Below are 58,573 nucleotides of genomic sequence, written 5' to 3'. Positions count from 1 at the left end.
TCCCCCCTCCTGGAAATTATAGCTCACAGTAGAACTGTGCAGATGCCAGTTCATTGATCTGCCCTACAGAGGGAACTGTGTTTCCTCCAGCTACTCTAAAAAATGTCACGAAACAAAAGTACACTTCTTTAGTAGAGCTGATCTGTCAAAATAGTGTTACCATTCACTGATACTTTTTTTTAAACAGGAACAGGATTCTTCCCTGTGTATTTAAGCATCTTTCAAAAGAAAAGGTACTAAAATTAGCTTCACTATGCTTTACATGCAAATTGAAGTTTCTTTCTCCCCTCCACATTAGTGGTTTTTGGTTCAGTCTGGTTCTCATTCACATTCTTACACATTCACCATTTAGTGTAAAAGGATTTAGACAAGCTTACATTTCTGTAGACGTCAGAGAATCGCTATTTGATTCAGCCCAGCACTGCTTCTGCCTGATATACTCTGCACCATGGATGCACACGTGGACACACCTCTCTGAGCTCAGGGTTGCCTATGCTGAACTGTGCTGGCTGTGTAGGTGACTGACACTGTTAGGAGAGAAATTTCTGTTGTTTATTTATTAGACAGACATCTCTTGGGAATAATTTGTTCTTGCAGAAAGCAGTAAGAGAGCTATTGCAATTTATTGGACAAGAGATGTTCAGTAACTATCAGTTTAGCTTCAGATATTGTGGTTTAGAGATGAAAGCACAAGGGCTGCACACAGAATGTATGGATTCAGGTGCAAGTATCACACACTAAATAAATATAACCTTTGTCAAGTGCCTCAATTACTTCCATCTGCAGAAGAAAGAACTGAGATTAAACTAGCTTTTAGTTTGCCTTCCTCAGCTTCAGATGAGTATCCTGTGCCTTTGGAAAGATATTTTTATGTATATTAGGGGATAGTAGTCTTCACTGCCTGGAGTTGGTGACCTATAAATTGATAGCCCTAAAATGCAACTGACTCCCCACACAGCTGATTATCATTTACTTAGCATTCAAAGAGGCGTTACACATGATTGTCCTCTTCAGGTTTGTAAAACTCTTAGCTGGAAGGCAACATATAAACCCAGATTATTAGTATTACATTCATGGTAGCAAGAGAAGAAAGGAATCTCAGACCAGAAGGCAGATGAAACATTCACCCATTTGATTGTGCTCTCATGGCCAAGCATAACAGAAGACAAGAAATTTGCCAGAGCTGTGCATTCTGCCAGATCTGCATTAAGCTACAGGGGAAGAGTGAGACTGAGCTCTCTCTCTTCTTTAGTACCGGTTCCAAACCAATAACATAACAGCTGAATATACAACCCAAATATATTTTGTGACTATTTGAGTATTTCATCCAAACATTTGCTTTTCTAGAGAGAATTCACCTAAGTACCACTCAAGTATATGAAAAGCCCTCAAGAAACAAGCTAAGGTATGCAAACCCAATTAAATTGGAATTCACCGCTGACGTCTAACAGCCGTTCTCCCCAGAGAAGCATTTGTTTTATTTGCTAGCTGAATGGAGACATGTATTTGTTGCCTAGCCATTTGAAGGATTTCCTACAGTTTTTTTGCCATTAAAAACATGTTCTTGGGAATGGGGAATGCACCCATTTTTGCAGTTCCTGCATGTATGTATCTTTTATTATACCAAGGAGCAAGAGACAGCAGCAAAGGGTTTTAAGATGGTGCTTGACGAATTCATGAACAGGATTACATGACGTAGCTGCTGGTCGTCACAAGAAACTAGACTCAATAAAGCAGCAAGTCCCTTCAAGTCTGATTTTCCTAAGAGGTTTTTCTTATTTAAAAAAAGAAAAGAGAGGAGGGGGGAAAAAAAGGCTTGGATGGCTCTCTGCTGTGGTGGAGGCTTGTCAGTTCAATTCATTTTAGAGATGAGCATGTTAAGAAAGAGACAGTGGAAAAAACCCTTGAGGCACTACGAATGCACTCAGTATAATTGAAAATGCTCTAGACTACTTTTGTAACACAACAGTGGGGCCATCTGCATGCCTCAAATTTTCATTATTAGCAAGGCATTTTTAAATCATTGCATTGTCCAGTTCATCTTTTTCTTAATTAACTGTTGTAAATGATATAATATAGCTGCTCCTGGAACAACTTTTAGGCTCTGAATATCATTTTCTAACCTGAACTGGTAAACAAGAAGTGGCACGAACTTCTAACAGGTTGACAAATAAGAATGCAAGAGAGCTGCAAACATCACAAAAATGGTGTTAGCTACCGTGGTACCCCTAGCAGCGTGGTACCAAACAGCCCCATTCAGGACAGGGGTGTTGGTGTGCTGGTATGGACAGAGAAAGCATTACATGCCATGGGTGACCCAGAACACAAAAGGATAAACAGGAAAAGAGTAGGAAGACAGGAATGCTGTGCAGTTGGAGATGACTGAAGAGCTAACTCTTAGCTTCTGGCTACACAAGCATCCTCAACCACATGGACTCCAGTGCTTCTCTCTCCTTTGATTGGCTTATTGAGTAAGAGACCAGAAGAGGTTACCCATCAGCGAGCTGAACCCCTTGTAAAACAAAACATCCTACAGGCTATAGGGCTTCTCTCACCAACAGTACAATTATCCAGTCTTGATTTCAAGAATTGCCCATGGTGGAGAATGTCACAATATGTGTTTTTTAATTGAATAGTGAAATCCAATATATTTTTTTATTGTGGATGCAGCTATTTATCTGCAAAGTTATTAAACTGCTACTTAGATTGATAAGTAGCTCTGCTGTTGCCCTACTGTGATTTTCCCATGGTTACTCCTGTTCCTTTATGGAGTTAACACTTGCTTTCCTCTAACATTCAATTCCTCAGAGCTGCTTTCTTTCCCAGTCAAGATCCTACTATATTTCTGTTCCTTCCTTGCCCATAGAAAGCCTTTTCTTGTACTTAGGAGATTGCACACAAAACTTTTAGAAGATTCCCCAGCCTGGCAGGTAGAGAGATAAGACATTGATCCAACGGCCAGGACATACTTTGTGATGCTCAGGATTGGACCTTCAAGCACAGAATGTGAGACTCCTGCGCTGTTTACACATTTCACTTTCTTACCTTCTTTTTGTGGTCTAGCCTGTTTTTGTGGTGACATTTCCAAGAAATGTGTTGTACCCTTAGCTTTTCTCCAGACAAAGAGCTCTTTTATTCATGCCTGCAAACAGAATCTATTTCTCAAAACAATCTACTTCCTATATAAAGTCAGAGACCCTTCAGAATGTAACCAGGCTTTCCACTATTGTTAAACAAGGTAGACCAAATCCTGGGTTTAGAAGGGTTAGCTGTATCTTAATCAATCTATAATCCACTGTACCAATAAACCTGAAGAAGAGAACAAGAGAATAAAAAAGAGAAGAATACTAGGGAAATGGGGAAAAAACCACAAACCAAACCCCAGAAAATCAAAATATAAACACAAGAAAGGCAAAATCTGGGCAGAATAGAATAAGAGAAAGGACAAGATGGACTTTTTTATTAACTCTTTTTCTTGCTGGTTGTTCCCTACCAGCATGCCAGTGACAATTACCTAGACTTAAAAATTAAAGTTCAATACTCAAGTTTTTGGTAGAAGCGTCTTGAAAGAGCAGGTGTTAGGTTATAAAACATTCTTGTTCCTGGTGTCCATTTTCCATCTCTTTAGCAGACACAGACTTCTATTCAATCTTTGCATTTTAAAATCAGAGGGTGCGCAGAGGTGCACCCTTACTCCTAATCTCATGAAGAGTTTGGATTAGTCTGACTTCTACATCTTTCACTAAAAGAAGAAAACCTATAACTGTTGGTGGCCAAGGATCCTAAAGGATAGCTTTGTAAATCACTGTAGCAAACTGACCAGCAGGCAACATGCCTCAACCTCACACTCCAGTGTTTGCCTTTACCTTAAACTTTTCTGCTGTCTACTTTCTTCAGGTGCCAATCTTGCTGACATCAGATGCCTTAAGAAGAAATCTAGGCCCATGACAAAGCAAATCCACTTCAGCTTCTTAATAATCCCAAGTTTAACTGATTCTTGAGTCACGCCCTCTGCACCACCAGATGGGCGCAAAGGCACGAGGGGAAAGACCTGACTGCAGGGTATCCTTCTCTTCCTCCTCCTCCCCAGTCCTGCTGTAAGAGAGAGAGAGCGAGAGCAGACCCTACAGAGGGAGAGCAGACCCTATGGAGGGAAGCAGATGGGTGGCGTTCATGTGTGGGCCTACAACTTGGCATGGCATCTAGGGGCAGCACAGACACATCACGACATTATTTTGTGCCTATATGTTTTGCAGCAAGCCATGCTACTCTTAAAGGTTGCAGGAAGTTAACGGAAAAAGGAAATTATGAACCATCCCCAATAGAAAATTCAGAATCATCCAGAGTTTAGCCACAATGAAGTTTTGTAGATGCACATATGACATCAAGACACCAGGATGGCAGTATTTGTGAGAACTGTTCCCATGTAGTTACTGTTTCAGAGACAAATAGCTGATCAAAACATTAACGACTGCTGTCTATCCACTGCAGTGTTTGAGACATGCGCTTGCTCTGCAGCACTTACATTGAAAATAAAACCGAATCAGTGTTTGTGATATCACAAGGTAGAGCCCAGACTTTTTTCTTTTAGCTAAAATGCCTTAAAAAAGCACTTTTTTTCCCAAGTGTGTCAGAAATAGAAGCTTATTTTAGAGGAGACATGAAGTTATCACTGCAAATTAATAGCGGCAGATGGGGGGTTGAATTACTGCATCACAGCTGTAGACATGACACAGAATGAAAGTGGTAGACTATAAAAAAGGGCATCACCAGAACCGATGAGATCCCACTGTGTAGTGGGATTTGAGAACACTGTGCTTGTGCTTGTAAGCAGTTGCTCAGATGAATGGGTTTATGGCCAAGAGTGAGGTAAAGAAAGGAAAAAATCTTGGTCATTTTGAATATAGTGTCTCAGAGTCTACTGCTTTGCTCAGGACAAGCTGCCCAGCAGTACAAGATACAATTAAATATCACTGAGCTTTGTCTCCTGGGCGCACTTACAGCTGCCAGAAGAGGGGAGCTCACCGGAGCAGTCAAATAAGTGTGGCTGTTTAGCTGGGACAGCACTAACTGAGTTGGCTTCCAGAGCAACGGGGAGCTTTGTCAGAAAAATTCCAGGTTTAAGGGTGTTGTTACTGAAAAATGGCAGTTCTTACATCAAGAAAGCTATTCTTTAATATAGGTACTTCTCAAAGAATTTCAATTATATTTAACTCGGGTAGAAAGAATGTTTCTTCCTATCTCATCTACAATTTCAGTGGGTAAAGAGAAAGTAAAAAAAAACCACTTTGGCCAATTATGAATAGGGCAAGAAAGACAATGAGGAAGGAGTATAGAAAAATGTTCAAATATCAAGTCCTCAGAAAAAAATGGGACATCACAAAAAACCCAAGTGAGAACATTTTGGTAAAGTCTTTTAGACTAGAAATTGAACTATGGGTGTTCTGACACGTAAGGCCTATAGGTATGTGCTGGAAATATTTGCACAGACTATTAGCAACAAGATAGCTAAAAACCTTCCATGGGCAGGTTCTATCATTCAGTGATAACCCTTCTCCAGCTGTCATACCATGTCTGTAATAACACATACTGTAGACCTGAAATAACAATAGGTACAAGGAAAGGAAGTTGTTTCAGTGGCAGGATGCTTCCCATTTCAACTGAGTATTTAGTCCCAGATGCTTAGCTGGGGTACATCAGTACAGCATCATCGCAATCAGAAAAGCAAGCCTGTTCAGCACCATATGGAGAACATAACAACAACTAACTTAAAAACACTCTCTAAAAGGAAGGTCTTTTTGGCAGTAATTAACCACTTTTAACCTCCCTGGATGCAATAAAAAAGGAGCCTATTCAAAAAGCAAATGTCTTAAGTGCAAACACAGTTCACTGTGCAGAAGACAAGCTGTGGAACTGCTTTTCCTTTCCAAGTGAAATGCAGCTTGCAACTGGAGCAGACAGTACTAGTTCAGAGGCTTAGGTAGCATTGAATGCCATTCCACATGTGCCCTAAGAAAACAGGGGCTGCATGCTATGAAGAACCAAAAGCACAACCTTTGTGTAAATCAAAGCTCAGAGTTTAAAATAATGTAACTCATTGACTGAGAAACTATGTGGAAAGCTACATATATACAAACATAGGCAGGAACACAGCCTATTCTATGAAATCCCTAATCAGTTGAGCATAATCGGAATTTTGCTATGAATCATTATATGTTCAAAGGAGAATTTGGTCAAGTCGTCTCTTCAGCACGACAGAGCAGAACTGACTCACCTCTACTGAATCAGTTTTTTAAGTCCAAAGCAGGGGCAAGGCTGAGAAAAGTGGCTCATCAGCACCTCAGTAATCACATGGCTGAGGTACAATACTTTCAAGGCATGACTCAGCTGAAGAAGCAAGAGAACAATTTGTGGCAAATAAATTATATAGCAAAATCCCCATATTTTTTTTCTGTGCTTTGGGAATGCTCACTACAAATTTAGATTTTTCATGGCTGCTTCTTCATCTGAAGTGATTTGATGGATCTTTTCTGAGAAAATTTCTAGAACTTCAGATTACTTATTGCACGCATTTGAAGCTCCACGTCTGCTGCATTCCTATCATTTTGTACAGAAGGATTTCTGCTCCCTTACTGAGTGTGCAAGGGCTACAGATGTGGGTGGAGCAAAAAGCTTTTGTTTTGAATCCAGAGTTTGATCTCTGTGAATATTCTTAATAAAACATTTCAAAAAGCGATACTATGGCAAGCATTAATTCCAGTAATTTTATCCACAAGACTTTTTATATGAATCTTAACAGAGGGATGTGAAATAATATTAATGTGAGGCACCAGGAGGTTCCTATTAAAATGCAAAATTGCAGCTGGATGTGTGTTGCTCACATTTCCTCAACTGAGTTATCATGTTCACTTCTGCAGAAATAGCAACTGTCACCAGAAACAGTCACCATAGATGCAGCCCCCAGAGAATAACACTGAGCAAAGAAGAATATCTAGGATAGTGATTTAGCTTGTCTGGATCATAGCGCTCCTCGTAGATGCTTTAACATTGTTAAAAACCCTACTAAAGGAAGATGACAGGTTATTCAGGTCTGCCGTGAGTAAAACAGAGAAACAAAAAGAAATTGCAGGAAGGCTAACATAGTATAATACAGTTATATGAAAAATTCCAAGGAAATTCCTGGGAATACTCAAACAAGAACATTCATCCTGAATGTCAGAAGATCTTCTTCCCTGCCTCCAAATGTTTTAATACAGGGAAGAGCCACAAAACTGGCTTTGAACCGATGAGGTGTAAAAAGATTTTGTTTTCTGGGTGAGTCTCACTTTCACAAGCTCATGCCTGATGGTCACTCTGAGATGAGACATACCGAACAAGTTATATGAGATCAAAAAAGTATCAATCTCAAGCTGAGGGTGGATTACTTTGTCCTGAGATAGAGACATGTGATCCAAAATATTTCTTAGCAGAACTGCCAGGACCTGTCTCTCTTCAAAAGAAGAGAAGACACATGCATGTGGACTTGGAAGAGTCAGCAGCAAATTCTGTAAATTGCAGGACTGCCATATACAGGTGGACCAAAGGGAAATAGCAGAGGTAACAGCAGATGCCATAGGAAATTAAGCCATTCACTTGTGCTCATGATTCAAGAAATTCCATTTCCAGAGGACAGCTTAGTTGGCCATTCCTGCAAGCATCTCTGATCTTTCTTGAAGTTTTCTGCCTAGATCTCATAAAAAAACAAAGGACAAGCACCACTTTTATGGGAAGCACATTGTAAACCACCTGAAGAATTAATGTTATAGAGGTTGACAATGAACTAAGGAAGTAAGTTGTTAAAGGATGAGGTTCTCTAATACTCATTAAAAAGACAGTAAATTGAAAGAAAAAAAAAAAGAGTTGCAACATTTCTTGTCACTGTGAAAACCAGTATTGCCAGTTTTATGTATGTAAAAATGTAAACATTTGTTCTAGTAGATATAATTATCATCATTTGTGATATTAGATTTTTGAATAAACTACCAGTAAATTTTATTCATCTATACTGTTGATTTGTCATGTTGAATGACATCTTCATACAGGCGTTAACTGCGGGTTACTGAGAGAAATATTGTTTGCTTAATAAATCAGACCAGCAAAGAATATAGAACCTTTGTTTAATCAGTGCTGTTGAAATTAATTTATTTCAGAATTCAACCACCTCACTCTCTATAGAAGTATCCATTACTGCTTAAACTACGTAATATTTCCCCTACAAGGACATTTCAATTATATGGTAAAATATGAAAGCTCAGAATGTGAAATATTGGGGGTTGTTCAGTATTTTGGATACAAAATTTTATCCATTTTCTACCTGTCCCAACACCAAAGACAACAGTACTTCTCTCTAGAAGTAACATAACTTGTTGAATTTATTCTAGCAGCTGGTTAACAAGCATGGGTACAGAATGTGTGATATGGTAGTCAGATTCCTAGATGGTGAAAATGGACCTTTGATTTGCTAGTGGAAAGAAAATGAATATTTTTTCAAGCTTTGAAAAGGATAAGAGTAATTTTTAGTAATTAATACTTGCAATTTTACCTTCTATAAAGCTTACATGTATGCAAGAAATAAAGTTTTAATCTTTGTAGTAAGCTTTTTGGTCATTATTTCATTAGTTTATAAAATCAGCATATTGTACATTTCTAATGAAATGGCAAACTTTTTTCAGTTTCTTTGCTTACTTGTGTCTATCTACGTGTCTGGCATGAGTCTAGCTTAACTCCTGCCAAAGAGTCTCTACTGATGAATGACATTTGTACTGTTTAGTCCAAAATCCCCTAAAGCGTTTAGACTGATTATAGACTTCAGAGCCAAGGAATACTGATATACAATCAGAATTGGAGAGAGAAGGGGACAAAGTTTTGTTGCTTGTGATTTGGAGATGTTAGAAAAGCTTTTCTAGCTTCATAACTCTGTCGGCAGAAATGCAGTCAAAGTGGGAAATGTTTACGTCTCATTTTTGGATGAGGTGAAGCAGATGAAGACTGATTGGCTTCCCATGGCTGAGCCATTTCTGGAGATGATGCATCAGATGTCTGGGATAATATGGAAGCTGTAGTGGGCAGCCTCTAATGCAGGTTCTTGTCTCTTCTTGAAATAGCATTAGGCATAAAATGTATGGTCTTGAAACTTACGTTGTCTGGAATAGCAAATGCTGTTCTGTTTCAAAAAAATACGTATCTTGGCTTTTTAAAAAAACCAAAACCAACAAAACCCAAACGGCTGGATAAATCATATTTTAGTACTGGTGTCCTACTGAATTCTGTATTTTACATGGACCACAGCACACATTTGTAACTGATCCCTTCTGGTGGGTTCTGGGCACTTGCTCAAGTCTTAGGCTCTCCTGAGACAAAAGCACCCACCGCAACAGCTGGAAGTGCTTAACACTGTTCTCCTTTCTCTAGCTTTCCATGCGTTTTGTGCTTCTTCTTCCTGTGGGCCTTGGATTGACTTCATGCTCCCATCTACAACATGTCCTGGATTTCACATTGTTGTACCTGAGCTCTGGTAGACCCTTACTAGGATGGGAGGCTGGCGACAGTGATATATCCAATGTGCCTAGTATCTTGTTGCCTGTTCACTGGGGATATCGCATAGGTCTTGATAGGATTGTTTTTTTCTGGGCAATCTCCAGGTTTCCTGGAGGTGTGAAGCTTTCCTCAGGACCTTCATGGCTATGATGTTTTCCTAAACTCTAGTGACTTGGTGCTGGCACAGGCTGGCCAAGCAGGCCTCAGCAAGCTCTTCCCAAGACAGCCATTTCCTTCCAGCCAGAGGAAAGCAGGCAGGAGATGCCTTTAGCTCTTCCAGGAATCTACTGAGCAGGGATTCTTGCTAAATCACACCTGATTAATGAACTGAACTGAGCAGGTGTCAGAAGTGACTTAATGACCTATGGCCAGCACTGTCTTTCCCTTGCTAGCTCAATCCAAGTAAACACACAACTCACTTCCACTTTTCTTAAAAGAAAACAAGCTCGCGGGCACTGCTATTCTTTGGTGGACCCATCCAGGGCCACTGGGGCTTGGAGGCTACACATCAGTCAGGGAAGATTGCCAAGGTGCTTGCTGGGAGGTGACTTTTGGAATGTCTGTAAAGCTTGTATTTTGTGATCTTCTGTCTAGCTTTTGAACTAATCATGCTTAGAGATTGCCCTTACCCTGTGAGTAGTTAACTACTGCGGGCTGGAGAACAGGCACCCACTGTTGTTTCTGAGTCTTTGTGAGCAGTTGTTCATGCCATGAACTTATGGAGATTTGCTCATAGACCTTTAATGGGTGGCTGATACCACTCCTTAGTGGTTATGGTCTTTATATCTGGAAGAGCTAAGGCAGTAAATCCTAGTGTTCAGACCTCTCCTCCAAGGGGAGAAGAGGAGAGTATACTCAATGACTCACTGTTTTTCCCTCTTAAATGGGTATAAGTGACACGGCACTGGTTTTGGATTATGTTCTGGCTTTGGTAACTTTTTGGGCAGGGACTTTTAAAGGTTCTGTTAATAATGTCATGTGCTGACTCAGGAGGCAGACTGCTTTGACAAGTCATCTTCATATCTTACAATTACTATGGTAATTACTATTACCATCCGCTATCCAAGGGAAAGTGTTAATCAGCAGTAGAATGAAGGAGCCTTCGTGGCACATGCCTTACCTAGTCAAGCTTCATTGGCTCAATGACATTAATTTGCTCCTGACCTAATGCTCCCAGTGCCTCTGTTCAATGTTTTTATTAATTTTAGGAATGAGCTTTCATATGAATTTCGTTGTTGCAGTGAGACACAATGATATGAAGAAATGAAGCTTCTATTCTGTTGTCCATATCTGTGCCATAAAATACAGCATTTGCTGTGCTGGTATTATTTGTAAGCTTGTATTAAAGCTTAGCTTAAGGTCCAGGAAATACAATAGCCTCATTAAGCTTTGGGGTAAATTTTTAATTCTTGTTCCTGTTTAAAGAGAGAGAAGGTCTGGAGCAGCAAGGCTTGCCAAAGACCTAGGATTCCTGTCATGAGAATTTTCACCAACCTGCCTCAGACACACAATGTGGTCCTAATGGATGACCACTCCTGACATTAATCACCTTCTAACTGAGGACTCATGGGCTGGTTATTGTTTTCCATCTCAGGGAATTTTGTACAGTGTTCAGAAGATGGCACAGGTTATTATGGAGAAAGGTGACTGCACTGAGTAGACTCATAGTAAGTGCCATGTTTGAGTAGCAGTGAACATTCTTTTACCGAACGGGGATATTACTTGAGAGTGATAAACAGGAGAAATCTCCACTTTCAAAGAATGATTATTAAATATGAATGAATATTGATTTTTTTCATTATGAATAAATATCTATAGTTATACAAGGCAATCAATATGAGCTACTGTGACATTGGCCTTATAAGCTAAAATTTGCTACCATTGAGTTCATAAGGAAGACTTCATTGCTTCAGTAGAATTAAGATGAACTCCTCCAAGAAAGTTTATACAGGAGCTTCTCTCTCTTCTTAGCCTGACAGGGAGACGTATCTTTATACTGTTTCATTGAAAGGAGAATAACATGTTCCAGTCTCTTAGGTCAAGTCCTCAGAAGAGTCTGATTTTAAACCGTTCCCTCAGTGAACCCAGCAATAGTTTAGTGCGCCCAGGACAAGGCACTTCGCTGCTTTCCAGCAGTGAAGAAAAAGAGCTGTGCAGAACCCTTCCTTACAAGCTGACGATTTTTTTCTGAAATACAGAATAAATCTAAAATGAATTTTCCACATCTGCTGGTTTCACCACAGCTACAGTTATTTCCATATGCCAGGACAAAGTTTTAAATCATGATCTATATTTTTGGGTTGCGTGAAATTCAGACTGAAGCCAAGTTTGCTTCAGAAACTACTGGCAGCTGTCTGCTGGACACTGATGATGGTTCACGTTCATGTGGGGCCTGTCTGAAGTTTCAGACAGCAATTACTCTCAATGTCTAATGAAACTTAATAAAATAATTAGTCATTTTTTGTGACTCTGCTATCCTTCATTCTTTAACCTGGATTCAAGGCAGCCTTACAGTTAGGAACAGGGAATGTAGGAAAAATGGGAGAAAATAAATAATTTGTTAGCTTGTTATTGTGTTTTTCTTCACCTGGGGTTTGAACAAAAGCAGGGCACAGCACAAAGCCTCGCTAACAGCTGCATGGCTCAGGTTGCCTTAGGGGAAAGGGGCTGCTGAACCTGACCCCTCTCCCTGCCCCAGGGACCTACACCTGGAGCTTTCCCTGCCCAGCAAAGCTGTCTGGTTTATGCAGGTCTCCGGTGCCGGATCCTGCAGCAGACTGCACATGCTGCAGCAGCTGACAGCGAATCCCCAAGGCAGAGGGCTTCACTGCATCAAATATTAAATGGATACTGCATTATGTCTTCTCTACTTTACTTCTGGCTTGAATTTAGCACCCAGGATATCACCTTCTCAGCCTCTTCACTGCAACCTTGGAAGCAGCACTTGCAGCAGAGTCAGTCGCTGCAGAGACTGCAGTGCCCTCTGGTTTGCAGGAACCAGAGGATGTTGCTGAGGGCAGGGAGGTGACTCCTCGGGAAAGAAGGATTTGTGGGTCTGGATGTAAACGGTGAGAGAGGGGGAAAGGTATTCCACTGCTGATGGGACTGTTACGGAGTAGAAAAACCCAATGAGGACAAGCAGGTGCTGCAGAAAACATGAAGGCTCGTTATGGGTTTGCAGTACATCCTTCTGAGGAGGAGGGCGCTCATTTTTCTCTGGCAGCCACCCAGTTCCAAGAGTGCAATAAACTCCCCAAACGGATTATTTTTCTTTAAAAATAGAGCACGCCCCTCCCACAAGCTCTTTAAATAAATCTCTTGCCCCTATTCTCTTGAGCTCAAGGTCACCTGAAAGTGCAGCTTCACTAGCGCGTTTGTATTTCACCACATGAGGAAGGAGACCAGGGAGCCTGGGGACTGTGACCACAAGCGTGCTTGCTGTCTTTGCCCACTGCACATTGTATCTGTGCTAAGCCTGGGGCTCTTCAGTCAACACTTTCCCCATCAGTCACTCAGCTCTGTCCTTACAGGGGCTGAAACACAGTTACATAGCTCTCTCAAACCATTAACTGGTTTAAGTGACATAAATACTTCTTTTTTTCCCTCAACAATGGCTTTCTTTTTTTATTTGCTTGAAGAAGGGGCTTTTACTCTACCAGATGGGTCTGGGCTACATGTCCTCAAGATGTATTCTTTAGATGTATTTTCGGAGCTTAAGAGGGTAAGTTCATTTCAAGCTGTGGTCTTCAATTTACCCTTGGGTTAAGTGTGGAAGGCAGCAGCTGCACTACAAAATGTCTTACGCTGTGTGGATTGTCCTCTGTGTGTGTCATTTGGGTTTCATTTCCCTCTTTTTATTTACTTATTGAGAAACAAATGTCAGCAGTGAAAGCAGTTCAGTCTGAAATATCTGAACTGAGTAACATTGCTTACAGAAAACAAATTCTGTATCAGAGTCAGAATTGTTCCCACATTATTCTTAAGTCAAGAATGAAGACTCACTGAATCTTCACCCAAGAATTTAGATTACATAAAATACAGAAGAAAACAATGATTGCTTTAGATTTAAATTGGATTACATTCCAGTGAAGTTCATGCCCCATCCTGCTGTCTTTAAGTATGGAAGTAGTATCTACAAATGTATAGTGAAGCATTTCAATAGTTTTAATTGGAACTTACTTTACCAATGAATGACTTCATCAGCAAACATTGTGCTTGTCTTCAAAACATTCCCATTTCTAAAAATCCTCCAACATAAATTTGCAGAAGGGACAGAAGCAAAGGGAGAGATCTCCAAAATTAAAACCAAATTGAAAATAAGGGGGTTTTGGCTGATATTGGAAGAACGGAGCGTTTCTCCCAAAACCCAAAAAGATGGCTTTCTGCTGGTGGGTTTCAGGGGAAAGACACATTTACTGTTTCCTGAACAGCTCAAGCAAACCCCTCAGGCGCACCATCTGCTTGAGAAACCGAGACTTCAACACTGGCTGCCTGGCCACTTAGAAGTGTAAAGCACATTGTGGGGCAGAGTTTCTTTATTTTACAATGCCTGATGTCATGGGCTTCACAGTGTACCAAGTCCTTGCTCCCTCTTTGGGAACATGGCTGGAAGCCACTTACCCTGCTGAATGTGCCTTTTGGGAGGATGTTTGCTGCTGTACCTCTTATTCAGGTATTTCCTTTGTGTCATATACTGTGCTGAGTCAGATGTGCTCAGCCTTATGAGTGGTACATCCCCAGTTTGGTCTTATCACAGGCTTTGCTCTGTGGTCCTTGTCATACTGCAGCTTTGTAAGGAACGGTACTGCTTGCTCCTGAGTTCCCGGGGGTTGAGTCTGGGTGAGTCATCTCTGCAATGCTCTGGAGGCAGCACTGCTGGTAGTCTCCTGTCCTTGGGACAAGCTCTGCTCTCATTTAGAGGGCTAGAAAAAGAGACTGTCTCGGCTGAAACTCAGAATTTCTCTGGATTTATGCTCTGGTGAATGAATACAGATGTGCCTAAATAAATGAAAGTCTTCTGAAGGTACACTTGGAAGGCAAATACTGTTTTTTTCTGGTAAAAAACAAGTACCATTTTAATGTTTAAGAAGAATCAGATTGGCTGACTATTCATCCATTGCAGGGAATATTTTATTCCTACATTTTGGCATGGCTTTTTATAAAGTCTCTGGTCTTAAAGGCCCAAAGTCACATCATGTAGCTTCCAGTGATGGCAGAAAAAGGTGTAAAGATTTAAATAAAAAAGAACTGGAGCTTTCATTGCCTGGTAGTGAGGCAAAATACCTCTACCCACAGCTGTGTAGTACACACTCTGCTCCCCAGCTTGAAATCTGGAGCTGTAGGATATCGGCAGTGAGACTGTGGGAATATCTAAGCACAGTTCTGGGGAAAGCTTCTAGTTGCTGAATTCTCTGTCTTGTTTGTTACCAGACTATGATGTCAGCTACTAATATATTTTTGCATTCTCTAGCCATTACATTTTGTAGTACGTGAATTTCTCTTGTTCCAGCTTGCTGCTGTGTTTTATCCTCCAGCAGTTGAGCAAGTGGGTTAGTTTTTTTTTCAACACATGCTGTAGCCAAAGAAACCTCTTGGCCACGCTGTGTGTAGACCTTCACATGTAATCCTAATCCTACATGGCTCTAGGTGTGCTTCTGTGCCTTAGCTGAATATAAGGCAGTCTGTTTTTCTGCTTTTGTTTGGGGTTTTTTGAGTCCTGTGTTGTCCAATAAAAACACTCTTGTAGCAGACCTCAGAGGTCTCTGCATTGAAAATAAAGGGTTTTAACATCAATCACTGTATAAATCTGTGTTTCAAATAGTTAGCACATCAGTTTCCCTGTAGCTAGGCTGCTGGGCCAAGAATCAGTCAATTGTATATTATTTTACTTACGTGATCAAATTTAATCCAGTGTTTTAGAGTTTGCAGAGCTCTGTAAATCTTATGTAACCTCACAGGACCCACTCAGCTCATGTCTTTCCCAGCCTTTCCCCTACATATTGCATCATGGCCTATTTCAATACATTCATTTCCCTTAAGGAGAACAAGAACTTCAGCAGGGAATAGGTGGAGCTTTTGCAAAATGTTTCAAGTTCTGATCTTTCAGGGCCATCATCTGTGCGTTGATGAGATTCAACCAATAACGCAACCACAAAACCCAGGGAAGAGGCAACATTTCCCCCGGGAATGGGAACACTTTCTACTCTCAAATGCCGTTTGAACGGAAAAGGTTAGATACCAAGCCAGACTATTTTATGTGTCCTTGCAGGCCTTAATTTCTTTGCAGAAGTGTAAACTGAATAAAAAGAACTAGCTAAATAAAAATCCCCATGCAGAAATAAAGAATTTGATCCCCTGTTAAAACAGTTTGAGCGGAGAGGATTTTGCAGCCTCTCTGTTAATCTGCTGACCACGTGGTTGAAAGCAATGCCCTTGAGGCACTATCTAGCCTGTTGTTGAATTGATTGGTCAACAAAAAAAGAAAGAGGAAAAAAAAGAATAGAAGTTGTGCTCTTACATTAGTACAGCTAAATCCTTGCCTGCAAGTCTGGGTAATCTTCACTGGAAGAGTGAGCTGGATTTTTTTTCTCATTGGTTTGTGAAGGCTGAAATGGACTTCAGAGGACAAATACGTTTCTAAATCAGCCTTGTGAGCCTGTAATAAATTATGAGGAGTTCTCATACCCTGTACTAGAGAAAGCCAGTGTGCATGTGTGCCCTTGGCCTCTTCGAATTTATATTACTGATTCCCAGGAAATGAGTAGCAGCCAGGAATGAGCTGTAGGTGTGAATCAGAATGCAACAGTGGCCTTTGAAAATGAGTGAATAAGTTTTGTGTATCTGTGGGGTGCTATTATGCATTCCTGTAGCAAATATAATTTGTTACTTAGCCTAGAAATACGAGATGCTTTCAATATTTGACTTGCACAACTCTAAGTGCATTCTAAGTATGTGTTTTAAACAGCCATTCCCAATTTATTGTTTTTGATATAAATATCCACCAGCAATGAACAGTGGATATGACAGTAGGATCTTCCCATTTAAACTTCCAGTCATGCTCAGTGAAGGGAGCAGCCCGATCTTCTCCATTTTCTGAACAGCATCTGCTAAACTGTAGGCTTTTGAAAGTGGGTCTGGGCTGGTCAAGGGTCCAATTTCACTTCAGGGAGATGAGCTGTTTAATGGTAACAACATTTTTCATCCTTGTGACTCTATAAAAGAGCTTTGAAATAATAAAATTCAGTTCTGTAGAAGGTTTATTGGTATGAACTTGGGTTTCCAAGCCTTTTTTGCCATACAAATTGCATTTTAAAAAGATGCTTTGCTGTGCCCCTATATTGTGCCAGTTGAATTTTAGGTGGACACATGTCTGTCTGTGTATTACTTGCATATAAACAGAGAATGGAGGCATTTCAAAAACTAAGTAGGGTCCTTTCTTTTTATAATGTGGCTGTATCTTCCCCTCCCTCCCTTGTTGAAGGGAAGCAAGTCCTTCAATGCTCATGGACTTTCTTAAGCTTTAAATTCTGGTTCCACAGTTTATATTCCCAGTGGAGACTACTGTAGGAAGTGTAGGAAAGCGGAGCAGGCAGTAGGGCTGGGGTGCCCTGGCTGTGGCACAAAGTGAGCCCTGAGTCAAGAGTATGGCTGTTGGTCTGCAAAACACAAGACATCCTTGGAAGTACCTCAGAGCATCCTTGGAAAGCTCAATCTTATTTTTTTTCCCCTTGTCCATTATTAAATCTCCATTGCCTTAGGGAAAATCCATTAGTGTGATGCAGATGGTCTCCTGAACTCCTTTCAGACACATTTTGCACAATAGTTCCATGAGGTGATGTTACTGTGACTCAGGCCTGTATTCTCTTGTGCCTTTTCTGTTTGTGTTATGGTGTTGCATTTCCACATGACAGTGCCTGCGCCACAAATGGCTTCTTGCACAAGGGAAAAATCTCAAGTTGGCAAGGTCCCTTCCTTCTTGCTGCTTGCTTCAAATGTTATTATATAGAATGAACAGACAGACAGGTTGATGTATGGATAGTGAAAATGTTTCATAAAACTCCTTAATTTGAAAAAGGAAAGAACTTGAATAATAGTGATAATCAAGACTCTCAAAGACAATGAGATCTGTTCTTTAAAGTCTTCTGTTTTTCTGTCCCTCAGCTGAAAAAACTCACCCTTCTTCAGTTAAAAAAACCCTTTCTACAAATAACACCATCAGCCCAGTTTCATAATGCTTATATTTTGTCAGCTGCTGATTTGATTCTGGCGACTTAGTTAAAGAAGATTTCTGCTTAAAATATATCAGTCCATTGGTTGAAACATGGCCACATGTTTTTCATCAGGCAGAAATGAAAGGAGAGGATGAATATTATAAGTCTTACAAACATGATGAATTGCTTTGTTTACTGCAAATACATGTCAATAAGCCAAAGCTGTCTATTTACATTCCTAATACCCTTATGATCACAATGTATAAAGTTTTACTTCCCTGTTAAAATTTTTATATTTAGCAATAACAATGTTAATTGCCTTTAATTCATTTCTGTAAAACTTAAGGTCACAGCCAGCATCTACATTACCAACCCTTCTTAGAAGAAGTTGTCCTGTGGCATTGCACTTCTGCCTCAGTGCCCACACAAATGCACCATAAGCCAGTGAAACCTACCCACAAAAGCTACAACTGAAGCTGTAACCCTTTGGCCCAGGAGCCAAGTGTATACATGGTTCACTGGCAAAGCAATACTGTACTTACTAGGTGTCAGCAGTGCTTTGAGGGTAAAAAAGCATAAAACTAAGACTGAATGCTGAGAAGGGGTAAAGCAGAGGGGATTTTGCAGCACTCAATTCAACAAATACCTAGGAAACAAGTCCTGTTCAGCACAGGAAAAGTAAATGCTTACTGGGGTAGCACAGTTTAGGAGCAGTGGTAGGTATGAGTCCTGAACCGCAAAGGAACCTTGCAAATTCAGACCATGAAGAAAGAAATGAAATGTTGCCTGCCTGAGTCTGCTGCCAGCCTGTAACAAATATTGTTAGGATAAGGCCCTGTTCCTGTCTATCATTTTGATATCAAAGCTGTGAAAACATTGATGTTGATGGTGTTAACCACATCACGGCCAATCTTATAAATTAAAATATTGAGTTATTGTTCTTTTGCCATGAAATCTTCTTCCATATTTTCCCAGCTACCAAAATCATCAGCCATTACATACTAAGTTTGTAAAAGTGCTAGTTACACTCAAAGCTTGTCTCATCCTGTCCTAAAAGCATAAGGATTAGTAAAGAAGGGACAGTACCAATTTTTAACATGCAAATGAAGAATTTCACAGCTGTTTTAATGACTGAGTTATTCGTTGTTCCATTGAATTAATTAAAAAAAATCACTTTCAAACTAAATAAAGTTACCATAAATTTTTCCCCTGACTTGCAGACTTCCTCTACAGAAATTAGTTCTACTTTGTAACAGAGGCCAATGCAAAAGTGCTCTGTTTTCTTCCTGGAGTACTTGTGGGCTTCCTTTCTATCATCCATTTACTTTAAAAAAATCTTCCTCCAGTTTGTGGGTTTCCTTCCATCATTCATTTAGCCTAAAAAAGTCTTTCTTCAGTTGCCTGTCTGCTTTCTGGGTTCATTATACAAAAGTTGAGGATGATTTCTACTGGCTTGCATTTTCTGCTGTTGATTTGATCTGCATGTAATATAGATGCGTGTAACTCTTCTGGCACCGTGGCATTTTGAGCTGAATCTGCAAAGGCAGAGAAGACTTGGAAAGGGTTGTGGGGCCTTTTGAATAACTAGTCGTATTTAATGCTGTCTTGCAGAAGCTTATTTTCTCTGTTGCCACCAGGTCTGCCTTTCTTGATTTTTGAAGGTGCAAAGACAGGCCCTTCACCCAAACCCACAAGCCAACAGCAGCTGGTTGGTTGCCACCACATTAATGTGTGAGATGTCCCCACTGACAGGACTAAGAGCAAAAGAATGAGCAGATGGGGCTGAGTTACTACAATTTTCTCATGCTGCATTACCTGTTACGTAGCTGCAGCACTCCTGACTCACAGACGTTAGCTGCGGCACCATAGGTTAGTTAGACACAGCTTATCTTCTGTATTACTGAGACTTTATAAGGCTGAATCAGATTGATCCAATCTCTGTGTGAGAGATGTGAGTGAGGAGATGGTTGCTTACTGCCCGCTGGTTTCCCAGGCTATGATAACCCCCTTTCCTGGAAGTGTCTTATACCATCTGGAAAACCTCAGCATTTAGCAGTCATGGTCCTTCAGCAACTCTTAAACACTGGAGAAAAGGAATGATAATCATAGAATCCCTAGGTTGGAAAAGATGTTTGAGATCATCAAGTCCAACCAATATGATTTAGTAGTGTACACTACCAAATAATGCTTTGATGCACACAGATGCTGAACACCTTTGGAGCTATGAGCCAAGAGAGGAGGCAGGTCCCACGTGTCTTCCCAGGAAGTCTGTGCCTGTCTTTGTCATGCATGGTTTTTCCCATGTTTTATTTGTGCCCTCCCCCCAGAAGGCCATTTTGGTTTTGGATGCTCAGCAGAGGTGATGATGAACTTAAAAAAGGATATGTGGAAGAGGCTTGGATGTGTATACAGAGGTGAGGAATTGGACTAGGAGCTCTGTGAACTCTTGAGAAGACTCTGCAGAGGGAACAGTTTCTTTCTACAAACCTAGGAACAGTTAATGCAACAGGCCTTGTGCAGCCTGATGGGAACAACCTTTATAATCCCCAGGAAAATCTGCCATGCAGTTTTCTTACCCCTTGCTGTCTCCTGGAACCCTTAATACATGTCTTGCAATAAATCCTATTTATATTTATATTTATTTTTATTTTTATTTTTATTTTTATTTTTATTTTTATATTCCACCTATCTCTCCATCTATTCATCTCAGAGAAAATGAAAGGGGTGGGTAGAGCCCCAGGAAAATCTGGCACAAAAGCATTTAAGAAGCTATGTACTCCTGTTTTATGTTTGCACACAGACCAGTACACACACACTTTGCTGTCCACCCTCAATACACTGTTGGCCTCTATCAGCACATTGCTGGCTGGGAGCCCCACCTGCCAGCCTGATCCAACTAATGGCAGTGGTGGAAATTCCTCCAACTTGAAATGGGGCGTGACTTTCACCCCTAGCTTCTAAAGTTGGCCATTAATCAGATTGCATGGCTTAGGAGCAGTGCAAAGAAACCTAGGTCAGAATATGATCAGAGACAAGAGAGGCTGTTCTGCAGTGATGGTGAGTGAATATTCTAAGGAAGACCTGAACGACTTCAGGATGTGAGTATCACTTAAAATCATGACACAGTCAGAAATCTCCTCCTCCAGCTAAGTAGAGGCCTTTTGTTTCTCTCCCAGATTTTAGCCACAGTATGTAAATGGCGTCACCATGAGTCAAGACATTTTCTTTAATCCTCTCTACTAATACCTGGATTTCTTGTCCTGAGCCACCAAAATCCATCTATGCAAATGACAAGTGAGGTTGTAGGATATTTTGGAGCAGGTGTCCCCCTGGAGGAATGGGGAAGCACTAAGCCCTTTGAGCAAAGCCTATATCCTAAAGTACCCTGTGAGATGCCAGCCACCCTTTCCCAGAGAAGACTAATTCTAACTGGAACCAGCATAACCAACAACTGCTAGGATGAGGGCATCAAACAGTCCATCCACCAAAAAATTACTAACAGAGTCTGATGTTTCATGTGATAAGAAATGCTGAGAAAGGTTATGACTGCTGTATGACTTCTGTTTACATACCTCAGAGAGAGAGATGGAGAGAGCATGGAAGGAGAGGAACTATTTAAGCGACAGGACAAGACCAGCACAGGAACAAGCTGATATTTTCTGGCTGTGAATTAATTTGTGCTAGAAGTCAAATGTTTTCTGGATACTAGAGAGGTGAGAGCCTGGACTCACATCTAGTAGGAACACAATAAACTTACAGAATCATAGGACACAACTTGCTAAACTATAAATGAAGCTGTATGAGGCAGCTACCTGTGAGAGCAAAGAATTAGATTCACAGCATCCTGATAGCCCAGGTCTCTGTTCAGTGTCCTTTGTGCTCCTGGCAGCTCTCTCCAGGCAAGGTGCCTGCTTCTGGTATCAGGTTTCCTTTCTTCACACTCCACCACTCTGGCTCTCCCAGATGGAAAAATCAAATATTTTTGCCTGCGATGTTTTTCTATTGCTGTCAGAAAGGGGAAAAAAAAACAAAAAAAAAAACAAAACAAGGAAAAATGTGTGGGTACATAGCTGTAGAAATGACTGCAAAGAGATAACACACTGAAATGTTTATTTTCTGAAGTGATTTTGTTAGCAGTAAAATGGGTAGAAGTCAAGTTGTGATTACTCTGAAGTGAAATTGTTACAAAATGGCTGCTCTGTGCCTTTTGGGGTTTTTTCAGTGCAGGAGACTGATACAGCAACATGCACATGTTGGAACCTTGTAAACCAGTCATGTTGTCTGACAACTGACAGGACACAATGACTTGCTTTGTACTGGGATGAGGTGTCTCCAGGCATTTCTTTTATGAGTACCTGTTATTCTCTGAGATCTCAATGGCAAACTTTCCCACCTGCCATTGCCTCAGGCTGCAGTGCCTGGAGGTGAGTATGGGATGTATTGCTCATAACCTTCCTATTTGCAGAAGCTGGAGGCATGGAGTGGTTATGTCAACACTGCACTGTAACCATGTATGTGCACAATCATGCTCATTTACCCACTAATGATCAGGCATTTGCCTGTGGTAGAGGTGCCCACATTTACAAGAAGTAGTAATTCCCCTGGTAGCAGATTTATGTTGTGTAATTGCGTTCACACTAAGAAATTTTATTGAGCTTTTTGGTATTATAGCAACACAAGTCCATAGGAAAACTGCTTTCCTGTTATTTTTTTAAATGCACTCAGTGGATAGTCAGGAGTCATAATTTTGTCTGATTGTATTTCAGCATCTTCATTTTGTCTTTGGACTGCAGACTTCTCATTCCAGCTAGGCATGTGTTCTGACACAGGGATGCAATGTGAGAATACAACATCATGCTCACTAGCATTTATCCAAACCTCCACATTATCCTGCACTACATACATCTCTAAACCAAGTGACAGTCCATGCCCCAAAACACCTGCAATTTAAGCAGGGTGACAAAAAAAAGTACAAGGTAGGAAGGTAAAGAGGAATTTTATCTGCATTTTGTAGATGGGAGACAGATCCAGTTGTTAAACATGGACAAACAGTCCCATCAGAGGGTGTCCAACACATCTGCACAACAGTGACAGATGTGTTCAGTTCTGGGCCCCTCACCACAAGAAGGATGTTGAGGCTCTGGAACGAGTCCAGAGAAGAGCAACGAAGCTGGGGAAGGGGCTGGAGAGCAGGTCTTACGAGGAGCAGCTGAGAGAGCTGGGGTTGTTTAGCCTGGAGAAGAGGAGGCTGAGGGGAGACCTCATTGCTCTCTACAACTACCTGAAAGGAGGTTGTAGAGAGGAGGGTGCTGGCCTCTTCTCCCAAGTGACAGGGGACAGGACAAGAGGAAATGGCCTCAAGCTCCGCCAGGGGAGGTTTAGGCTGGACATTAGGAAAAAATTCTTCACAGAAAGGGTCATTGGGCATTGGAACAGGCTGCCCAGGGAGGTGGTTGATTCACCTTCCCTGGAGGTGTTTAAGGCACGGGTGAACGAGGTGCTAAGAGGCATGGTTTAGTGTTTGATAGGAATGGTTGGACTCGATGATCCGGTGGGTCTCTTCCAACCTGGTTATTCTATGATTCTATGATTCTATACAGACAGCAGCAGGAAACCAAATACCTGCAGCACCTCCACATCACTCTAGAGACCTATCTTCAGGCAATGCAAACAAGCCCTGAGAGTAAAATTGTCTAAGATGATGCAGGAAGACAGTGACAAACTAGGAATTGCTTCCTTCTCCTGAATTCAGATTTTCAAGATCTCAGTGCCTGTCCTTTCCATCATCACTCTCTGACAAACTCTCACCAGTAGGAATTATTCTTTATAGACTATCAAACGAAAAAAAAAAAAAAGAGAGTGAAATTGGTTATCATTGTACTCTGTCTGCCTGGGCTGTGCAGCTGGACCCAAAGGCTTGCAAGCAGCACACCATAGGACTGTAATGAAGGGGGATGAGGTGTCTGTGCCACAGGTTAACGTTAACAAAGCCTCTGGAAACACAGAGGCAACTTTTTCGCTTAATCAGTAACACAAACATAAAAAAAAAAAGTGTTTCTTTGGAAATAAGAGCTTTGCCAAGCATTTTGTGACTATATTACACACAGGCAATATGCTGTTCTGCAAAACTGATGTAAAAAGCCAGCGTTCCTCAAAATTTTATTTCAGAGCTATTTAAAATTTAAATCTAAATAACAAATTTGAGTAATTTTTCATTGTTACACTTTATGCCATAGCATTAAATCTTTAAATAGGATTTTTCATTACAAAATTAGCTGATTTGTTCTCCAAATGCTTTCAGATCAATTAAAATACAATAAGAGCAAAAGCAGGAAATGTTTCTGTTATAGACAGTATTAATTGTGGTGAGCTCTGGGTGAATGAAGATGACAGAAGTCGAAATGCAGAAGAGTTAGCAGTAGTGAGGCCTATTGCTGAGAGTCCACGATCTATAAAAGCTATGCTCCCGACTCCTTTAAATAATTTCTCACTGGCTGCTGTTTGTCACACCAGCTGTGGGCAGAACGCACACCTTTCCTGGCTTTCTATTGGGATCTGACACCTGTTGGTGTCAGCAACACACACAGCTACAGGTATCTAAGCATCCTTTTGCAGCAAGTTCTCACTTTTGATATAATTTCATTCCCTGTGAGTGGTAGGCAGTTTCTGGTCTAGACTGAGCTTTGAGGCTAACACCAGTGCGTTTCTTATAACCCAGCAACAAAATGCCTATCTAGGGAAGGCTGGTGAAGGTGGTGAAAGGCATGGCCAAGGAGCCAGGCAGCTGAGCTCTAGATGGCTCCCTACTGGGCAGTGATAACTGTTGGGGAGATGCAGAGAAGAGGATGTATATCTTGAGAGGATGATTCTATACAGGTATAGAACTGCCTTGTACCTGGCCCTATCTTGGATGAACATGCCTGGCACAGCACCTGGGGATCCAACTCAACGGCTGCAACACAACACTGGGGAGCAGGGATGACCCTCTTCATCTGTAGCTGAATTTAATCTTCCCCTTTGACAATGTCTGTTTCTCCTTCTACCAATGACCAGGTTAAAAAGGAGAATAGCTGCAACTCAACATCCAGCTTTAAATGGCTCGACACCCATCTTGAGATGCTTGATCCAAATTGTCTCTTAGGGTTTTCTGCAGCTCTACTAATGCCACACCACCACAGTAACGCTCTTTCAATCCTACAAGAAAGAAGCATAAAGTGTGGTATTGACCAACTGACTTTCTTAGTAGAATACGCCAATGCAGTCATCCTCTGGCTACAAATATCCACAGGAAGAATAGATGTGTCCTTTAATATCAGGGAGTGTGCTTAAAAAAGAACACTTTATTGCAGTGTTGCCTTCACCACAGTAAATACCAGCATTTTTATTTTCCTGTATTTATTGCACTGAAGTGTTTATATCACTGTGCAGCAAATGTTTGCTTTCAAAGGTCACTCATTGTATCTCTCTTCCTCTGGGGATGCACGTAGGTCCCTCTTAGGCTTCAGTATAACTCCATGAGGATATGTAATGTTCTCGCTATGAGATTCTTGCTTTTGAACATTACTAAAATAGCACATGCAGAATTCAAAGTATAATAGGCCATGACTTTCCATTAGCCAGTCTCTCTTTCATTTTTATTTTAACCCTTAGTCTGCTGGTGTGCTATTGTATTAGCACCATACATAGTATAACATGTAAGGCTGGCTCACGGGGAATTTGATGTAAATCACCCAAGTCCCCAAAGTGACTTGCGTTGTCCAGAAGACACAGATTGGTAGATGATGTACATAATATTTTGTAGCAATGTTTGGACTTCTGTCTTCTTTTAAGAAGGCACCCTCCATGTTTGTCTGTGAACCCAGAGGATTTTCTTTCCTTTTTCTAAGATGGAAAAACCAAGGTCCTTGTGAAATTTTGAGCTTGCATTTGTAGATACAATTATTGCAAGTATAAACACAAATGGACTAAACATGTACAAGTGGCTGTAACCTCTGTAGCAACTTTTTTTTTAATCAAAGGTTTAGATCTAAAGAGCTTATCATATTACTTCACAGCTTTGACCTTCTGATCTGTCATCTCAACAGTGACTGTAAACAAAATAAAATACAGTTTATGTTGAAAGTACAGAGTACATTTTGTTGAGTTTATTTTGAATTAAATAAGGGGTTCATTAGGCAATTATAGGATTTTGATACTTGGTTGAAATCTGAACAGAATTCAAAATATCAGCTATTAACCAAAATATAAACTCCTCAAGGAATTTATTACCCAAAGTCCTCAACATTATCTTCAGCCTATTCCTGTTTTACTTAAATAAGAGCAAGTTTCAGGGGGTCAAAGACAGGTTAATATCCTGTGCTTTTGAAGGTCTGTCCAGTAATCAGTGAGAGCAAATCTAACATGATTTGCCTTTTCTTGGCCAGTCCTGTAACCATTCAATTTCAAAGTTTTAATACATTCAGAGGACTATATATAAGTGCTGCTAAGACACCATGAGGAAAAACTTAATTTGTACTGTAGATAGAATTCCCCTAAAAACATAAATCTGCTCTCTACAGGTGTAACAGGGTTTGTTGTTGGTAATTCGTGACTCTGGGAAGGAATTTCAGCCTAAATGGGGCTTTTCAAGGAAAATCCTGTCTTTAATCTGTCCTTCTCCACATTTTAAATTGCAAGAACTGCAAAAAATTTAAACCCATTCCCAGATACCTGTAAAACATACGTAGTTTATAATACTGTGTGTGAATCAGTAACCTTTATTGATTCTTGGGCATGGTTTTCTATTAAATAAAGTCAAATCAGCTCTGCTGTGGGGCGCTTTTGTTTGTAATAAAACTTGATGTAAAATGACTTCTCTGAAAGAATGAGTTTTGCTATTTCTCAATCCATTCTAACTGCTTTACAAATACCAAACAAACTCAATAAATCTGTCAAGTTTGATCACTTGGTACCAAACGTCTCTGGTTACAACCTCAGATATATTTTTTAGCTTAATGCAAAATAGGATGTGTCTGTCACTAAGATGCCAGCTGATGGTTGTAATTAACTAAGAAGGATAATTCTAAAAAATATCACAAAAATTCACATTTTGTCACTTCTTTGCACCACCAGCACAACTGCTGGCTCTTGATCAAAATTTAATAAGTAAAAGATCAAAAGTCAGGCTAGAATCAATGCACGAACTAGATTTTCTATGTGATTTGTATTTCTGCAGTGACTGACAAACAGACTGTATTATTTGTTATTGTCAGTAGAAGTGCTCATGTCACCTTCACTTTCTTACATGCTTGTAATCATTGAGCTTACATTGGATATGCTTAGAAACTGAATCAAATCCTGTTAGCATCCCATACTCACCCTGATGCATTACCTCCCCTTTTCAGCTAGTAAGATGTTACCAGATAGACAAAACACACAACCAGTTTCCCGCCCCTCACAACTAGATGTATATACCAGTTGGATCAGTCCAAAAGTCAAGTCTAAATTGCCCTGATTTTGCTAAAGCTCAGTGCTGCTATCCTGCCAGCACAAGCATAGTGAGGGTTCCAGGCAGAAGAGAATATTTTAACTAAAATTTTTTAAACTAGGTCCACAGACTTAATCCTGGTATTCTGTCACAGAAGCTGTGCCAGAAATATTTAAATTCTGAGTTTTGCCTCTGTCCAGGAAAAAACTCAGTTTGAGAAGCAGTGACCAGTGCTAGGGCCAGCCTTTGCCAAGTGGGACAGGAGTTCAGAGAGTGTTTCCTTACAGAAATAACTTCTTTTATTTCAGCTAGGCATGCTCCATTTGCTGATTAGGAGCAGTGTCTTCCTGGAGGCACATGATGTGCCACAAAAGACAATGTGAATGCAGCAGTGGAGTGGGAAGGTTGGGGTGGCCTTGACAGTGTCCCCACACATTTACATGCCATTAAGGAAGGAGCCAATTCCCGGTTTTCTTCCTAATCTTCAGAGTGCACCTTTTTTTTTTTTTTTTGAAAAGCCTATTTACTGCTGTCTGTGAGCATCCTCTGAATATTAGCCATGAAATTAAGCTCTGTGTTTGCATCAGCTGGGGCTGAAGATGAATTGCTTAAACCTGGTCCTTTGCACCACTGTGACCATGCAACTGGCAGAACCAGGTGGGCTGCTTTTCCACATACATTTTGGCTCCTAAATGCTGTGTGCAGTTGAAAGTAAGATGCTGTGCCAGTAGCTGCAGGGCTGACTCTTCAAAATGGATTTCTTCCTGCTGTAGCTTCAAAGGGGAAAAGCAACCATGAGCGAGGGCAAAGCTAATGTGAATGCATGAAGGTCACATATTCCCTCTTAGATAAGAAAAACAGCAAATCCATTGTTGAAGCTGTAGAGGAAGTACAAGGAGCTGTCTACTTTCCTTATGCAATGCCAAGCAAACAGGGTGCGATCCAGGAAATCTCCCTGCCCCTCAGCTGTACCTGTCCAGCCCGTGCTCCTGTATCCTGACAGTGAGCGCTGTCAAAGCGAGGAAAATATTAATCTCCAATAGATCACAACTGCTATCTAAGCAGAGTTATTAGTGTTAAAATTTTAGGACCCAGCTCTGCCCTAACTTATCTTGCTTCATAAAGGTCGTGCGTATCGCAAAGAGAGAATATAAAATAGCTCCTGGGATTTTGCCTTCTTAGACCAGTTTGCTGAAAGGGGCTACTTTTGTCTTCTTTCTGTAATTGAGCATGGTGGCATGTGTTCTATGGCTGTTTATTTTCAGTTCCTCACAACTTCCCCACCTCCTCTGCACCTGGGATTAGGTTTTCCTGCAGTGAACAAATCTAACATTCAGTGAGCAGTAATTTGCCATGTGCCATGCTTGAATCGAGCAGAGAAATAAGCCAGCGTTGCTGATATAAAGACCTGACAGATGGCAGGAGGACCCGCCTTTCTTAATCAAGTCATGCTCAGTAATCAGAGCTAGCTCGAATTTATGACAAAAAAGAAACCCTACCCAAATGAGGATTAATGGGCTGCATCCTGATCTCTGGTTAGGATGAGCTCAGTGGTGTTATTCGGTATTGGGAGGGATAACCAAGATCAGAATCTGACCCACTTCAGGGAGGAGTTGAACATACCAGTTAGGTCCTGCCATCACTTCCCCTGAAGGATTCTCCCAGGTAGACAACGTCTCCCAGTCTAGCTGTAAAAGTTATTTCAGAGTCTGAACTAGAGCATGATGGACAAAGCATTAGCTGATAAAAATCTGCAAAGTTTCATTGTTTTTAATTTCACTGAAGATGTAATATCTGAGTGTCTATCCCTCCAAGCGATACAGCTGAAATATAGGACATAAGAGGAATAGGCTTGACCTTGACCTCCTTCATATTAAAGCTTTTAATTCTAGAGAAAAATGAATGGGTCTCAAGACTGTTTCTAGTAGCAAAAAACACCTCCTGATTCTCTGGCTTCAATGTGAATAGCATTTAAAAGTTTAAGAAAAAAGGAAGGCTTTTCCCTGAAGATCATGACAAGGATACAGCCTTGTTCTTTGAGATTGATTAATAATACAGGAATAATGCACCACCTTGAAAAATCCTGTGCTATATAGAAATTGCTACCCAGAAGGAAAGAGTTTGGCTGAGGGCACTCATGAAATAAAAGCACTGTTGCGGGACTGACATTTAAGCACAATCCAGTGAGTCAGGGTGTCTAACCATACTGTTTCTTTCCCTTTTCACTGTCTTCCAGGCTCACAAGCAGCTGAGCACAAATCCTTGATCTGCAGCTTCCACAAACACACCCTCAGCTAAAATGGCGGAAGACGCTGATATGCGCAATGAGTTGGAAGAAATGCAGCGGCGCGCTGACCAGCTCGCTGATGAAGTGAGACCCGTAGCTCAATGGGAAAATTGGGGTTGGGCTTGGTGTGAGAGTTGCCCCCAGAAACAGGAGCTGATCCGGAAAAGGATTTTCGGAGCTGTTTCTGTTTTCCATCAGCTTTACACTGAAAGCAGAATTGGAAATGACATGAGCCAGGGTAAAATTTAATGTCATGTTTAGTCTAGATTAAGGCATTTATTGATCGTGCGTTTGGTTTAAGTATTAGAGCCTGCATCAATGTGAATGCCGTCAGAGCAAAAAGCAGAAATTTAATATTTTCTGAGGATTCCTTCAATTTGCTGAACCTATTAAACATTAAAAGTCACCAATTAGGTCTCTGGAAAGTTTCAGTTGAGAACCACAGACTTTATTTTTAAAGTGGAACACCAGCTGTTCCAAACACTACTGCCGCAATGTGTGAGCAAGGGGAATGCAAGCCTTGGAAACTGCAGCTGCCCCGAGATGGGGTGGGAACTGCTGCATTTAGTGAGCCATAACAGAGCACTGAAGATGAAGAGATCACCAGTACTCTGCTGATGGCCTGATTTTGAGGGAAGGCAGAGTGTAGGGAAAGCATATTGTCAGCATGAGCCTGCATATTAGCATTGGAGACTGTATTTTGCCAAATCTAAGTGGTTTTCCCTGTTTTTTTCAGTCCCTTGAGAGCACCCGTCGGATGCTGCAGCTTGTTGAAGAGGTAAGGACTTGTGTTTTATTTGCAGTTCTTCTATGAGCAAAAGTGATGGAGCGTTTTGTGAGGTTTTTTTAACTCACATTGCTAGGGCATGTCCATGGCTTTTTGTGCCTCTTTGTTCCTCCTTATCCTTGCCCCCTCACAAGGGTCTTTCAAGTTGTGCCTTAGTTGCCAAGAGTGACACTGCAGGCCAGCTGCTGAGACACTGTTTTGCCCATACCTGAGAATCCATTGAGACAAGGTACTTGAGATAAGCCAAAGAAACAGCCTCTGAAGGTGACCTGGAATCAGAGACAAGTGGCTAATTTGCCGCAGATCTCCTAGAGCCTTGTGCCAGCACCACTCTGACGTCCTTGCCGTGACACTGCAAGTGGGGTGGGTGATAAAGTTCCTAGGTCTGTTTGCCCTGTTGTCTCTAAATACCTTCCTCTCCATAAACACTTGCAGCTATTTATAGAGCATCAGTTACTACGGCATGTAAGTGCCACTGCTTTATACATCTCTGAAACATTTATTAGGATTATAAGGCTCATGAGATGTCCTAGACTTACAGCACTCATGAAGGAAGTTCTCTCTTTTACCACAGTGCAGAGGAAGGGAACTCAGGCTCAGTCCTGCCTGGAGGGGTCACTCACAGAAGGGAAAAAATAATTCAGTCTGGCTTCATTTCACCCTTTTCATAACAAATGGGTTTAAAAGTTGGAAATGACCAAACGCAGTTAAGTTTAGAGTGTTCAGCCATCAGGTGGTGGAAAACTTTGCTCATGCCTGACAGGACGTATTATTTTCAGGCACCATGTGAACGTTGGTGCTGGAGCTGGTGACGTTTTTAATCAGGGTCATCAGCACTGACAGTCCCAGTTCTCCTGACAACCAGAGGAGTCTCCAGCAGAGACAATGGGAAGAAAATTACATCAGCTTCCACATTCAGGAACAAGCACAAGCCCTGCCGTAGGCTTCATGGCCTTGAAATCAATCACGACTGCGGAGATCAATGGAGACCAGTGGAGACAAAATTAAATTTCCATGTACAGATAGACAGACAGATGGGTCATTGAACATAGTTCACATTGCTTTTCCTCCACGAACGCTTCAGATCTGGGCTCCTTGCAGCTGAAACGTGCTCTTGTCTCCCAAGCAATCTGTCCTTTTTTGCTGCTTAATTCCCTGGACATGTGATTTCTAACTATCACTTTGTGTCAACTCTACGTGCATGTAGCTACCACTAAAATCAATTCAATGACATGGAAGAGAGTGTCATATGGGTACCTCCACAAACGCAAGGCAGGCAAGCCTGCTGCCCCAAAATGCCTGTGATCTAAACAGACACGACAGATGATGAGTGGGAAGAAGAGAGGCGCAGGAAAGGGAAGTGATTTGCTCAGGGCCAAGCCATCAGTAAATATCAGCCCTGTCTCTCCTGAGCCATATTTGTGTAACCTATGCACTGCTACAGTCTTCCTAACATATTGAACCAGCATATTGTGAATGCCACTGGAATTTCAGTATTAAATCATGGCAAATGGCAAAGTGGGAGGAGAACTAGGGCTGCTGAATTTACCAATGAATTTACGTAGTACTCCAGTGCTTCTTGGGAGAACTCGGCATCTCTCTGGACCTGGCTTTTATTCAGATGCTACAATATCTTCCTGACCAAATAGAGAAATTTCTAAAACTAGCACTGAGTAGGCAAGGGAATTCTTCTATTGTGAGCTGAATATTGTTTTCACTGATGTGACTACAAAAGACCTTTAAATTTTTTCTGTGACTATAAACAGTTGATTGATTACTCTAGCCCCATTTCCCAGGTACTTTTCAAAGAATCCAGCATTTAGGCAGTGAGAGATCTTATACTGAAAAGACAAATGGTGAATGTCTTTGAACTTGAACTTGCACTGCTCTGATTTAATAGAACCAAAAAATCCAATTAGAATGCCTTGCTTAGCAGAACCTGTCTAGTGGGTAGATATAGAAAATATTCTTTCTCAGTGAAAGAATGCTTTCTTCTCTTGGTACAGCAAATCAGATTCCTTACGCAGGAAAAGGATGCCTCCATGTTTATGGATTATTACTATATCCATATGTATGGATTCCTGTCATGGTTGGCTCTGCTCTGTTAGATACTGGGAAAATACAGAAGAAACAAACTGGTGTGGTTCCACTCTAGAGACAGAAGAGTGCTGTCCACCCAGGGAAGCCCCACAGCAGTACAAGGCATCCTTCATGCTGACAAGAGAAACAGAATTGATGTCCCCAAAGGATCATGCCCTTCTTGACCAAGATGACTAGGCTGAGTTTGGAGACTAAGCCCTGGCACTGTTCCAAGAGAATGTCGGCAAGGGAAACCAAATCTGTTACTGCTTATTATTATTATAACCCACCTTTGCAAGAAGCTGATTGTTTCAGTCCTAGCACAACGGGGGAAGCAAGAAGTGGTGAGTGGATGTTGCAAATTAGCCACTACTTTGCCCCAAGGGAGCTACATACTGTGGTGGCAGATTATGAAAATCAATTTGCTCTGTGCTGCCCAGTATACACATGCAACACGGTTCCATCTAAATTGACCAATGCTCGTTTGAGCTACTCAGAAGCTTCTTACTTCTAAGCCAACATTATGAAATGCAGAATAACATACACAAGGGGAAAAGAGTGAGCCTACTACCATCTTCCAATGGAACCACCACAGCCCTTAAATAAAAGCAGCTGTTGGGTGGGAAACAAAGATGTTTTCTAGCAATGATATAGCACTGGAGAAAAATATCAACATCAGTACTACAGAAAGCCCAGCAAGAAAGCACTTGGCAACATGTACAGAGAGATCTGTTTTGTACATTTAAATCCAAGTAGACCTATCTTCTCTTCTCATATGCTGGGGCTTTAGTAAAGTTTACTAACATATCAAAGCTGAAATAATAAACTATAAATGTTTGAAGACCTCATGACGCTGCTCTACACAGATACTGAACACCCAGTATGCTATTTAACTGACTTCCTTCATTAATGATTGGGAAGTGAATTCCTCTTGACATTTTTATCATAGTCAAATGTTACTTAGTCTGAAAAATAAAAGAAATATATTTCTATTAATTTAGAGTTGGTCAAAGATGATTTGAAAAAACCCTTTGATATCATTAGCTGTTGGAACAGAATATGATTCATAATTTTGGTCTCATTTTTTTCTATACAGGATTAGACCCTTTTGTCCATGTAAACCAGCAGTGTAGCACTGGAGTCAGGGTCATTGCACTAGCTGAAATCCAGGCATATGAGATTCAAGTGGGGGTCACAGATTCATATCATCTGAGACACTGAAGCACAGGGTGAATTAATGGGCTGAGAAGTGACAAGACTCTTTCATCAGGCATGTATTTAGCAGGGTGACACTGAAGTTGGAGCAGGGGCTGAGGAACTGCATTACTAGATATGACTTAAATTTTTTTTTTTTTACCATGTTTTTGTCTTCAGGGTGTTGACACTTCTCTTTAGTGTCTCTGAGAACTGCTAGCAATGTCAGCCTGTCCTGGTACATAATTGTCTGTATTAATCTATTCAAAACAAACTCTAAAATCCATATTGATTAAAGAAAAAATATTCATTGGACTGGAAGTTTATGTGTTCTTCACATATCTGAAAGCGTGCATCTGTTTTTCAGAGTAACTCCTGAAATGCAGAGAAAGTGATTTCTAGAATTTGGATTGTCTGTCTGATACATCATTTATTTATATTGTTATGAAAATCATCCCTCAGGCTAAATCAAAGTTGGACGAGCTGCCTTTTGTAGTGGTCATGGATGGGACGCAACACACTGTGTTCCTTAGTAGCACTACTAGAAGGCTGAAGAACATCGACTTTCATAAACTTTGAGGTCTATATTCATAGTGCTGTTTCACCTAATGTGCTTGATATTTAAGTTGAAAATTATGATCTCATGCTATGAGGAGTACCATGTGTAAGAAACTGGGCAGATCTTTGAAGAAAAAATGGTTGACAACCTGCAGCAAATGGAAATCAAAGTCTGGGAGAACACACATGTTGACCTGCTCATTCCTGGAGTCAGAGCTCAGTATGTTTGAGGGCTGTGTGGGAAAGATTAGACAGATGTTTTACGAGCTGTGGTATACCTGCTTTATGGATAAACAGAGGAACTCCAGAGCTGTCAGCTTAACGCTTCAACAAAAGCAATACATGCTGTGCTAATTACTTCTAAAGGGCAAGTGTGAGAGATGTTTGCTCTACCATGGCAAAATCCAGCAGTCCAAATTCTCCTCTCACGTGCAACAAGAAGACAAGGAGAGTCAGAAGTAAATCTGGAGAGAGAAGGCTGTTGCAGAGTTAAAAGCTGGATTAAAATGTCATGTGCTCCATGAACTCTGTCGGGGCGTATGACCTGAACTCAGGTCTCTGGTCTGAACTCCCCTAAGGATCCTATTTTTTGAGAATCCTTATTTTTTCCACAAAGTAAACAGAGGCCTGCTTGTGCAAGAACTGGAAGGTTTTAAACAATTCCTCCATTCTCCACAGGAAGAAAAAAAGGCTCTAATCCTGAGAAAAGTGCACCATTAGCACACCCTGTCATAGCAAGATGGACCTCACCTATTCATAGCTTCTCACATAGGATCTCATTGGTCACTGGCTGTGGATGGGAACCCCTCCTGAGCCCTCAGGACCAGATAAATCAAAACATGGTCACTGGGCCCCTGCCATGACCCTGGCTCTTCTGGGAGCCTGTTATCAATGTTTGATGATCAATTGTCATAGAACATATTCTTCTGGGCTGGTGCTTTGCAAACACAGCTTTTGTTATCTCATGTTACACACTCTCTAAACAACTAGTTCAAGCATGTCTGCTGATACCTGCTCCCACTGAGACCAAGAAGAGTTTCTGTGGTACTTTTAGTGCTGAAAACGTTGGCATGGTCTATGTTTGGGCCCCAAAGACACCTGTGTGGCACATTTCTTCCTCTATTTTCATTTAAATGAAAGGTTTTGTAGTTTCCAGAGATGACTCAGTCTGTTGTCACTGAGGGTCAGTTACTGAGTGTTTCTCCCTGCTCAGACATCTGGGTGATGAATACATTTTTCGAATAGTTCTGTCTTACAGACATATTTGGCTTTGAACTGTCTAAAAGATCAGTCACAATGGAAATATGGAACTTTTAGGAAAGTCTGGATCTTTTTAAATACACAAATGCCTTTTTTTTAATTTACTTTGCACAGTTAATTTTTGTGAAAAGCTGAAAATTAATGCTTAATAGAAACTTGGAAGAGGAGGAGATTGTCACTTGATGTCTGAATCACATCTCATCTTTCTCAGTGAGCATCTTTTTATTAGCTTCAACATGCTTTGGATTAGACCTCAGATGCAGACAAGTATATTCAATGCACACCCTTCAATATTTTCACATTAGTGTTAATCTTGTGGCAGGCAGCTGTGAAGAGATACAGTATTACCTGATAAAATTAAATGGCAGGTAAGTGGAAGAAAATTGCACCTCTTTTGCTCTGTGCAAGGATTTAATTTGAAATACAAACCGTAAGGTCTAATTTCTGAGTTTGTCTCCCAACATAGGTCTTATTCAGGTCACTGGACACCTTAGCTGCATAAAGGCAGTTTGATCAGATGTTAGAAACAGCAGGAAAATAAAATCAGGGGGTTAAGGAGCAGTAAGCATTTCTCAGCCTGCCTATGTTTGACTCACTGAAAACCAACAGCTATCATACCATCGGTTGCAGGTTTTCCAAGTCAAATATTTAGAAGGGCTCCTTGCTGGATTACACCGTATTTACTCAAACAGAATATGACTCAGAACCTAAGCAGCCTTCTTGCATTTTCATGAGGTATGCTTTTTAAAATACATACAAATCTTCTGGGATAAGACATCCCTGGGTACCAACAGCACAGAAAGAACACAATAAAAAGCTGTTGCACATGCAGTGCTTAGCAAATCTGACACCTTCCCCACAGAAAACATAAGACCACTAAAGGCAGTTTCCTTATTGTAAATAGGAAATTCTAAAATGAACCTTAGACCCTAAGTTTCTAAAGACTGCAAAAATAAAAGCTGCCTGAGATCGAAGTAAATGCACTATGATCTTGAAGAGAGAGAAAGCAGAAGCAGGTACCCAGTAGATAGCTGACCCAAGGGCAATAGGGTGCAGCAGACCCTGGGGGGAGGCAGGAGGCTTTTTCTCTCCACCTGGCAACTCACTGAAGGTTTAAAAATAAAATAAATAAAAAGGGGGAACAAACCAGGCTCCACACATCTGATGTTTTTCCCAGATTCCGCAGACAATGACACAGACATTAAAGGCAAGAATGGGAGTACAGAAGGAGGTAGATGAGAGCACAACAAGAAGCTCTTGCATCGCTTTTGAACTGAGCAGGATCCTCTTGAAGCAAAGCAGTGAAGCACCAGCTGCACCAGCCAATCAGACCTCAAATGTGGCATAAAGTCAGGGTTGTAGCTGAGCCACTCTGGGCAGTATGCTGCTGGCCTGCCTTGGGTGCACTCTGCACGTGTGGATTGGGCAGCTGACAGTCAGAGAGACTTCACTGCTCTCAGGAAAAGAGATGAGCGATGTTAATGAGCAAAGCAGTTAGGAGGAAGCATAGTGTGAAGTCACTGGAAGGATGGCCAGAGGGAGCGAAACGGACAGTCAGGACCCCAGGCATCTACTCCTCACATTTCCATGCAGCTGTGGGCATCTCCCCTGCCCTCTGCAAACTGACACCACAAACTTTATCTGCTTCACAGGGATATGGACAGCTTTATATTCGGAGAAACAGCTAAACTAGTACTGCACGTGTCTAGGTGACTCCCCTGGCAAGCTGTCAAGCCACAGAGGACTTACTTCATCTGTTATTGAAACGCTACAGTCAGGAGATGGTTCAGGCCATTAATTATTCACAGACGTTATCACTGCCCCAAGCAAAATGGAGCTAATTTTCCCTTCGTAATTAAAAAGGAGCTAATCTGATCTGTGATATAGCTTAGCATCACAGCACCCAGAAACCCGAGACACCTGATCACATCCTGAAGTGATGATAATGCATGCAAGAAGTGTATTTGTGAAAGATGCCTTGCTGCTGGTTCAGGCAGGTGGGAGCTCTGAATTGCTCAGCTAGGCTCAAACTCTGTGTCCAGCACAGGTGATGATAAGACTCCCACTAACCTCCATGAGAGCAGGGGAAGGAGCAGCATGTAAGCTTTTTATAAACCCTTCAAGCTCAATCCAAAGTCCATTGATGCTAAAGGTGTCTGTTGGCTGAATTAAAACTTGGCTCAAACCCATATCTATTAGATCTCTGAGCCAAAAAATATGGCTTAATCCTATTAAATATTAGCCTGCTTTAAAATGGATTTCCTAAGTAGGTAAGCTTTTGGGCTTCTGTGTTGCAAGGGCTATGTGCAAATCACTATTCCTCCTTACCAAACATTTTTTGTCATATCCTTGGGAATTTCTCCTGTGGGATACATGTGTGTTGTTAACACACTCTTCTTCCCTTTTCCTCCTTCAGAGAACTTGGAGGTGAAATCTCTCCTTTTAGAAATTACTCTTGTGTAAATGATTATTAAGGTCTGGAACTTTGTGTTTTCTGCAGTAGTTCTGTATCCCAGTGAATCCTGAAGGACTGATGGTACAGTTGAGGATACCCAGTTCCTTGTACTGTGGCCGGTGTGCGTAAGGTCTTTGGACTGTGCCACCAGCCCCTTGTGACCTTGTCATTCCTTTCACTGTTTCTTTTGTCTTCCTATGTCCCGTACTTAGGCCTGAGTGTTCCCTCACTGATTTCTCTTTCTCTCTCTCTCTTTCTTCTCTCCCTCTCCCTCCTTACCTTGCTACCACTTTTGGGATGTAGAGTAAAGATGCTGGTATCAGGACTTTGGTTATGTTGGATGAGCAAGGAGGTAAGTTCAGACTGCTTCAGTAAGGAACTATAACCATTCTCAAAGTACTGTACTAATTGTGTGCAATCCTGAAAATGAGGATCATAAAAAGCATCTATGGTCGTGGTTGAGAACCCAACACTCTCTTTGCCTTTAGCTTTGTCATCTGTCAGAGGAACGTACAATAACTGCATAAGTGTCTGCACTTCTTTTGTTCTATTTCACTTTAATGTCAGAGAGAGCTGGAGGCTGAACTTGTCCAAATCATCATTTTTTCAGAAGGCTTTGGGTCAAGATTCAGCTATACGATGGGAAGATTTGCCTCCATAAGTGTAAAATCCAATGTTACTTATGCAGGTGCTCTGTATATTTCTCACTTGTTTAGCTATAAGTGAAAAGTATGCACTAAGCCTATTTTATCTTCTCTTGGGTTGCATTTAACTCATGTAAAATTGATTTTTGCATAGAAATGTCAGTGCAGGTAACAGTGATCTCACATTAAAAGCTATGACATGATCATCTTGTTACAATCGACCATATAGAAGTTTTCATGCTTAGATGAGTCCCTGTCTGTGGATAACAGTGACAAAGACAGAGGTAGATATATCCAATACATTCCAGGAAATTACACTTTTGCCCTTCACAATGTGGTGAAGAAGCAGTAGCTTTCCCCTCCTCTCAACAAAACTGTAAGAAGTTCTTCATTTGCTGCAGACCCACAACACCAGCAAAGAGAAATTAAATCAACAGAATATAAATTTCTGCTACTCTATACCAAACCAGCCCAACAAAAGCTCTTGTTACTATTTACTACATGGCATGATATAAAACAGGATGAAGAAATATTTTCTACGGAGCCCATCAATGATTATAGATGATGGTACAGTGTTGTTGGGAAGCAGACAGCAGAACTTGACAGGCCTTTTAATCTGTGATGTCCTTGCCTCTCTGGCATTAAAGTTAATGAAAAGGACCTAAACAGAAAACAATTTCTACTATTTGCTATTATACGTATGTTGATTCCCCCCACCTCCAACTTTAGGGAAAAGAATTTAACTTAACCATATTTTGTCACATCGATTTCCCTTGTCAAAAAAAGTATTACAGAGAATATTGTTGTCTTTGGGTTTTTTTTATGAATAACAGCGGTAAAAGAACTATCACTGAAACCAGAAATTCCTTATGTTGGAACAGATATGGCACCTAAACAATGTGTTTTGTTTCAGAATTGAATTATACTGTTAAAATAAATCACAAATATTATCAGAGAATGTCTGCAAATACCCATGTTTGTCTTGCAATATAATTCATAGGCCAATCAGCAGAAACTTCAGTGATTCCTAGAACTTCCCTTCTGTTTTGTCTTGGGAAAGCGTTTCTGTTTGTTAACTGTTATTTTTCCACAGACTGCTGGGACAGAGGGGTGCTATTTTTATTTTAAACCTGAATTTTTTTTTTTCACTTTGGAGTTCTGCTGTTGCTTAATCTCTGGACATGAAAGTTGTCTGACTGACTCTCTGGTCTAGGAAGGACAGTCTGTGTGAGCCAAGGAGCTAAGGTTGGACCCACTGACCTCTTTGTAATCCAGGGGATTCAGTATTGAAGACTCACTGACAATGAAACCTGAAACGTACGTTGTATGGCCAGACATGCAGTTAGTCAATACTTATAGGAAAGAATCAGACAATTAAAAAGCCTCTTTAAATTGGTTATGGTCATGCCTTAAGTGTTTCCATAAATTTAGCTTGTGACTATACAGCATGGGATTCACAGGCAAATAGCCTAAAAATGCTACAGACCCTGGGAATACTGTAACTACTGTACTATGTTAAATGTTTAATTAAGTTTTGTCCATTCTAGCCATATGCAGCTGTAATAACTTCTGATTTATTTATTTACTTTGTTTTAGCAATAAAGAACTTATATTATTGGGCAAAATACGCTAATGATGACTTTGAACCCTCTGTAATTAGTGCAATGTGTGCAACTCATGGATGTCTCGGCAGATTAGCAGATTAAGGAAATCATTTGCTAACACTGCCATGTGATCTCTTTTCAGCTGACTGCACAAGGCACTTAAGATTATTAGGTGTTAAATGTACAAAAAACATGACATTGATCTTTCCAGTGGGCGGCAAGCAGAGTATCTAATCTCTGTGGTTGCTTGAAGCTCTGTTTCTAGGTTTCTTTACAAAATTGCTTGCTTTGAAGTTAAACAAAATTTACAAGGAAAATGTCTTTGAGCTGATCTCAATCTAAATAACACAAAACACAACTCATTTTCTGGCATCAGTAGGCAAAAGTCTTTGGGATCATAAAAGGAAAGAGGTCAACATAATTTTACAGTACTAGGTATTTATACAATAAAGCCAGTCCCACTCACTCATGTTGCCTCATGCTCAGCACAGCTGGCTGTGCAGCAGACCACAGAGTCTGTTATGACCCTACAGAGATGTAGAGCTTCACAGGAGCTTTCATTACTCCTGTCTAATAGAGAATGGGACTGCCATAAAAACTAGAGACCAATGCCCTTTGAAGTCACTGGGAATCTGAGCGGGCTTTTGGTGTAGACCCTCTGCAATACAAAGAGTTACCATTTTGGGGGCCAGGTATTGCCGCTAAGATAAGTTCAATACAAGTCTTCCCCTGAGGAACCCACAGGAAGGAGCTAAGAGGTTTTATTCTCCTTGTTAAGCCTTTTTCCATCAGTAGAGAAAGTCTTTCCCAGACCCTATATGCATCCGTAATGCTTACATTTCTTTAAACCTGGCCTCAAATCAAGCTCCCTTAATTATTTAAATATAGATACATACATAACACTTTAAACTGAAGTATTTACCTTTCACACAAAAAAGGTCACATTCAGAGGATGATTTAGCAGCAGCAATTGCTCTGCTTCATTAAATATCTTTGAAACACATTAGCTGAGAAAAATGTTAACATTTGGATGCACGCTGGTTAAAAACAGACCATGGAAATTAAACTGATAGGACAAAGTGGAGATATGAAGATAAACCTGAATTACTGACATAATGGAGATCCCACAGTAGTAGCTTTTTTCCTTCAAAGAAAACTTCTATCACCTGGGAGTATCAGCAGGTGAGAGATTTGGACCTTCAAGGACTTTTTTTGAGTGATGATGTCCTCAACCAGTTTATTACAAAAGAATTTTGTTCTTGTATTCAAAATGAAGTGGAGAGGAGAAACTTTTCCAGTATCAACAGTAGCAGCACAACCAGTTTTCATCCAAGGAAAGAGAGAGGAATATCCACAACTTTGATAAGCTACAAAGAAAATGTCAGTGCAACTGACAATTTTCCCCCTGCATCACACCAACAGCAAATGTACAAAGAGCAATGCCAGAGAACGTAAGAGTAGTTTAATCTACCCAGCAGATCTGTCCTCCAGATCAAGTTGAAGTATGGATGTAGAACGCTGGAATACACGGGCAACCCTACAAGCAAAAGGGTTGACACCAAGTGTTGGTGCCCGTGCTTGCTGACCTCTACAGTTTTTGCATGAGTTGTCAGTTTTACAGTTTTGTATGAGTTATGACTGACCAGTTTCTACAACACTGGGGAAACAACTGCAGTAAATACAGAAGAAATTGCCTTTTCTTTCCATCAGGGAGCAAAATTAGGGCCCCTTGTGCAGGCCTTTTTTCCAAGTTTATCTCCCATTCAACAGCTACCATGAAAACTGATAGGCGGTTGCTAGAGGCACTGCAACAACACCAATGAGCTGAGCTGATCACAGTCAGAACTGGTTTGCTAATTAGTGAGAAAACATGGCAACTATCAACTACTCCAGATTCTACAGGGAAAATGGCATTGATTATATTTAGTGTAGCGCAGAACGAAGGAAAAATGAAGTTCCCGAAAACCAGGTTGTGCCTTGTTTACTGTTATTTCTAGCACAGCTAGACATGGGCACAGAAGCACTCCCTGCCAGCTTCCTTCCATTTGTAGCAGTGCTCAGCAATGTCTTTCAGAGCAAAGCTAGGTCAAAACTCAGGATTTCTGAGAAGACTGTCCTAGAAATGTATTTCGCTCTGATATGATTCAGATTTATGGGAAATAGGATCACCAAGTATCATTGGAAAAAGCTAATCTGCTGACTCTCTTTCAAATTCATCTCTCTTGTATGCAATTGTGATTACAATGTGTTCTTAGACATCCTTTTCTTTTCTTTTCTCTTTTTTTTTAATTAAAATTGTCCTTGGTGGAAATTACTTAGTTGCACAATACCCTGGGCAAAGGAGCAAGTTCCCTTCTCCGAATTCATTTAACTGACATTCAAGCCCAGGCCCCATATCCTGGACACTTGCCAAGGAACATTTTGTTATAAATTACAGATGAGGATGCAAATGCGGAGCAACATCAGACTTGTCCTGCCCTGGCCCAGCATCCAGCACGTTATTAAGATGCTTTTGCAGCTATGTTTACTCAAGAGACCACAGGAGTAGCTGAGGGATGTCCTTGCTACTGTTTCCCACTCCCAGTGACTTCCACAGAAATTATGGAATATCCTGGCAAAGTGTCACAATGCTAGAGTAGAACTAACAGGACTAGCTTATGGTCCTTTAGTTGCCTATAGTTTTAATACAGAAGTAATTCATAAGTATAACAATACAGGTGAAAAAATATGCTTGTTTGTATCCTGAGATATGCCATTAGTTTTCTGCAACATCTGAAAGAAGATATATGACTACTATGTTTGAATCAAAGTGACATTCTCAGACATAAGAGTATCAACATACAAAAAGGCTAATAAATAGCAGAGCTTTCCAGAAAAAAAAAAAAAAAGGCATTTGCAATGAAGCATCTCTCCGATCTGTATCCTGCTTAAAGATGTCAGTCAATTCTTTTATATATTATATGAGATGAACATAGATATAGATGTAGTATATTCAAGGAATACTGTAACAAACTATAAAAAGTTGCTTGAGCTCTGAACTTGAAGGGCTTCTTTATACAGGAGATAAAGGACATGATCTTTTTTCAGTGTGAATTTGCGTAGGTTCATGGCAGTACATGCTAGAAGATTGTCTTCCCTAAAACCTTTAATAGAATATGCAAAATTGGAATAGGCAAGAGCTATGAAAACAGACGTTAAATAAACCCTTTGATAGACATCTCTTTTTTTTTTTCCAGTAGTGATTTATTCTGGGACAGATTTTAATATCAGTTATACCAAAACAAATACAGAGTGACCCGATTAAGTTAATTCCCCTATAATATTTATACCTCAATAATTGTGGTTAGACTCATGAATCTGCTGCCTTGCCTGTGGGACCAGATCTTTGACAGGTATAAATTTGTGTTGCTCCATGAAGCCAGCATAACTAGGCCAATTTGAACCAGTTAAAAAAACGGTCCACAACATTAACATCTAGCACATGGTTTTAGGAGGAGCAGCCTGCTGTCTAGACTTGTGGGCTACAGATATGACATGGGCTTTTTACACTGATGATATTTCCTTTAATGGAAGATAAATTAGTTGTGGGTCCCTTTTATATTGAGAAATAGCATAGGCATCACACAGAAATTGTGAAGCAGGATAAATTAAGTCAGGTTCCTGGAGAGAGCGATAATTTAAAGGAAAGTCTTTGAGTCATGTCAAATATACTCTTCAGTTAGCACTCATCTATTCAGGCAGAGCAGGAAATAGGAAAAGAAAGTTCCAAAGGCCCTACTACATACTTGGCTTCAAAGAATGTGCAACTGAGCAAGGCAACATGCTTAGACAGAAAGCCACCAGTAGTACCAGATCTAGAATGGATCCTTTCCATCTTACCCAGCATTTTCTACCGTCTAGGCAAGGATAGAGAAATATTGGCAGCAAAATCAGTGGAAGAAAGGTCGGTACCTCTTTTTCTTCCCAGTGTCAAAATATACGTATGAGAACAGCCTTCTTTTGACTGAGAGCCCTGGAAACTAGCCAGGCTCTGCAAACACAGATCATGTGAGCAGGAGGTAGGAATCTACACCAAGTCCAATTATGCTGCGTGAACCAATACAGAAGTCAGCTCACGCTCCCACAGCTGCTTCCCAAAGCAAAAGCCAGTGTTGTGCAGCTATGCGGGAGCAGCCAGGACTCTGAGTTAGTGAGAAGCAGGAGCACTTAGAAGAGTATCACCTTCTACCACATACTCACGTTTCTGATGAGATTAACAATCTATGGCTATGAACATGAACCAAAGCTTCTGCTAAAGCCTCCTCAACAAAATGTAAAATTACATTGTGCACTAAAACAATCGAACTTTGTATTTCTGGTTCTTGACTCAGCAGTTTATCTGGTAGAACTTGCGCAGTGTAACTCTCAGGTTTCCCTATTACTTTTCCAATCCTTCTCTCAAATTATATGTGCCCCTTTTAGAAAATATTGTGAGGTAAATCTGATCCTCTGAATGTATCCTTGGATTTGGGATCAGTAATGCCTGTGGTATCAGGAGATGGGCATGTCCAGCTGAGGAGAATGAGAACTGACAGCTGAAGAGCAGATGCAGCTGGCAATGTCGACATGGTACCTCTCCTACTCAAAGCCCAGCCACATGCAAGAATTAAACAAAGAGCACAAGTTCAATATTTTAATTATTTCAGCTTGAATAATTTAGGCTAGGATTTTCAAGACTCTTTAGGGATGAGATGCCCGTTTCCCATTAAAATTAATTAAGTAAACTTAATTTTAATGGGAATTGTGTTTCCAAATCACAAGAAAGCTTTGAAAATCTGAACTTCAATTGTTATTAGAAACCCAGGTAAGAAGTTAGGCCTATTTATGCTCCCAAAGATGTCAAGAGGAGTTTTGTACTGACATCAATAGGCACAGGTTTGGGTTTCTTTTTCTAAAATACCTTCTTTTTTTCTTCTTGATAGAACTTGGTTAACATCACACATGATGTTATGGTTCTTCTATAACCAGTGCTCTTAGCTCCTTTCCTCTCAGATTTAACTCTGTGTTTATATTCAATATGGGGAATAGAAATGTATTTGTATTTTACTGGGACTGCTTTACTTTGCCTCTTCGGATGTAGTTACAATATTTACTGGACTGAAATGCCTCTTCAAGAAACTTTCTCATCCCTTGTAATACTTATTTGGGTTTATCGTTCTTGAAACAAATGGTGAGGCTTTCCACCCATGTAAAATACTGATGCTCCTGCAGACTCCACATAAGACCCCTGATTCCACTGGATCCATATCTGTTTACATGAGTGGAGAATACGTCCCTACAATTTTGCATTGCGGCATTCCACTCCTCTCAGCCATTTTTTCCAGCTTTAATGGTGAATAAACTAACACATTAAATTATGAGCTACCAAGTCACTCATAAAACCCTAAATTATCATCAGCCATAGGTGGAAATAAGCCAAATTCTGTTTGATACCAGCAGAGTGACAATATGGCTGGTTACCTGGCTTGGTGCTTCATAACTTTCCTTGGACCAAAGCAGAAGTGAAAATGTGAATCTTCACCCAATACTTGTTTTCATAAGATCCCTTGAGGACAGAGACAACAAACGCTATAGCTAATGATCCTGTTTCAGTGAGCATCAGGCTCCTGTGCTGGTTTAACTCTGTTCACTGGGGTTACTCCTGATTTGCAGTGTACATCCACCTTGAGGTCATACTCAGTTTGGAAATTAATATCCAATGTCAATTAAAGTGGCAGGTTTCAGCTTCCTCGACCTCTGGAAAAAGGAGTACTTGGACACAGCTCTTAACAGCTCACTCCAGCTCTGGTACTGTTAATACCAGATCCAAGCAATTACACTGCCCCAAATCACCCATTCCAAAGGATTTGTAAGTGTAAATAACTGAAGTATTTTCCATGGAAGGATACCTTTTCTCTTGTATTAATGTGCATAAATGAAAAATAATAATGCTTTATCTTTCTTTTTCTTGGATATCATTGGTGTCTTAGTAAGTGAATGTACTGTATTATGTTTCCGGACCTTAAACTTTATAACCCTTCCTTTCTACATCATTGCATCTTGTTTAAATTAATATATTTCCAACATCTTCCTCCTTTGTTTCACTCATCCCATACTAGAAAAAAACATCTTTGGCATCCAGTGCGGCGTACAACCTTTCAGCAATGCATCAGCTCAGATTAATGCATTGTAATGTCATTATTAATTCAGTTCTACGTGGTCATTTTTCATGTTCTGTTGAAGACAAAAGCAAACAAACAAAAATACAATTCATTCCACACTGTCATCCCTTTGTCCTGACCAGAACAACTCGATCGTGTTGAAGAAGGCATGAACCATATCAACCAAGACATGAAGGAGGCCGAGAAAAATTTAAAAGATTTAGGGAAATGCTGTGGCCTTTTCATATGTCCTTGTAACAAGTAGGTACTGGGTACCGGCTCTGCTGTGTGGTGTCCAGTTTTTTGTCACAGTGAATGTCTGAAGTTTTTGTCTTTTTTTTCTTTGTCCTTTTCCATCTGCTTCATTCTGTGGGGATAAAATACTTGTGTTTAATCAGAACAACTGGAACGCATCGAAGAGGGAATGGACCAAATCAATAAGGACATGAAAGAAGCAGAAAAGAATTTGACGGACCTAGGAAAATTCTGTGGTCTTTGTGTCTGTCCATGTAACAAGTAGGTGCTGCCTGCCTCATCTCTTTGAGCACTTAAGGCTGATCCTAAAGGCCTTGTGAAGCTCATCCTTGCTAGGCACATGGACAGGATGAGCATGTGGCATGCAGAAAGAACGATTCTGGTTCAAATGCATTCATCTCATAGCATAGACAACTGACTGGGAATTACTGTAGATGCATTAAAATCAGGCATACTGCAGTGAAAGCTTCACTGTTGACACTTTTTAATGGCAAAAGTTTCAACATTTTATACAAAGTGTACTGAGTGGTTCCATTTTCCAGTGAACAAAAACACTGCAGCTACCTTACTCCTGGAGACTCTAAATTTCAAAACAAACTTTCACAAACAAGTTTAATGAACCAAACTGAACCAAAAAAGCTGAAAAGATGCAGAAGAGGTCACAATAAATGTTATTCAAAATTGTGGATGAAAATCACACTTTTTATTGTTCAACAAAAATTGTCCTTGATGAGATCTTATGTTTCACAATTGGAACCCAACTAGAAATAGCTTTCAACCTGCTGTAGGCAACAGATCTGAGGAAATCTAAACATGTCGTGCCAAATTTCTCTCATTTGGGTAGCATGTACACTAAGCAGAAATGTTGAAATGCATTGAATTTGCTTGCATGCCATCACACTTGAACGAAACTGTCCTCCAAGTAATGCAAAGCTTGTTTTAAATGCCAAATGGAAATGTGATATGCAATTATGTGGGTGTAGGAAATCAGGGACAAAGCAGACTGACCAGGAGACCTTGAGGAATAGCAAATCCAGCATCCTGTGAGTAGGCAATTAGATTAACATGAAAATATTCATAAATGGTTGACCAGAAATTGTACAGGAAGCAAAGTAGGGTGCAGGGATTCTGTAGCATTATACTCCCTTTCTGTGTGGCACAGATACTTTGTGCACCACCAGGACTTGATCCTACCATGATTATCAAGACCAAAGGAGACAGAGCTGTCACGGAATTCAGTGGGTATTTTACCAGAAATCAGAATGGTAGGAGTGAGTTTCTGCCTTATCAGGCACCATTTATTTAGAAGTTAATTCCCTTGGGACACAACGCAGCTGTAAAAAAAAAAAAAAAAATATCCATTTTGCTTCTGTGTACCAAGACACAAATAATTTGCTGGAGTAACCATTTGCCCAGAATATGTTGCCTAAGTGTGCACAATGGGAGAGAGGCAAGGAGGAATGGAAAGAGTTACATGCACACAGAGAGCCTTTGTCAGTGGGACTGCCTGTAATTTGTGTTGGCTCTGATACAGGCTTTAGCCCTGCTGTCCTGCACCAGAGGACCCAGTGCAGAACAACTTCAGGTTTAAGAATATGTGGCAGAAACTTTACATTTCTCACACTCTAAAAGCTGTTGCAACTTAAAAAGGAGCTCTGTCTTGGCTTGCTCCTCCTGGAGAGGAGGAGCATAATGCCTACATCAAAAGTTCACCGTTGAAGTACAAAAAATTCCAATGTATTTTGCAGAAATCATCATTTTTTAGATAATCTTTAATATTCTGTACTCTAGGAAAGGCTGCTATGAACTGACAGCCAAACTTGTGGCATGGATGCCACACCTGACACATTGCCTTAAAACATTTACTGCTTCACTATGATTGCAGTATTGTGAAATTAATAGATGCAAGAACAAAAACATAGCACACATGTTCGGTGAGAAAGAGGTGAATTTTTAAAGGTATCTCTTCCCTGCTTTAAGACAGTATTCTGACCTTTGCAGTCTACAGACAGATTCATAAACTAGAATTGCTAATCAGTCAATGTGTTTAGAAACAGAATGTGGATGAACAATGCTCTTAGAGACTGTTCCTTGAATCACCATGCCAGGCTTCAACTGCTACAAATACGATATTCTGAGAAGTGGAGTGTAGGAAGGAGAGAAATCCCTGTAGTTCTGGACATTATTATCACCGTGATCCCTTAATGCTCTGCTGGGTGGTGGTAAATTAATTGCATATATTTCAAAAGATGAACCATTTCTCACATAATTATACTCTGCTACTTGTAAAAACAACTCCATGAGCCCTATGCAAATGTAAGGCTTGATCCAAAAATGTCCACGGCATGGAACTTCGGCCAGACTGCACTCAAAAGTACAACTGCTATTGACTGTGAGCAGGCCCAGACTACATCTATTGACTTTAATGGGAATTCCACAAGAAAAGACAACTCAAGCTCTGGGTGTATAAAATCATCCACCTCAAACACAGAGACTGTCTCACTCTCAAAGTTGCACAGGTCTAAAGAACTGGCAAATACCTGTAAATGTATGTGCAGGCAAGAGAACTACTTTCATTGATTTCTAGAAATGCCAAAGCTGATGTATAGTTTTAGAGAACTAAGAACAAATAAGCCAACCATCTTCTTTCTGTCTTCCTAAATTTTAATAGGAAATAAGCCGTAAAATAGGTGAGCAGTAAAGAAATTATTTTCATCTGTATTTTAATTCTATACTGCAGCATATAACACATATTCACGCTCAAGAGAAGCTGAGCTGCCTTAGTGTCATGGAGAGAACAAAACACTAGAGATGAGTTGTTATGTCCTTTCCCAAAACCTCCAGAAATACATTCAGTTTTTCCCCCCAGATCCAAGCCACAGGGCTGTTAGTATGACTGACCAAAGAACAGGGAAACTGCTGGAAACTACTCTGTTTCCAGAATAAAATCAAGGACTTGATCTACAGATCTCAAACACTCACACTCTCCTGTAAAAGAATTCAGTCTCATCTGATGACCCCAATGACAGCAACGCAAAATACACTGCACATGTTAATCTGCCACTCAAGGTATGCCTGGATTTTAACTTTCTATCCATGGCAGCTCAGTCAAAAATAGCTCTCTGAAAGCTAATATAACTGTCCATAAACAACAAATATAAGAAGTTGCTAGGGTATTTTGAAGTCCTATAGTCTAAAGCTCCTGAAGGAAGTGATGATTCATTTTTGCCTGTGTCTTGCTTATTGTGAAGGCTGTTACTGCTGATGCATTAAGAGTATGATGAACTATTGGGGCAACTGTGCTTAGTGAGAATGCTTCACTTCTTATTCATGCCTGTAGCTGGTGCATGAAGAAAAATGTAGAAAAGTTTCCCTTTCTGATGCTAGATTGCTTGTATTTTTTTCTTTTCTCCTGCACCCATTTCACTTCTGCCTATTTTACTTTTTGTCTCTGTGGACAAAGGTTTGTACATCAACTGTCGATGTATGATTACTATTTTCAAGTACCGATATATTATTTGAAAATTTAATGAACCCTATGAATTTTATGGTAAAATCATCCCCAAATCACCTTGGGAAAGGTTAGTGGCTTTAAATGCCTATTATGCCACATGTGTGTTAAAAACCACCAACAGAAGCCCGATCTTCTGCGTGGTAAAATGTTAAAATCTAGCCAAATCCACTTTTCTCTACGAGGGTGTGTTGCTGTGATGTGATGTACACACTATACTTGGCAGTTTTGGTTTTATGTCTGTCTGCCAGTACATTCTCTGTGTTTGTTGTCAAAACTATGTGTCACTGAAATGAAACAATGTTTACAATGTTTTCTACTTATCTGTATTCCTTCTCTTTTTCTTTTCTTTCTTTCTTTCTTTCTTTCTTTCTTTCTTTCCTTTTTCCCCTCCCTTCTTCTTTCTGGAAACTGAGTCAACATCCAAAAACCTGTGTTGCAGTGTTGTAGACTTGGCAATTGCAATTCACCCTATTGGAAACAAAACCTCTGACCATCACAGTTTTTGTGGCAGTAAAGTGGAAAAAAAACCAAACAACCCTCCTTTTATTCAGGGTTATGATATATCGGTATACAATCGACCCTCTATCTGAAAACTCATTTGCTTGATTAAGCTTTTAGCTTGGAGAAATAAAGTTTTGCATTTGTCCTTGTCCACTTGATGTTTTGTTACTCATCATCTTTTTTGCATAGGCTTAAATCAAGTGATGCTTACAAAAAAGCCTGGGGCAATAATCAGGATGGTGTTGTAGCCAGCCAGCCTGCACGTGTTGTAGATGAACGGGAGCAGATGGCCATCAGTGGTGGCTTTATCCGCAGGTGAGCCTTTTTATCCACTGTTTTCTCTCTGTTCTCCCCCTGATATATTTAGATTTCTTCCATATGGTCATGAGTTCTTGATGCTCATTAACTCCTTCAGCAGTGTTGGGTAACGTGATGGAGCCAGTGTTTTCCAGAGAGTGGTGGGTGCTTATATTTAGGTTGATGGCAGCTGAAGAGGGGTACTAAAGGCTTACTGTGTCCCCTGACTACCCGTGGCTCTATGGCTGCTTGCCTGAGCTAGTCAAAGGATGGTTACATTGTCAGAAATCCTGGAAGGGTCTTAGTCCCAAGAACCAGAAGGTGCTTGAAAATGTGGCCCTAAATCCTCTTCCTTGGGACTGCCCAGATCTTTGCAATAATAAAATAGAAATAGCATCTATTTATTTACTTCACAGCAGCAATGTGAGGTTGCAGGCTATCAGCAGTCAGCACTGTCCTCTGCACCCCCTCTCCCTGGTGTAAACAATGCAGTTTTCCTGGGGGCTTTATTACGGGTCTCATTAATGACAGTTGTCAAATGCCTCAAAAATGAAGTGTCAGATAAATACTAGTTTATTATTATTAAGTGTCAAGATATATAGTGCTCATTATCCAACCTTGCCAGAATACGTACCGCAGATTTCAGCACCTCTTCCTTTCTTTTTAAAAAGAAAAAAGCCTCAGTCTCCTTGCCAAAGCACCGAGACAAGTACAGAACTTGCAGAACACTTAATTAGAGGTACAGCACTTCCCTGCTCGTGACTGTCCAGAAAACGTCACTGAACAGGGAATGACCCCCAGTTCCTCAGCTGCTGTAAAGCCACAATCATTGAGAAATACTGGTGCTTCAGCGGCAACCCCTGTACAGTCAAATGAAAGCCAGTTTGAAACACACAGTTATACCAATGGCAACCAAACTGCAAACTTTAAGCAATACTTACAGATCCAGCAATAAGTACATACTGATTACAGTGCTTACAGAGAATGTATTTAGATCACAATGCTATCAGCTGAATGGATACAGGCATACCAGTAGGCAAAGCTTTGATCTCTGAAAATTAAGGACACTGGATTAATAAGTAATTATCTTTCCAAAAACTATTATCCACTTATTTCTTTGGCTGCTGTGATAAAGGGAAATCAGTGTGATAGAAACAATGCTGTCAAGCAATCTGGAGCGTGGGATTGAGTTGCCATTTAGGTTTGCTGGGTCTGCCATTCACTTATTTTTTATTTCTGTACAGGCAGCCCCAACAAAATGAAAGATGGGGCATGAGAACAGAATAGCAGTGAAGGAAATTATGGTATGCTGTCATTGTTCTGTGAATAGCCTGTAGCACTCTTTTGGCACCTACATGACCACAAACTACACAAGAGGCTCAAAGTTGTGATTTTCTGAGTGGGACCTACGGACTTTGCTTTTCCCAGGATCAGTCACCACATGCCTCTCTGGTCACTGGAGCTTCAAACTGCACCTTTGCTCAATCACAAGTTGTTTTCTAAAAATCAAGCAACTAAAAAAGGTGGTGCTAACAACAAGAGACAAAGGATTTTTACTAATGCCAGTAAATCTGAGTGAAGGTGTTTTGTCATCTACTGAAAAAACATTTAATGAAATTTTGGCCTTTCAATACTTAAAGGAGACTTAAAAAAAGAAACGCTTTTTAGCAGGGCCTGTTACAATGGAACAAGGGGTAATGGTTTTAAACTAAAAGAGGAGAAGTATAGACTAGATACTAGGAAAAAATTTTTTAACTGAGGGTGGTGAAGCACTGGCACAAGTTGCCCGGAGAAGAGGTAGATGACCCACCCCTGGAAACATTCGAGGCCAGGTTGGAGTGGGCTCTGAGCAACCTGATTTGGTTGAAGATGTCCTTGCTCACTGCAGGGGGATTAGACTATATTACCTCCATGGTCCCTTCCAATCCAAACCATTCTATGATTCCATTCTATGAAATAGAATGTTGAGTCAGGTTTTTAGAGGTGAAGTATTTCAGTGAGCCCTGAGTGTATAAGGACTGGACAGTATCCATTGGCTCTGTATAGTCCATGGAAAAGCAGATAGAACTTCAATTTCAGCACCCTCCAGCATTTCCCACATGCTCTAAACACACACAGGTCCAAAGGAAACACCCTTTCATTCTTCATTTGAGAGGGACCATCACTTGCAGGGAGGTGCAGTGTATGATTCAGACAAACATAGACAGAAACACTTCTAGGAGCAGCAGATATGAGAAGTATAAATGGAGTGGTGATGAATGTAGACAATCCCAACAACGAAAAAATATGAATTTATTTTTTTCAGGTTAGCTACTTAATAATCCCTTTTCTTCAAAGCTGAGCACAGAAGCATGCTCCTCAGGTGATAAGCAGAGGAAGACGCAGGACAGGTTTTGGGTGAATCAGAGTTTCAAAGGGAACTTCCTGTGTTTCTTCTTCAAATAATTGTTTTTTTTCTCCCAGGGTAACAAATGATGCCCGGGAAAATGAAATGGATGAAAACCTCGAGCAGGTCAGTGGCATCATTGGCAACTTACGTCACATGGCCCTGGACATGGGCAATGAGATCGACACACAGAATCGCCAGATTGACAGGATCATGGAGAAGGTAAGAGATTGCATTTCTAAGAGGACCCCAAAAGGACTGTGTTTCCCTTCTGCAAGCTGTGCATTCTGCCGTTTTTCTTCAGCTCGGAGGAAAGGGACAGAAATAGCAGCTAGAGCTCCTCTCTCTTCTCCCTTCAAATCACTGGGCTACAGAAGAGCTTGCTGCTGTGGATTCTCAGGAGCCGTTAGTGCAGGCCAGGTCAAACCCACACTGTTGGATTGGCAAGACAACAGATGGCAAGGGGATCCATTAGTAAAAATCAAAGCTCCTTCTACGACAGCTTTGGGAAAGGAGAAGTGCCATGAACTGTGCAGAACCACAGGGCTCATGTCTGAATATCTTCATACTTCCTGGCAAGTTTTAAGCTTTCCTGAACTTTCCTTCCATTGGAAATTCCATGAGAAACTGAGAATTGGATCACCTGTTTGGAGGACAAGTCCCTAGAAAAGGATGGGGATTTATTATGCAAGGCTCTGCTGTATGGGCACAGTGCAGCCAGTCATCATGCTGCCTGCTTATAACCACATTAGGACAGAGATCTAGCAGCTCTCTTGGGGGTCGGTGTGTGTGTATGTGTGTGTGTATATATATATATATATATATATAAAAATAACCGAGTCTCAGCATTACTCTTGCAAAATCACCATCTAAAAAGGCAGAGAGCACCATGTTCCAGTGCCAGACCTGCATTGCAGATTTCTGAAGGAGATAGCAGCACCCTCCAAACCCAGCTGGGAACTCACTGCCATCCTTAGATCCCAAGATCTGCAAGCCATCTGCATTCATACTGGCTGAGTGCCAGGCATAGGTACAGCCAAGCTGAAATGACGTAAGAGGCTAGATCTTCATCTGGTGTAAAATCAATACAACACTTGACTTCAGCTGAGATTTACACATCCTGAGGATCCAACTGAGGACTTATATGTGCTACTTAGAGATAATGCTGACCTTAAGTGGTAGCGCTTGTACTCTTGAGCCTTCTTACACGTGCAAGCCTTCTCACACGAGCAGAATGTCCATGCCTATTTTTCATGTCAATTAACTACATCAAAGCCTAGTGAAAAAATCAAAGAAAGTACAAAACTGAGGGATTCGCTCAGCTTTCCTTAATGGACTTTGATTGTAGAGAGAGCTGGGTGAAGTATATGTTGTCTTAAAGGTGGGAAGTGTGCTTCTAGCAGAGAGACAGTCATATTACATAGTAGAGCACAAGGCTTTGCATCAGTAAAAAGCTTTGTGTTACATTTTTCATCTGTTAGTTTGACTGTATTGGAAAATGCAGAGTATTTCTGTGATGCCATTCTGCAGCATTTCATATTTCTGTGAAAACAGTGAAATATGTGAGCACAGGGGGGAAGATTTACTGCAGTTATTCATATGAAAAGAACTAGAAAGCAGCACATCTATCTGTAGTGCAAGGACTGGAGGGTTATGCAGCTACATCTTAAGTACAGTTAAATAAGAAGACTAGGATATACATTATTTTCTCAGAGTAACTACGAGGACATGCACTATTGCATGTTACCAGCTACCCTACTCATGATATAGCATAGAGGCAGGAGACATGCCCTGTGGATGGAGATCAGCTGTGTTCCATTCGTGCCTGCAGGATACTATCACAAACTGCAGCAAGCCTGAGAAGGCACTGTTCTCCTATCAGTTCATGTTTGCAAACATTTGGATATTGCAAACGTTACCAAGGCTCTTTGTTCACATGAAGCACATGGGCCCAATCTCTAGGCAATTGGATAAATGAAGGATTGGCCTTCTACATCTCTGTGGTCTTCTTACAGAGTTAGGCATCTCATACAGCAATAGAAAAACAACATTGCAAGCTAACAAGAGTCATTAAATTCAGCCTCACAGGCAGGCCTTGTCAGCCAGAGCCCTTGGCTAAAGAACAGTGACACAATTCTGGAAGATGGACTTGCAGCATACGCAGAGGAGTCATTATGAAAGCAGCACAAAACCAAGACAGTCTTCGCTCCTCGTGAATATCTGTCAGATTTCTCAGAGTAGGGACACACAGTAATATGATACTAGAAAAAAGAAACCCAATATATTAGGAAAACCCTCTATAAAAGACAGAAATTACAGCTAGCCAGATAATACTGAAACCACAAATGCACACATATCCATTTTGCAATGAAATATTGTGATAGAACATATTCCCTAGCTGGTGGTTGGCACACGGAATGCTGGAGTTGTTTTCTTTTCCTGACTGCTGGAGCACTGTGCTTTTGATCAGTTTTGATCATTAGAAAGACCCTTGGCTGCCACATTTTGCAAAAGCTGGGGTGCATCACAAAGCTACCCCAAATACTCCTAAAGCATTTATGTTAAACTGGATGCATGCACCTAAACCAGAGCATTCTAATAATGCAGGGATTTAATCTGACCTGTTCACAGTAGCCTAGATAGTAATGAATAGGAGAGAAAGGGACAAAAACTAAAACAACAATGTGATAAGTAGGTCAAAAGGACAAGACATCATCACCAGAACACCCTGGCCCTAAACTGATCCATAAACTGGAGGTTGGGAGGAATGTAGAAATGGCTCAAAGCATTTTGGATTGACCAAGGTGGGAAGGTCTGGGTAAAGACTCCCGCTGACTTTGATGTAACATTCTCCACTAGAGTTAAATCTTAGTGTTTTTATTTAGGAACATCGATATTCAATCCATATTTATGTATTTCATGTCAAACTTAACCACTTGCAAAACTATTAACTTATTTTTAGGTAGTCTTTTGGTAAAAGCACAAAAACTATACTGTGGTAGACAAGGTCAGACTCCTGGTGAAAAGAAAGGAGTGTGGCTTATAATGAGTAGTTATGCTGATTTACGCTTGTTGAGGGTCTGGCACATCTTACTATACTAAAAATACACATCTACATAGCATTTGCAAAAACAGTTATGGAGAAAAGCCTAAGATATTTAAGAAGGATTTATTGCACATCAGTGTAACCATTTGTAAGGGATTTTGAAATGTCTGTGGGAAAGTTTCTTTGCCATTCTGTCTTTGTAAATTGGAGATTTAAAATAAATCTGTACAATTTGGATATGCCCCAGAGATGTGGGAGTAACCATCAAAGCTAACAAAACACAGCCAGCCAACCACAAAAAAGAGTTTGCTATTTGAGTTCTGCTTTTAATGCAGGAACACAATTCTCACCTTTCCCACAGATCTGATTTAAAAAATTGAAAAAAATTTTCTATCTAGTCTCTTTGCTAGCATAGCAACCTTGGGTTTGGATGGAGCTTTCCCAGTTTTTGTCAGTTAAAACAATTTCTTTAGTCTCCAAAGCTAACTTCTGCAGAGCTGCAGAAAGCTGTGGTCAGCGTGTCTTCCCACTCAGAAAGAACTCCTAAACCTTCCAAGTGGTGCCATTCTATTAACAACATTTTATAAGCATGGCAAGTGTTACCCCATGGAAGGAAGTAAAATTAATGGTTCAGCCTATGCTGAGCTTAATTCCAGTTTAAATGCTTCAAATAATGGAAGAATCCCTGCCTTTTCTTAATTCCTGTTTATGCTGCCCAATGAGAGAAGTTACTCAGCCTTGCAACTACACTGGTGAACTTCGTTGAGAGAACAGAATAATGGCATCACTCCTACCTATTCCCATCTTTTCACATGTAGAGCAAAGCAAATAGATCCAAACTGATGCATTTTCAAAGAAATTTACTTTTCTCAGCTTCCCTGCTCCAGCAATTCTCCAGTACACTGACCAAAATTTTAGCTTTGACTGCATGCTTGGTGATCTGACTTAGGACAAAGTCCAGGTCCAATGAATTATAGAGAGCACTGAGGCTTTTCACCAGTGAAATCCACATGCACATCATCAGTTCTCATCCTCTCATCCACAACCATCACTAGCACTATCAACAGCAGAATCTACAGATCGACACAGCATTTCTAAGAGTTCTGTGAAGCTGAAAACAAACATAAAAGCTCTACTCGAAGGCTGCTTGAAGTGTCATAACACCAACAAATCTGTAATTTCCTTGTGGTTCCCCAATACCTCTACAAAAACAGCCCCCCAGTGTTTTCAAGCTTCATTTTTTTTCCGACTTAGCCAAAACTACAGAAGTGTTCACTAAGCATTGTAGATACTCTCCGTCTGCCCTATATATTAATCTGTTTCTTTCCTTTGTGTTTCCCTAGGCTGATTCCAACAAAACCAGGATTGATGAAGCCAACCAGCGTGCAACAAAGATGCTGGGCAGTGGTTAAATGCAGCAAAGTGCATTTCCTTTTAACACTGTCCGACAGGGCAGCACCTTCATGCTTTTATCATGGTATTTACCTACTAGGTTTGCACACATGCACATATCAGCCCCATTGTAAATGTTGTCCTGTGTAGTTTGTCAGCTTTCCAAAAATGATACTTGTAATTATTTTTTTCTAGATATCTTCCTTTCCAAAGGTTGTACATAGTGCTGATTTGATGGCTATAGCTCACTATGATGTTTTTTGGGATTTTTCCTTTCCTTATTTCTGTTTTGGATTCCTTTCCTTCTCACCTCCTTTCTCTTTTTTTTTAAATGATGTTTGCTGAATGACAACACTGTTGGAATGCTAAACGTGCTGTTAACCTTTAAATATACAGTATTGTTCTTGTAAAACTGTGACATTCCACAGAGCTACTGCCATGCTCCTGTCTTTGGGTATCATGATGTTTAAGCACTTAAACCTGCTGTCTTCGGTTCTTCATTGCCATTATCTGTTGTTATGATTTCATGATTAGACAATGTGGAATTATATTACTATAACAAGCATTGCACTAAAAAGTGATGTGATTTATGCATTTATGCATGAGGAATAAATAGACTTTTAGACTCCTACTTAAACAAGACTTTTCCCATGGCAGTAGCACACCAACAATGACAACAAAAGCATGCTCAGTATTCGGACTCTTTTGGGACTATGTTATACCAGCAAGTTTGCAGTCGTGCCACTTTTTTCTTGTTGATATATATATAGTTATTAATCATGATCATTTTTTTTTAATTATGAAAAAAGAGGGATTTGGCACTCACCATTTAGCCATTGCCAGCAAAATAAAAGCTTGGCTGAAAATATGTCAAAGACAAAAA

The 58,573-nt window shown here is 40.5% G+C and overlaps 1 protein-coding gene across 2 annotated transcripts; it reads left to right on the top strand.

Moving 5' to 3' along the window:
• Nucleotides 1-29,488: 29,488 nt before the first annotated feature.
• Nucleotides 29,489-58,365, top strand: SNAP25 (synaptosome associated protein 25). Of its 2 annotated transcripts, none has more exons than XM_069850162.1 (7): nucleotides 29,489-29,623; nucleotides 30,276-30,317; nucleotides 38,176-38,224; nucleotides 46,698-46,815; nucleotides 50,759-50,884; nucleotides 53,330-53,474; nucleotides 57,642-58,365. In XM_069850162.1, exons 1-7 carry the CDS (start codon nucleotides 29,552-29,554, stop codon nucleotides 57,708-57,710), a joined length of 621 nt encoding a protein of 206 aa, XP_069706263.1. In that variant the 5' UTR covers nucleotides 29,489-29,551; the 3' UTR covers nucleotides 57,711-58,365. The 2 variants fall into 2 exon arrangements, with proteins under 2 accessions (XP_069706263.1, XP_069706264.1); XM_069850163.1 differs by lacking the exon at nucleotides 46,698-46,815 and adding an exon at nucleotides 46,443-46,560.
• The last annotated feature ends 208 nt before the right edge of the window (nucleotides 58,366-58,573 follow it).

This window comes from Phaenicophaeus curvirostris, chromosome 2 (genome assembly GCF_032191515.1).
Source record: "Phaenicophaeus curvirostris isolate KB17595 chromosome 2, BPBGC_Pcur_1.0, whole genome shotgun sequence".
Classification (NCBI taxonomy): Eukaryota; Metazoa; Chordata; class Aves; order Cuculiformes; family Cuculidae; genus Phaenicophaeus; species Phaenicophaeus curvirostris.
Note: the sequence above shows the minus strand (reverse complement) of the source record. Positions and strands in the feature narration are given on the sequence as shown.

Coding starts and splice junctions, on each gene's coding strand:
- SNAP25 (XM_069850162.1), top strand. CDS start 29,552: ATGGCGGAAGACGCTGATATGCGCAATGAGTTGGAAGAAATGCAGCGG. Junction 29,624..30,275: donor CTGACCAGCTCGCTGATGAA/GTGAGACCCGTA, acceptor TGTTTTTTTCAG/TCCCTTGAGAGCACCCGTCG. Junction 53,475..57,641: donor TTGACAGGATCATGGAGAAG/GTAAGAGATTGC, acceptor GTGTTTCCCTAG/GCTGATTCCAACAAAACCAG.